This window comes from Brachyhypopomus gauderio, chromosome 7, assembly GCF_052324685.1.
Source record: "Brachyhypopomus gauderio isolate BG-103 chromosome 7, BGAUD_0.2, whole genome shotgun sequence".
NCBI lineage: Eukaryota > Metazoa > Chordata > Actinopteri > Gymnotiformes > Hypopomidae > Brachyhypopomus > Brachyhypopomus gauderio.
Window position 1 is genome coordinate 27,429,219 of NC_135217.1, and position 60,948 is coordinate 27,490,166.

The following is a 60,948-nucleotide window of genomic DNA, read 5'->3' on the forward strand; positions in this document are numbered from 1 at the left end:
TAATTTAGTTTAATTGTTGTTATTCATGCAGGAACACTAAAATACCTCATTACCACAGCAGCAGCACCCGAAGACCCTTTAGAAACCAGCAAGAAAACTTCAGAGTGCTCATAATCCAATAGAAAGCACAGCAGGTGAACCGATATGATACCTATGAATTAGTGGAATAGTGGCATGAAAGGACAACACAGAACACAAACAACACGCCTTATGGTGCACATTCATCACTATGGCAAAGGCTCTGTAGGTTACGTTAGTATGGGTTACACAGGATAACAAATAATGTCAATAAAAGACATTCTATTCTATTCTAATTTAAAAAGGTATCTATCTGGTTTGGGTAGCCAGAGACTCATTAATTAAAGCTGCCAACTTTATGATCCATAGCTGATGGCAATAAATAAAAAAAAAACATAACTGAATGGGGGTGAACTGTACATAACACAAATGCCAGAGGTTAATAACACAAATAAAGAACAAACAAAACCAGATTGTCTACACGGCCGCTTTTCCGGGCCCAAGGGCCCTTTTACCTGCATGGATTTCTCAGTATAGTTAGCTAACCATGATCAGGGGTGCGTTTCCCAAAATGTTTGTAATGTTAAGTACTTTGTACCCTAGTACTTAAGAAGTGTTTCCTGAACAGTGATGATAACTTGATAGAAGTGCATGAGATGATTTGATGATGTATGTTTAATTTAATAATTTCAGTTGAATAAAATGCCTTTTCTAATGTAGTAGTATTAAATTCGAATAAATAAATGAATTACAGTAGGGGTGTCATGAGATCTTGTGTCACAAAATTTCGCGAGATGTAACTCCGCGAGATTTCTCGTTGCGTTAAAAATCTGTCTCACGAGATTTGTGATCCAGCAAGCAGCCAGAATGACGTGCCCCCGCCACTTTCAAATCATTTGTTTGGCAGCATTTTGGGTATCCGGCGGAAATGATAAATGGCAAGAGTGACTGATAAGACGTGGACCATATGCAAACATTGTATGAAAATAATGCTGTACACCGCGACTAATACGAGCAGGATGCAGAGACATTTACAGCACCACCACAGCTCAGTACTCAAATCAACATATCTCACTTGAACAGAGGTAGCAGGGATAGAACGGCGCTTTGGCAAGTTGAAACAGCAAAGGATATCGGGAACAGTGTGAGGATGCTAATATTCTTAAAAATGAACATGGCAGTGTAGTTGCAGCAAATTCAGTGACATACTTGGTCAGGCTCTGTTTGCACTATTTGCACTCTGTATTGACAGAGAATAACTTTTTGTTTTGCACATAATGCAGTGAGTCCCCGCTTAACGGGTCTGGTTAATGACAGATCAGAGTTATGACCAACTTTTTATTTTATTTTGTGCGGTGCGCGGAGGAGCAGTGGCATCGCTGTGGAGTGTAGTGGAGTGTTGTGGAGTGTAGTGGAGTGTTGTGTACGATAAGCGCATCTCGGCACCAGATCGCTCTTTCTCACGCTGTACGCACGAGAACTTTGTTCGTTTTTTTCTATACTGTATTTATGATCAAAGCGTATCTAAATCTAGGGTCACGCTTAATGACGAAAACTGCTTTATGACGGACCTTTCAGTCTCCAGCACCGTCATTAAGCGAGGACTCACTGTAATATTGTTTGCGCTTGAAAAAAGGAGAAATATTTAATCTTATTTATTTTAATTTTAACTTTTATGAAAATTTTTTAAATTTCAATTTGTAGAGGAAGAAGTTTATTAAAAGTTCATGCCAACATAATGCATGTTAAGAGTTATAATAAAACATTTCAAAATGCATGTGTAACTCCGTTAAATAAGACTGTTGTCCAGTCATATAATTTGTAATTTTAGTGTTCTTAAAATCTCGTCTCGTCTCGTTCTCGTGAACCCAATATCGTGTCTCGTCTCGTGAGCTGAGTGTCTCATCACACCCCTACATTACAGTATCTGAAAAGAAATGACTACAGTTAGCCTAATAAGCTTGACATGACTTAACCGATCAAATTGACCGATTTAAACATTAACTTGTATAGGTAACATTCAGCAAGGCCAGACTAAATTGACACCAATGATGAATTTCTGCAGACTCCTGCGTTGCTCATGATCAAAGCAAAGTTGCTGATTCCCAGTGTGTGTATGTTGTCACTAAAGCAGTGATGTGCCATGCACCAATATATAGAACATTTCCAATACTACAGATTCTTGACATGAAATCAAAATAGGTTTTCATATAATTAGAAGCATTCCTGGAATTGTCAGTGCAGTGAATGGCACAATGATCGTCATACACACTCTCAGCTTCTTGAGCCCTGTTATAAAGGCATAAGAGTACATGTCCCCACCCAATAAGTCCTGCTCAAACTACAAAACTACATACTAGTACTCATACTCTTACTCTTAGTTTGGGTGATGTGGTGATATGAGCGGTGCCCCCCCCCCTCCCCAGTGAAACATTTTAAATGAAACGTACACCACTGCATAAAGGTGAATGTACATGTCTTATACAACCACCAAGTTATCTTTATGGACACTGTGACCTGACAGTACCCCTGACTCCTTAATCTGGAGCAGCTGGGATGGTGCATGTGCTGGTGGAGTATCTACGTGGAGTATCTATGTGGAGTATCTACGTGGAGTATCTACGTATCTACTCTTACTCTTACTCCTGCATTGAAGGACCAGGAGAGAATGACTTTACCAGGCTGCCACAAAACACAAAAGCAAATGAAAAAAGTTTTTTTGCCAAAAGCGTGTATTTTGTACATTTTGTGTGTATTTTGTGCGTTTGTTGTTTGTTATATAAACATAATCTAGACTTCCATGAACTTGCATTCATTGGTGTGAAATTTACATTTCACTCACCACTCGAAAAATAAATAAGGTGTGTGGTGCCGTTTAACTGATGTAACGTTAAACGTTATTTGTGTGTGCATTTATAGGCTTGATATGCGATACGAATACTAATTGAAGAGTGTAAGTGTAATTACTTATTAATTTATTTCTTAAATCGGTGATTCGGTTTTCGACAAGCAGAGCTTTTCCAGCGTAGATGCAGAGTCAACAAAGAACTACTTAAAACTTGTTCATAAATTTGGAGACTAAGAAGGCTTTTGGGAAACACTCGTAAAACTGGCGTTCTTAAAGTTGCATCGTTCTTAAAGTTGTTTGTAAATCTTTGAGATCGTGCATTATTGGGAAACACAACCCAGGTAGGATGGACTAAAGATATCGTTGGTTTGTGATTGTCTATCTAGCCAGAAACACACAGAGACTGGAGATGTTTAGCGACAACAACCATCTCATAATTATGATGAGAACCTGTTTCCACCACACATACTCCACGGCCCTTGTTTCCAGTGCAACGCTTGTGGAAAAAGAAAACATATGGAGAGGCTTGAAGCAGTCCTACATGGCCGTGTATTCACTGGACCCCACAGTAGTAAAGACACTTGTCAAGAGCTACTTCTTAGGACTCCTGTAGTATAAATCAACAACTCAAAAAACATCTTTGCATTCCCTTTTTTCCTGCTAAGAGTCAAAGTTCTCCACAGCTGAACACTATTTGAGAGGAATGAAACTGCCTCATAATGACTCATAAAAGAATCCCCACCAGCTCCCAAAGCACACACCACCCACTGTTAAAATCATCCCGCCCAATGCTGAAAAATCAGGAGAGTGTGTCGGAAGAGCGGATGGGAGAGACCACGCATGTGGGACTCTGCTCCGCTCTGGACGGACCAGAATCAGTTCTGCTGACTCATGGTGTTTCTTTCCAATGGCCCACATCAAACTGTTAACGCTGCCTCTGCTGTGTACAGTAGAACCAAACGGAGTTCTGCCCGGTCCGTTTGACCCTGCAGCAGAACAGTAGGAGGGAAGCACGTTTTCAGGAAAGCCCATCTCACGCAGATGTTTTATCAGAGAGGAAGGACACACAGATCCGCGCCATTACTCTTTATAACTACTGGCCAGCGTTTACACGGTCCATCTAGCTAGTACATTGTCATGGTGTGCTACCATGGGCAGGGTTGATAATCAGCTCACAGCCAGGATGGACAGGCTTTGAGCAGGGAGATGTTTTGTGTAATTGGATGCACTTTCCCCTTCTTCTTCTCTCCTAAAAACCATCTGTGTCCCCCATGCAGCTGTACCCGATTGCTCTATTGTTTCTCTCAGCGGGATAGTTTCAAAATCCTCGCGTACAATGCCAGGCACTCCATGGACACACTTTGTGGTTCAGCCCCCTGCCCCGGCTTCCTGGGGGTGTGTCCTCACGAAGGACCGCCCACTCTTCCCTTGGGAAGTCCCCCTGCCTTCAGTCTCTGATCTCGAAAGGTAGAGACTACATGCACATAGGAGCAGTTCCCAGAACCTGCACGCAAAACAGGAGGCTGGCACTGGTCCGAGGTGTTGGTATTAGGTCACAACGCATTGACATCATAAAATCAAGCAGTCACAGCCTTACAGGCTTCTTGGGTGAAGCCTCTGAAGATTTATAGGGCAAATTTGTCCTAAATGAACAGCTAATTGTGACGATTCATCCACTGGTGGCCATTATCTGGCAAAAAAAAACAACTAAATGGATAGGCAGATGGCCTTATAACCTTCATCAATACTACCAGTATGTCCACATGGTCATTGGCTGGACTGGAGACCAATCACAGAGGGGAACACAGAGAGGTGCGCTAGGCCATAAGTGAACAGGAGAACAGCAAAGATGGAGAGGAATGGAGAGGAAGTGGATGGAGAGGAAAGTCCACTTTCTACAGTGATTCGGGTAGCTGGAGTTCACCACAGCTGTAGCAGTAGTTGGAGGTGTGTGGCCTACACCATCAGAGCCCTCACCAAAGGAACTTATCAGAGTCCTCAAAGCCTGAGCACGATAATGACTCACTTCTAAGATGGAAAACTTTGAGTTTGAGTTTACCGCAAAAAATAAATAAATAAAAATAAAAGATGCTGGTAAAAGATGCTGCACCATAGTTAAAATGGTGGGTAATGATAATGGAGGAAACTGCCTCGTTTGGCCTCTCAGAAAACAAGCAAGGTTCAGTCTTTTAAAGTGACAAAAATACATGAATAAGGTGCCACTAGTATGAACGCAAATTTACATACAGTGGTCTAAAATTGTGCTATAGCCTAGTGTGTAAATGCACACAGGTCCCAGTCACTGTTGGTGTTTGGTAATGTTGCATTCACATACGGCTCTGGGCTAGAAGCTGTTCTTGGTCTGTAATCCAACTGACCTGAAGCATCTCCCAGGGGGTAGACCATCAAGTAGCAAAGGGCTTTCTGCACAAGGCTCTTAAGCCTGGACACTCCTCTGTGCAGCAGCGAGGGCCAGTGAGTCAGCTGACCACACTGCCTCTACAACCCACTGTGGTAGTGGTGGCTTCACACATCAGACCATCACAACATCTGCACGCAGGACCGGAAAGTGTTTTACCAAGACGCCTCTCACTCTGGTGGTTTATTCATTTTAAACCTTGGCTTGTATTTATTTGAGATTATTGAATTATTTAAGCGACCTGTACACATTTGATTATCGCATTTGACAAGTGTTGTACATAAAACAGTGAAGTATTCAGGTACTTGGGTAACGACTATCTGAACAAATAAGTCATCACAAGACTATGATCAAAAGCTTTCTTGATTTTTACATCATCAGACAAGCTGTTTGAGCTCATGCCTTCAGAGCCTCAGGTATTAGCCAGTTCGTCTTTAGCGTAGGATCAGGACTGCCAGGTGTTGCAACCTTTATTCTTATAGAAAACAAACAAACAAACAACAAAAAACAACACTCAGTCAGCAATCCTGAGTACTGAGTTCCTCCATGTATGTTCAAGTGTGTTAATAGACAGCAAAGTCTACCCTGCTGGCAAAACAAAGTGCAAATTCTGTGACCTGGTCCCTCCCACTGGCCCCTCCCATTAGCTCTCGTTTATTCCTTCAGCTCTGTTGACAGTATCGGACATTTTGGAAGCCATGTCACTGGTAGGTAAACAGATAGGTAAACATTACCTCAGGGGGTTTCTAGAAAAAAATAGAGAGGAGCTGTCACAGCTTGCAAACAAAAGCAAAACAGTGGCCCAACTTTTCTCACTGCTTAAGCCCTGATTAACAGGAAACAGAACCACCACTGTGTGCTCTAATGTGTTCAATACAGCTGTGTAGGAACTCTTCCAGGAAAAACTCTCCTTTAAAGACATATGCTTTCATAGCTAAATCTAGAAAAATAAAAATAACAAATCAATATCTCAACAGGTATAACTCAGTCATATTATGACACAGGGGAGTGGAAAGAGGAGGAAATATCCACCTGCACAACTCTTGTTAATGTTTTGCAGAGTGTTTGTTTAGGCTACATGGGGCGAGTGCTTTAGAGAGGAAGTATTGCAGGCTGTGTCTAGGGATGACAGAACCAGGAGCCACAGCGGGAGGCGGGGCACTGTCCGCTGGGAGCCAATCACAAGTCAGCAACACAAAGACGAGTTGGCTGGCGTAGCAGATATGAACACCTTATTCATCTCACTTTGAAGGGTCTCTGCATTGCATGGGTTTCCTGCTCTTGAACGCAGGGATCAGTCGTCAGCTGCCGAATCGTCAAAGCAACAGAAACCTTTGCAGTGTGCGTAGATGTAGCGCTCCATGACTTTTAGAGCAATCCAGAATGTGACACGGGGATCAAGAGGGCAGTTCCGTCAGACCTTGAGACGTGCCCACCATCGCTGCGAGAACAGGATCTCGTATCCAGTAGTGACCCAAGAAATCAATCTGTGCAATGAATGCATGCTGCCTCCTCAAAAAAAAAAAGTTATTGATCAGTGGAGGTACTCAAGGTTGTAGAAGGTTAAAATGTCTGTGTTTGTGTGTGTGTGTGTGTGTGTGTGTGAGAGAGAGAGAGAGAAAAGCATTTCCAGCACATCAGAAGTCACACGACCAGTTAATGTACAACTCCTCATTTTCAGGGTTTTTTGTGGTTTCTGCACCATAAGGGAGAGCAGATGCTGTATTCTTGTCTCTCACCTACCACTCTGGGAGCCATTTTACACCAATGTGGAACCGGTACCGTTTTGGTTCGTGACCCTAATTTGGAACCGTGTTTCCACCAAAATAAACAGCTTCTGAAACCCTAAAAGCTGATTCCCGGCTGGTACCAAGGTAGGTTCTTTAGTGTGAGGACATGCAGGGGTGGGTCCTGTTGCGGAGGAAGGAGGTATCATGCAGCGCAGCTGGACACAGTGATCTGCCAGTGCATTATGTTCTGCTCCATGACATGTTGGGTAGCTGACCTGCATCTCCATCCATATTGGCCATTCATGACGTTAGGCAAATTCTGTTAAAACTATTTGTTATATTAACATTGTTCATTATATTATTTTATTATCCGTTATTACTACTATTATTATTATCATCCATCTTCTTATCACCAATAACTGATCCATGCTTGCTTTTTGGATAAATACAAACATGTAGCCTAACACACACACACACACACACACACACACACACACACACCTAACCGAAGACCAAATTGAGCATTCGGTCGGGTTCTTACATGGACAGACAGACTAACCCTTTTTCATAATAACGATTCACAGAATAACGTTTGCAGTATGCCTGTGCCATAGCCCAGTAACACAGATCCAGAACCAGCAGCGTCCTCCAGGATCTGGGCTCTTGGGCTCCATGTTCTGTATCACATAAAACAATAAGGCCTGTGCAGCATTTGCCCTTCCTCTTCAGAAGAAAAACGACTTTTCCAGATGTGAGACCAACTGCCCAACTCTCTTCCAGACTATAAAGACAGAGTCTTAAGTGTTTTAAAGGAAACGAACCCTCATTTTCCATGAAGTCTCAGCTTCAAGTAAGTAAGCTTTGATTATGCAAACCCAACCATAGATATGTTACAGAAGCAGGAAAACACAGGAAGAACTGAATGACACAGGTGAAACCCTCCATCCTGGTCTGCACAATATATGCAACAGAAACCTCTAACAGACCATAACCGCTGAAGTCTTGTCTGCTTCTTACCATTTTGATCATTTGACAGACATTCTCAGACATCTCAGGCTGAAGTTCCATTTGTGTTTTGATTAATGACAGTATTAACAAAATCAAACAAATGAAAATTATTTAGTTTTAAAAAAATGCAAGTTAACACCATACCACACCCAGGGTCTCAAATATCTTTTTGTAGATCTAATTCAAAATTAATGTTTCAAATATATTGAAAGCCAAATCACAATCACAGTGTAACCTAGCAACGTATTTGTTGCAAATCCACATGTGGTATTTGTAGCACTATGTAATTCACTGTTGTGGCTGCAGTCTAAATTTTCATGATCAATAACCATATTTTAAGACATACCACCTATCACTGATTACAAACACGTGTATACAAACTTCAATCAAGAAGTTACATTAACTCAAAATATCACACTGTTTATGGCCGTTTAATCAAATTTGGCTCCACAAAAGATTAAATTATGCCAGAGTACCACTGAAACTTCAAAGAAATTCTGGTGGCAAATTCCCATGTTTCTGACTGGCCTGAAGAACCAATTATCGCATGGCCTTAAAATGTAGCCCATGATTTTGATAAGACGTTTAAGATATTAACAGTTTTCATACCAGCTGATAAATATGTTGAATCGTGTACAGTTCGTATCCCACCGCACCCCTGACCATCTGCCTCCATAATGAATTTACAGCCGTTTATTCTTTCCACAGCAGTAGCTAATTTCTTAACACTCATTGTTTGAAACACAGTTCCTGATGGCAGGAAACCTGCGGCCAGATACCATTAAAACGTCGTATCTGTGGGGGGGTAGCGAGACCTGACAATAAACGGGCACTGACCAACGGTCCGCCTCACACACAAGGACTGCCCTGTGCTTCAAAACTAAAGACACTGCACTTCGGGACGAGGCTCTGGGTGGCGAAGGCGCAGGAGAGTCCTGTGAGGCGGCGACGCCACGACAGGAGGGGTGGCCCACATCCAGCCATGCGCGCGCCCGCCCGCCCGCGCGCGCGCACCCACGTGCTCGGCAGCTCGAGCGCAGCTCCAAGACGGGGAGGGGGAGGGGTGAGGGGTGAGGGGGAGGGGCGACTTAACAAATAAAGCCAATGGTGTAGAAGAGAAAGATGAAAGCTGACGATTTGCAAAAGTATTTGCACTATTAAAAATGAATGCCCGCACATTTTGGGTCACTCGAGACAGGCAGTTGTACGTAGTCGGGGCGAATGTGTAACCAAAACGTTCAGCATCTCGCAAAATTAACACACTGGATAACTTCTCGTCCACTTATCCATCCTTTAATGAGTACTACAAATAATGGAGCTAACCATTTATTCCCAAACATTCACTCGTTGAAGCGCATTTTGCGTGTGCGCTAGCTATAACAGCTATCCAACTTAAGCGCATATATATATATATATATATATATATATATATATATATATATATATATATATATATATATATATATAAGAAATATCCATTTAGGTGATGACCAGGAGAGCGCCAGCATGAAGCCCGGAGCGGCCCAGCCTGCTGTGATGGGTGTTGCAAACACAATTATCCTGCACGCAGCTACACGGCTGCAAAATATACAAATATGGATACAGCTAATATTTAAGCGGGTTAAACTCTAAACACGCTTATTTCCTTCGGTGCTGGTTAATACTTTTCTCTGACAGCTAGCCAGTAAGCTAGCTCGGTGGCTACGGTAGTTTTTACGAGGCGCAGACCGAGCCCGCCGTCCTCGCCGGGCGAGCTTTGTTGTGGACAGAACCGAGCACGTTTCACTCCGGCACTTCAAATATCACGTCCGCACGTCGCAAAACCGCCTCGTGTCGCCCTCGTTGTTTATCAACATCTTCAGTGACATCGCAAAAAATCAAAAACTTTTCTGTGGTATTACCATTAGTGACCCCACTCACCTTTGGCGTGACTATCTTCTTGCAAAGCCTTAGTTAGAGCTTTCCAGATATTGCATCCTAAAAGACAGAGCACGATCACGACAGACCTGCTGATGTCCGTGCGACGCATTATTGTAACTAAAAGGAAATAAAGATGTCTCCTGCACAGATCGGAACGGCTATTGGACTAAATGGTTGCGTGCGATAATGCTCCTTTCCAACATTTTGGACGTTATCTACTCATATGGTGCAGGTCGTTACAGCCGATCCCCCCCCAAAATCCAGACAACATCCTCGGTACATCCTCGAGCGGTTGCTTTTTCCCCCTCTTTTCTTTTCTTTCTTTTTTACTGGGCTGGGAGAACTCGGGGAAAGATTCAAGGGAGAAAGAGCGCCACCAAATGTAACCCTTTCCCTGTCCACAGCCGAGGACGATAAGGATCATAATAAAGGCTGAACTTCTGAGAAAGAACACCGATTGTTGCTCACACAGCCAAAATCTGAGGGCAAAGACTGCCGCCTAGCGTCTGAAATGGACTAGTGCAAATAACCAAACAGACCTTACCAATGGCATTTTCTCTTTATTTTTAACCTCTATTTTTGTTTGACTTAATTGTTTTATTCATGTTTATTGGAAACATACTGCTCACCATACTAATAACCATACTAAAGATTTTAGCTAGTCTGATTCTAAACTGTTCAGTTCAGTATTAATGAATGCCGGTAATATCCTTAGCACCGAGTGTTTGCATGGACAGATGAAGAAAGGAAAGAGTTTCTCAGTAAGAGAATGGTTAAAAGTAAACAGCTGTGTGTTTGAAAGAGGATCGGAGAATGCCACCTCACCCCTCCTGCAATTGAGATACACTCTGACCCTCTGCACACCCTCCTTCAGCCGAAGCTTGACGGCTGTTGTTGACCAACATGCCTCGTGCTCACCGCGACGAAACCTGACACTCCAGGTGTCTCTGTCCAAGTGAGTTTTTCCTCCCCTTGGGACTCTGGCGGTGGTGACGCCTACCTCCCATTCCTCAGCATCTAAGACCTCAGTATCCCATGTGTGGGGGCCGAAGATGAAGCCCCTTGAGCCCAGGACACAGTAACGCTGATCAAACCTCTCTGCATTATTAGGGAGGTGACGTGTTGTGCAGGTGCGTTCCACACTGGTCAGATCGTCTGAAATGGTGAGGAGTGGGTGTGCAGTGTTTGGGTCCAGAGTCACAGGTGCTGATGAGAGAAAATGAGACAAAGGGGAGAAACTGTGAACCTTTGATGCGGATAACATCCAATCCACCAAGATACTTTTAGTATTTTAAATGGTATCTTTGGGGGGTGGAGAAGTGGTACCATTTCATATGTAGGCTTATGAAGAAGAACTTACTGCACTGAATAACCTCCTGCATCCTCTCCCAGGCTCTGAACTTCAGGTTGCCCACGTGCTTGGCCACGTCTATCAGCACACCTGGATCCATGTGAGGATCCTGAAGAGTGCACTGAGCTCTGCTACAACTGGAGCAAAGTGTGGCGGAATCAATTAAAAGTCAATCAATTCTAAAAGTCCAGTAAATGCTCATTTTACTGATGGGTAACAACATGTAAGGTGACCAATTGGAAAGCCGATGTGGCTTAGCCACATCCTCACAAATATAACAAAAAAGACTACTGACCTTTTAACTGTTTCTTTAAAGTTCTACAAAACAAAGAAACAAACAAAAATAAATTCAGTTCCATCTTTCAGAGTCACAGGAGTTTACAGGAGTGGAAATTACAGTATTTACAAACACTTGCTTCACAAATGATCATAATGGCTATGAATTTTTAAGAAGTAATTAAAAGTGCTGTCACCTCTTCTTTTTCATGGTGGGCCAGTGCAGATGTGCTCAGAGTGTAACACTGGCAACAAATATTTGTCAAACACAACCTCTGGTTTCCAGTTTTGGTGTCCTGCCCTGTGTGCGTGCAATTTTGATTTGGGAGAGAAGCCAAACCTGCATGAATGAGATGCTTTCGGCTTTGAACTCATCTCCTATGATGCTGATAACAGCTGCAAGAGATGCCATGTCTTTCTCCATCTCCTCCACCTTCTCCTTCACTCTCTGTCTCTTCTGCTCTGTCTCCTGCCTCAATGCTGCCATTCTGGCTGCCTCTTCATCTCGCAGGAACTGATGCAGCTCCTCAAACTCCGCCTTCAGCTGCCTCTCTGTGTTCTGGGCCTGATGCTGATGCCAGCAGAGAGCACCCATAAAGGAGAACAGCATGCTTTATACAGCTTTAGTTTATTATTATTATCAGTTCAAGACAACCAGCAGTGCTCACCTTAATGTGCATAACAGTTTGATCACAGTTTAATTTCAGTCCTTTGAAGACCTGAAGTTTGTTCTGTAAGGGTCTAAGTGTGGTTTGGAGTTTCTCCTGCAGAATAAATGAACAGGGGTTCCAGTGAGTGGCACTCCACGCACTGGGGGCTGGGTCTGTGTGTGTGTGTGTGTGTGTGTGTGTGTGTGTGTGTGTGTGTGTGTGAGTGTGCGTGAGAGAGAGAGAGAGAGCGTGAGAGAGAGTGGGGGGGGGGGGTTTAAATGTACAATGTAAAAATATTTAGAAAGTGTCTTCATTCTATTGATTCTCATGACTTTTCCACTATGCCACTGAATGTGAGTTTGATTATACATTCAAGTAATGTTCTCACATTTATCATTTTTATCCCTTTGACCTTTTAAAACACCTTTTAGTACCAATTAATAGGAATTAAAAGATAAATACGCATTTTCCTGTAGCTGTTTTTCAAACCAAATAAAAGTGAAGATTTTGACATATACTGAACAAACATAAATGTTTATAATGCCCACAAACCACAGACAGCCACAGACAGCTCTCACCTTAAGCTGACGTGCGGCTATATCAATATCGCACCATTCATGATTCTCATGCGCTTTCGTTTTACAACATGTTGTACACAGAAACCGTTGATCTTCCAGACAGAAAAACTGGATTTTGCCTGTGTGTAGAGCACAGAATGACGGGGAATGCGTCGGCGTTGGCTCGGTTCGTAGGACAAACTCGCGCCGCTTTCTGGGATCACCAACGAGTAACGAAATCTCGCCGGTCCGCTCTCTGCACACCGGACACTGCTGGGCTCCTCCGCCGTTGCAGAACTGATACGCGCAGACCTCGCAGACCTTGTGACCACAGGACAGGAGCACCAGACCCTGGAAGATGTTGTGGCAAACAAGGCAATAAGAAATCTCGACCGACAAAAGTTTGGATGCCATTTTCCTATTAGGCAGAATCTCCTGTGAAATTAAACATGTTGGTATAAGTCCACTGTGGAGTGGGAGAGAAATCCAGTTGAGACAAAATATTAAACTGTCATGTAGCTTATTTGCCAAGAGTCAAAATGACGCGAATCAGTGTTGGTATGGGTCAAGCAGTCCACGACTCATCTGCTTATGTGATCTACTAAGGTTTATTTTCAGGTCAGTAAGGGAGTGTCATATCATATGCAGAACTATATCATAAAGGCAGCTACGCCTGTCAGTCAGCGCTCTGCGTCAAGTCCATTTAAGTCCAACCTGAAAACGCCCCTGTTTTCTCGTGCCTTTGTCTAGCACTGCACACGGTGAGATTTGAGGTGACAGAGCACAATATACAATAGGCTTTATGATTGTATATGATTGTATTTTGGGTTACAATTGTACGGTGGCCCTGAAAGTTCATCGCGCTGCAAAGGAAAAACGCGCTGCAAATACGCAAATGTATCAAAATGACAACGTGTCATTTCAGAAACGCGCTGCAAATTCAGTCACAACACAACGGAAGTGTTTCTGGAGTAAAGGTTGTACATACAGTTGTGATTCAAGCGAGCTGGTTTCTAAGAAAACACCACTGCTAAATATTTTGGATTTGTTTCAAATAAAAAGGGAGTGTCAGCAAAGCTATATGAGTCAGTGTGTAAGATCTGCTTACAAAAATTCTCCGCCAAAGATGGAAACACATCAAACATGCATTCTCATATTTAAACGAAGCACCCTTCAATTACAATTCACCAGGTTCTAGAAAAGTACTCACTCAGTTATCACTTTACTTGGAGCTTTTGCCAAAATAAAAATAAAAATTGTGTTGTGTTATTATAATAATTATAAATTTGACTTATGAACAGTGTTGAGAATGTTACTTTAAAAAAGTTATTAGTTATAGTTACTCATTACTTGTTCAAAAAAGTAACTTGAGTTGGTAACTAATAACTAATTACTAATAAAAGTAACTCGTTACAAGGGAAAGTAACTATTTGCATTACAGTTTAAAAAAAGTTATATGCCAATGAATAAGGATTTTTTGAAAAAGCAGTTTTCACAGTCAGTTGAAATGAGTAGATCAGAAAGATGTTTAACTTTTGATATTTATTGCACATCATCAGACCAGTGCAGGATAAAATCCTTTAAAATCCCAAATCTTTGTTTAGAAAAAATATAAACAGCTACACTATATAAAGTGCATTTACATCTATCAAATTAATTTAAATTCTCTCAACCTGAGACAACTGGTTTGTTCACAACGAATTGAAGGAAACTTAACAATAAAACTTCTATTCTTAATTAAATAAATCAAATACCCAGTCTGGTAGACATTCAGGAACTTCAAGTATTTTCTTAAATAATGTTTATATCGCCACCTTGAAAATGCTAATTTTTCTTCGGTTTGCTCCACTCGCCATTTCTGCCTCTTCTCCATTTTTGTCGTGTCACTGGTGTGCTTCGGCGTGCGTGTAAAACACTGGCTCTGATTGGCTACCATAACGCTGCCTTAGCCAATCGCTTACTGACTTGTTAAGTTAATGGTGACGGTTCGCTACTGCCATATATATTTTCGAATATTGTACCCAGGGTGCGAATTATACAATGATAATTGGGGGGGTTAAGTTTTTTTCAGGGTGTAAATTTCACTGCATTTTTTTTGTAGTTTTTAACATTGTATGTGAGAAGTACATTTAAATGTTTTGACCCCCCCCCCCCCCCCCCCCCCCCCCAAATTATTGGTTTTGCCCCTTTAGGGGTGTTGATGCCTTAAACGGGGGGGTCTGACCCCCCCAATCCCCCCCGTAATTCGAACCCTGATTGTACCCAGTATTGTGCGTGAACGAGTTCAAAAGAACGCATTCATTGAACATGCTCATTTTTTTCGTGAACGTTGAACTGAACGCAACATATTTTAAAATAAAGAACTTGAACGTGAATTAGTTCACATTATGTGTCATGAACGGCAGACATCACTGTAAATGAACGTTGGAATTTGTTTTCCATTGAAAACTGAGTGACATGTTTTCTCTTTTGAAACGCAACGAGAGAAAGTTAATCCCTCCTGTATTCTCGCTGGTTCCTCTTAAATCATTTATCACCAGACATAAATGGTGTTGACATTGTGTGCGCTATGCATTGTGGGCAATGTAGTGTCCGGCTGAGAATAGTTAAACAGTAGGCACTACATTTCAATGCAGGACGTTGTGCTCAACCGTTAAAACAGTGCGTTCTTTCAGTAGGCGACTGGGCACTTTTCATAACCTCGGGCATACTACCTGTTATACTGCTTTGGCGTATTGAATATGAGGGAAGAACGCCATTTCGGACGGAATCTGAGTGTTGTGGGACAGGGCTCACGGAAGCTGAGGACCTCAGTCACCTCAGTCTCCAATAACACTAGAAAAAGTCGCTAGATTTGTCGCGAGTCGCTTTTCAAAATAAGCTCACTTGATGGGTCTGAAAAGTCGCCAAATAGTAAAAAAAAGTCGCTTAGTTGTAGTGATGGGACATCTGAAGCAAGGCTTCGAGGCGTGTACCGAGTAAAAAGGGGGCGTGTCCGATGAAGCCCCGCTTCGGAGCTTGTGTCGTATATACTGGATACTGCATACTGGTCCTCGTAGTAGTATGCAGTGCAGTTTCCAGTATGCGACAAAAGCAAAGCATACTACGGGGTCACGTGAACGTAGCGTTGCATGACGGGATGCAGTACACCACGAAGATAGCTCTGTTCGCGTACTGGAATATTTTGCGGAAGTAGTAGGTCATCCGGGTATGTTTCGCGTACTGGAAATTTTCATTTTGGTCACATACGGCATACGGCATACTGATTTGGGGCTCGGTCAGTACGCCAGTAGTATGTAGTAGGCTATTTCGAACACAGCCGAGGCCTCTGATTACATCGGCCACGTCATTGCTTCGTTTTGCGTGTCGTTTTTCAAAATAAAAGCGCTATGAACCCTGTTGCTTCGTAGGTTGTAGTAGGTGGTTACATTTAAATTTTAAATCTGGAACGTTCTAAATTCTTTTTGTTTGATCAGGATGCACATCAGATTCACACATCAAGAACAGACTTAAAACCATTGAAAGAGGCAAACCGTATTTGTAATGTTAAAAACCAGATCTAGAACCCCCAAGAAGCGATTATTTTAAACACATTTTGTTTTTAACTCAGTTTCTAACTCAAAATATTCAGTCTGCCTCAACAATCACTCAATTCCCAATATATTAAAGTACAACATATCTTCATTGTCAAATAAGTCCATGACATACAAGAAAACCCAACACAACCACTGATGGTTAAGGATTAGATTGGCTACAAATCATTTTAATAATTAAAACATGACAATTAAGTATGATTTAATTGATTCTCCTGTTACTATACATGAGTTTGATGGAAACTTTGTGACAATAATGCATTTACACATTTTTGAAAGTATGATCCAACTGAATGACGAGGCTGTTACAGTTTCACCAGCAGATGTCACTAGTGAGTGATGAATGAAGCTTCGAGTAATGAACCTTTTTGCAAAGCAAAGGGTTGGAAAGCTTCATTGCTTCATTTGCCCATCACTACTTAGTTGAAACACTGTCAGGAGACGAACAAGCGGCAACGCTGGATTACGCTCCAGCACGTAATGAGGCGTCTACGTATGTCTAAGCGGTGACCTATCACATCGCGGGACTTAAATACGCACCCAAGATGGCTGCCCCTAAGAGCGGCCATCTAATTAAAAGTCCCTACCCCACCCTTAACCCTGTAAAATGATGCCTTTGAGATTATGACATGTTCAGCACTTTTGCATGTAATGACCTAGGCGATGACCTAAAGACAAAATGTTTTGGAGGGTAAGTCAACAGACAATCCGTAGAACACATTTTGATAAACATAAGCAATTGATAATGCAAAAAACAACAGACAATTGTTCATAGCCATTTGCAAAATGTACAAAAGCATTTGAAAAATGTGAAACACAATGAGAAATGCAATTATGATGTACACGGAGATGTGGAGATTGAATTACCAGTTTTGAGAATTTCAATTCTGATCTGAGAAATGAATCAAATTGAATGAGAAGATTTGTAATAGGTCACTCCATCCTTATCTCCTTACTATTGGTAACCAAAGATACCCACATATTTTTGAGAAAAAGGAGGAGATGGATACCCTCACATAACATGTTTCATTCCATCTTTGAAAGAATATAACTAAGGGCCTTTTTCTATTCAGGTAAGATAAAGTTTATAGGTGACCAGACAATGTTATGAGAACTGAAATGTTCTTATCATGATGCCATCATAAGGACCTCCTCACCAGAAATATTTTCTTTAGATTACCACTTGCCATCACGACACTAAACTCACACATGATCTGACTTTCCCGCCTCCAAGCTTCATTAAACCTACCTACCATGAAGTATTATTGTCACTGTCACTATCTAATGCATGTATATATAGTCTCAACATTGTGCACCTTACTCATTTTAATCTTATACATTTTATGTCTTCATGTTTGCACTGAAAGGGAGATGCTTTCAGTCCCACTGTACCTGTGTATAGCAACAATAAAATGCATTCTGTTCTGTTCTATGTATATTCACACACATTATTGTGCAACCTCACATTGTTTTCTCTACTGGGTACATCCTCTGCTTTATAAGGTATGTTCTTGGTTTCTAGTATGCTCGTTTGTTAGTTTCAGCCTTTTCTATGTGTGAAATAATTGCTTGGACTGGGTGCGACTTTGTGTTAGCTTTAGGTGTGAATTGAAAATCCCACAATATCTCTCCACAGAAGCCATTCAGGTGCTTGTTCAGTCCCTTGTCACATTAAGAGTGGACTATTTAAACAGGAAGGGCTTCCTATCTGTACTCTCAGACCACCCTGCCAGTTGCAGCAAATGTAAGTTACATTGGGCCACAATACCTGTTTAGGAAGGGTAGCTCTTGAAAACTATAAAAAAAAAAAAGCGTCTTTTACTGAAGATGCACAGTAAATTTACTCAACATGTGAAGAGTTTTCTGTTAACATCATGAAGCCAGCGGTCATGTAATAGTCTTTATTTGTATAGCGCATTTCATACATACAACTCAGTGTTCAGACACTGAAACAAGAACATGTCTGTTACCTGCACTGCTTCTTTAGCAACTGGCCAGAGTACTTACATTTTTAATCCCAGGATGAATGAGCTCAGAATCCCCATGTTACTCCATCAGCCCTGGAGCAGCACCTGGAAGCCTCATCACAGCATTTTAACCACATGTTCTACCTGAGCGTTGTCTGAGGTGTTGGCTGTGCCCTTTGTCTCCATCATATTGTTGTAAACCTCGTCTCAAAAAAAGGTCTCTAGTTATGGTTGTTTTAAATTTCTATAGTAAAATGACCACTTAGATTCTGCATGGGACTATTTTGAATCACTATGTGTAAGGCAATTATGCGAGTTACAGTTTCTGTCAAATTGTTTGCTGTAATTTTATTTGGAGTAAACCTTGTTTTATCATCAGAATTTGAGTTATGTTCTTATCATGATGCCATCATAAGGACCTCCCCACCAGAAATATTTTCTTTAGATTACCACTTGCCATCACGACACTAAACTCACACATGATCTGACTTTCCCGCCTAAAACAGTATCTTCAATATGGTATAAAGAAAGAGACAGTAAAATATTTTTCAAACTCTATATTTATTTCCTCTGTAACAGTGTTATAGTATACTTTTCCTCACAAATTTTTAACCGTCAATTCTTAACACCAATATAACATCCAATATGGTAACATCTACAGCAATGTTTGAGGGGTGACAGACACAAATACTCAAAACCGCCTCCAAGAGGGACTTATTCATAAAGGAAAGACTAACACTCGCACACAGACTACTACAGAGACGCACAGGTCTCGTAGAGATTGAGGGGGAATGCTAGGCCACGTCACTATGGCTGCTATGATAAGTGCGTGTAAAATAAGGAATGGTAATCCCGTCTGGGTGTCCAAGTATCAGGAAACATGCACTTTTACTCCTTGGTGTGCATGTACAGTAAGAGGTCGGCGACACGGTGGCTGTAGCCACACTCGTTGTCATACCTATGAAAGAAAAGGAACAAAACCATTTTTTAAATCCTAAAAAGATTACTTCATACATGCAGTTTTGATGAGAGATAGCAAAAAAATCTGGAAAAAGCTTAAACTTGGAAGGGTAATCCAATGTCTACTAAATAATTTACCAGGAGATGAGCTTGACAAAGTTGTCGTTGAGGGAAATGCCAGCCCCAGCATCAAAGATAGAGGAGTGGGTGTCACCAATGAAGTCAGATGACACAACCTAAACCAACATTTTTCATGTATGTTATGGTATAGTTTCAAAATACATTACTGTAGTGATGTGGTAATGCAAACTATGATATGCTCCATCTAGTGGTAGACAGAGGAATCTCAGAAATATTAAAATAAAATAAAAAGGTGTTACATGAATAGCCAAACAAATATATATTTTCTGAGGTGGTTTGCAATGTAAAAAGTCTCAGACCCACTGCTGTTCTAGATTTCATAACATTCTATGTATTTGGCCCAAGGGAACATTTCATTTAGAAATTCTCAGTTCAGTGTCTGTTCATGGAATTCTCCTCTTTGCTATTTTTAACCTACCGAGTCCTCTGTGTATCCAAGGATTCCCTTCAGGGGTCCATGTGAAGCCTTCTTCACAGCCTCCTTGATTTCCGCATAGGTGGCTGATGATGACAGGCGGCAGGTGAGGTCCACCACGGACACGTCAGCCACGGGGACACGGAACGCCATGCCAGTCAGCTTCCTGTCACGCCGCAGGAACAAGAAAGTTCTAGCTCGTTTTTGTAATGACAGTAACCACGTTAGGTTGTGTGCATGTCTCGCACTGACCCGTTGAGCTCGGGAATCACTTTGCCCACGGCCTTGGCAGCCCCAGTGGACGCGGGGATGATGTTTTGGTGGGCACCACGGCCGTCACGCCAGGCCTTGGCTGACGGGCCATCCACAGTCTTCTGGGTGGCAGTGTAGGCATGGACTGTGGTCTGTGAGGAACGAAGGAAGAAAAATGTAAATGAAAAGAAATTAAAAGAAAAATATACATATAAAAATAATACCTGAACCAAATGAAATTAGTGTTTCTTGCAAATGGTCAAATCACACCAACCATCCACTTACCATGAGTGCCTCATCAATGCCAAAGTTATCATGGATGACCTTGGCCAAAGGAGCTAAGCAGTTAGTTGTGCAGGATGCATTACTGTGAGATACATGACAAAATATCCATGTTTTTGCTGTTAGTTGATTATGAATACAAATAATGAAAAATCATGCAAACATTCAGTATTTCTGTCAGTAATTATAAAACGTGCAAGGCAACCAAAATTCTGTTGAAGGTTGCACGGTCTGGTACTTGGGACAGACACTAAACTCACCTGACGATGGTCATGCTGGAGGGGTCATACTTGTCCTCATTGACACCCATGACGAACATGGGGGCGTCGGGGGAGGGGGCAGAAACAACCACGCGCTTGGCGCCGCCCTGCAGGTGAGACTTTAGAGAACAAAACACAGAGGTGACTTGAACAAGAAAAAATCCAGTCGGTTAGATGCAGGTACTGTTATGTCTCTGCGTAGTGTGTATGGGGGGACGAGATAACTTACAGAGGCCTTCTCAATGCTCAGGAAGACTCCAGTGGACTCGACAACATACAGAGCACCAGCATTGCCCCATGGGATCTCAGCAGGCTTCATACTAAAAGACGGCGGAAGCAAGAAAAACTTCAATGAGCACAAGCTGGCCTTAAAAGCACGGTGATAGCAGATAGCATGCTAGCTGGTGATCATTACCCTTGAGCAACCACTGGTCCCCTTTGATGCTATTGGTAAGCGCTAAACCTACACATAATATGCCGATGAAGATTATTTCAGGTGATGTCATTTGCACTATGCACACTGGCCAAGGTTTCATACAATGTTAGCATTGTTGGTAGAAGCACATTTTGAATGGAAAGTGGCCAATCACGTGGGCCGATGCTTCTCTTTCACTCTGCCTAACCTATTGTCTTTGGCTAGACTTTGCTCCTGCCTCATAGGCCTATGATAACAGATGGGCAATAGCAACCGTGAACCTCTGAGCCAGAGCTTTGTGCATGGAGCTGATGCCAGAGTAAAACTACTGTGCAGAGGCAATGAGCCACATCACTGCATCAGCTCCTCAGCCAATTACCAAGGCTGACTGTGCAAATGCTGAAGCGTTCTAGGACTGGACTCGAACAATGACTTGCCATGGACTCACATACCGAATTCACTCACTGGTTTGAGATCAACTTGGAATGGGCCAGAAAAACACAATGGCTAGCTGACGGGTCTTTACAACTCACCACTGGAAAACTGAGATGGCCTGTCCATCAACAATCAGCTTGCCATCCTCCTGTCGCACTTCTCCACGGTAACGGCCGTGGGTGGAGTCATACTTGAACATGTAGACCTATCAGATGAAGGAGCATATTTAAAATGTATCCTGTCAAAGCTTAGCACCAGACCAATAAACAGCAGTTACCCAGGGCTAATGCAAAACACCTCCCACATACTACAAAGTGCCGTCTAATTATTAAGACCTGACAAGGTTTAAAACGAGGAAAAGGTGAAAGTGCTTAGTATGTGGGCATCATCAGGACTGGAATTGAAGGCCACCAGCGAGACTGGGTCTCTAAGGGTACACCGGGCTGACTGTGGAAGGTTTGGGATCGAGCGGCCAGGACTCACCATGTACTTCAGATCGATGAAGGGGTCGTTGATGGCAGAGACCTTGATTCCCTTCTGCAGACAGGCCCTTAGGACCAGGCGACCAATGCGGCCAAAACTGAAGGGAAAGACAAAGAATGTTATGATGTGTGACAATCTGCCACAAATAAAACGTATTGTAATACATATTGTATTCATGTGCTTTAATAGAAGTTACTAATGGAGACAGTGATCTCACCCGTTGATTCCAACACAAAGGTCAGACATTTTTACAGTGAAGTGGATTGTGGTTTAGAACCTGAAAAAAAGAAAAAAGTAGTACATTAGTCAAATGAATTCAATCATTCCACACTCAAATAATGGGAGCAAACAATGCTAAAATGCATAAAATGAAACTGACAATTTAATCAGATTTAACACAAGATGGAAAAACATCTAGATATGTTAATGCTACTTCACATCCTCTTCTGATCATACTTAAATTTTTACTTGTACAGAATTCTTACAAACAAATCTTATTAAACCTACGCATGTTTGTGAGTATAGATACTTTTAGTTATGTAAAACCACCACTCTGCCCCTCCAGCTCTTTGTAAAGTGGGGTTGTTTTTTGTATCATGCTACAGGGCTGCAGACTATATTGTTCTTGGCCCCATTAGCATGCGTGTGCAGAGAGCTCTAAACTCTGGTGCTCAGGACCCACAGTTTTACGAGTTTGGCTCAGAGTCAGATTCATTGTGTTGGATCAGGAAAGGGCACGAACAGCGAAAGGGAGAGAGACACACATGCCTAGCTGTACACGCATTGATGTCTTTTTGTTAATGTTACAGCTCAGATCAGTAAATAATATCACAGTTGGTGACTCCATGTGAAGCTTGTTAAATCTAGTAATAAACTTAACACTTTCTTCACACTGGCTATTCTGTAAGATTTCTTCATGTTGTGTGCACAGCTAGGTACAGTTCAATGAGCTACAAAGTTAAAATGTGTGCTGGGGCAAGTGGCTACATGCAAGATATATTTGCAAAGAGGTGCAAGAACGCAGGAACAAGCCAAGAATGAACACACTGGTGGTTATGCAAGCAGAATCTACTGAATAAAAAAAAATTGGTGTTGAGAATCAATCCATCCTGTCCGTATGTAGTTAGCTCAGGTTGATGAAAGCAATAAGGCAGATAGAGGAAATAAGAGACGCTTCAGGAAACAGGTGACACTATGGTGTCACTGAATTACACAGTAAAAAGTGGCATAAAATATATTGTGCCTATGAAAATATTTACCCATTTTGACTGATTTTGGTGTAGTGAATTAATTTCAGTGTCTTGTGTTATGAAATACAGTCGAAGTTAGGCCTAATGTTCAATGATGCAATCTCCCCTAGCTCAGTTTCACAAGTTTTTACACAAGGGAGGTCATAATTCAGGATGTGTGTTCCATTATTAAAATTTACTGGAACTTTACACATATGGGCCAATACCATATTCTGATCAAGTGTGGGTATATATGTATCACTATATCTACCTCATACATTTTTAAAAGAAGAAAAACAGAACCAAGTCCAGACCTGACATAGGATTTCTACCTAGCAAGTAATGGTATGGTCTTTGCAGAAGGAACAGTTAACAGATGGAGATACGGTGTAATGCAAAAACCATGAAAAGGTCAAAACCAAGTAAATTAAAAAACCAAATAATTACTAAAATTAATTCACAGGTACTAGAATATCAGTTTATAGCTAAATGCGCTACATGTTACCAATTATTGAAGGCAATCATCTAAATTTCACAGTGGAAAACTGACATGGAAAATGCATGTCTGAATGCTTCAAAAAGCATAGGTAAACTCCATGAAAACTTAAATGTATTGGCGACATGCATTACAGACTAGTGGTTGATTGATTAATTGACCCCCCCAGCACAGGCTAGTTTTTTTATTTTTTTAAACAGTTAATCAGTTGTTCCAATTACCAACATTTAGCTGATGTATTTTTTAAATAAGTGCACTGCTGTCATGGTGCGCCAGGTACCCTGCCCAAGGGACACACCCACCATCACACCCACCCACATCACCTGCCCGGCTCCCCGTCATCTGACTACACACCTGTACCTCGTTCTGGACCCCTTCGTTTCTCCCTCTATTTAAGCCCAGTGTTGCGCATTGATCCATGATACTGCTTTCGAGACGACGCCCCACAGCTCTGATAGGATTGCTACTCTACTGTGTTGCAACACCTAAAAAAAGCTCCGTGACTTGCACTCTCCCCGTCATCACAACTGCAGATCTACTTGAGCAGAGACAATGTAGAGAACAGCAATGTTATATAATCGTTCATGTAGGTTGATCAAAAATTGCATCAACTGTTGTATTTTTACATCTTATAAAGTCCTATTAAAATAATATCAACATAATGGCATTCTATATTAGCCACTGGTGTGTGTCCTTGCTCCCCAAATATCACCAGTGGCAACTGACAAACCCATATATATTATTGACCTTAGAGACAGACAGGGGCAGTCTGTAGGAGAGATCTGTCCATTAGCTCTTAAAGCTCTTCCATTGGGATTCCCAACACAGCAATTAGCTACATCACTTTCAGTCTCTCCGTGTACTTGAAGAAAAAAAAAAAAAAAAACAAGCAACCAAAAGTTGCTTGATGAAAGGCAACCATGGTCTGCCTTTTACAGTCTAATTCAAGTGTGCCCTTGCACCTGGCTTGTGGTAACTAAACACGTTCAACTAATCCTCTAATCTGCACGCGTGTCTGTTGCACCCACCTAGATAATCCTAACCGCTCTAGTCCCCAGTGATATGCCGCTTCTACATAGCCCCAGAATAAACACTGAATAGATTGACTCAACAGACCTAGAAGAACCTGGCCAGAAGATTACATCTTACTAAGGGTTGTAAGATCCCTGCAGGACTGCATCTGTGTTTTTTATTCTTCAGCACTGACCATTTTTTTTTTATTAAGAAAAATGGAACAATGGAAATCTTGTATTCATTCACTGCTGCATGTTTTGCCCCTGCAGTGGAGGGTGGGGGCGGAGCGGTGGATCATGTGACACTAGCCAAGGTCAGTAGGAGGGGTGGGGCAAGAACTATTTCCATTGCTACATCTCCAGTTTCCCTTCCTTTGTTATAATCATGTGACATTCTTCCTCCTTTAAATCTCTTGCATTTTATTCACATCAATCCAGAAATACACGAGTACAGTCCAATTCTACTTGCACAATAAAACGATTCTATTGGAATTGGACTGCAGGAACATGTAATGTACATGAACAAAACAAGCCTCGGGTACCCGTAGGAGGAAAAAGTATATTCAGTAGCATGTAGGTACCAGTCAGAAAGGTCTTGTGGCTCCGAGACAAAAAAACCTCTACAGGCAAGTTGGGGGAGTGGCTCAAATAACAACCTGCTGGCAGTGGGACGGAGACTCCAAAATAGAGTGGAAGAATAATAAATGGCTGCTGTGTTTCACAGGTCCACCTCAGCCTCGGCACACATCCAGCCGCAGCATAGCTGTACATCACCACCACTCCAAGAGAGCAACAGTTCCACGGTGCAACACAGTACTAATATTTACTTGAATTAAAAGAAAAACACATAGAAACATTTATTATTGATTTTGGTTTAGGCTTTTCAGTTGAATGCATGGAACATGTCACGTGTGGATAGTTTGTAATGTGACCAATACAGAGACAATTTACACTGTCTGGGAGAGCCCATTCATGTTCGGGGAGGTGAATGGAAGCCATTTTAAGGAAGTGCCGTGTCATACTGTGGCCATTACAAGCTCAAGAGTGTGCGTGCAAGTGTGTGTACTCAGCTATGGTGGAAATTACACATTCCTTCACCAATGCACAACTCATATTTGCCTGCAGGCTCATGTTGACTCATTTCTGGAGACAGAATTGAGTCGTATCGCGCAGTTTAACACTGGCGCGCATGTACCACTGAATTACATGTGCAACAAGAGAAGAAAAATGTGTCATTTTATACCCACCCCCTTACTATCTTTTCCTCTCCCTAAACTTCCCTTTCTCTTAACTGCCTCCTCTGCCTCTCACTCTTTCCATTAGCCAGGTCAGAACATGAGGAGGTGAATAGAGGCAGAGCTGTACAACAGACCAAAGCTCCACACACCTTAGGAAAAAATAAAAATAAAAATTAGGCCTCTAAAAATTTCTGTACAGAGCTAACAGACAGCACATGGCCCATTTTCAGAAACATTTAATCGGGCCATGTGTGTAGCTGTAACAGCCATCAGGTTTGATTTGTCTCCTATACGGTCACGGGTAACAGTAAAATAATGGCCTGAAGGTCATCAAGTCGATTCACAAGATCATGAGAACATCCTGCAGATGTAGTCTGCAGTTAGGTCAGTGGACACGTGTGCTGTGTCATCATGCAGAGAACATCCTTGTCCTTGCACAAAATCCAGGCCATCTCATGCCTTCTGAAATGACTGCTGACCAGATTTTAGATCATATTACATCACATAATCTGCTGGTCCGATTTTTTACATCACATTATCTGTGTAACACTGATTCGTGATCATCAGAGCACAGGAGGAGCTATTCTCAGAAGCAAACGTCAGAGGCGATCGAAAATAACCTACTTTACATCCTGCTTTCAGCAGCAACGATCAAATCTAGAAACCAAAAAGAACAAGAATGGTAGCTGGAATAACCCCGCCTGTGAAGACCGTTCACGTCCCCCTTTAGACGGATCTGACTCCTACCGGTTCTAGTTGCAACCGCAGCGCGAACCATCACGATACTTGACGCTCCGCACGTAGACGCACAGAGCCATATTGGGACTACAGGCCCTTACGAGTCTAACAAACAAGACGAATAAATGTCCTTACGTACACGCAAGATTAAATCTGTCGCTCATAAATTCATAAATTCGCGTTATTTGTGTATAACTGCTGACGTATTCAGACTGGTAAAGGATAAAATACGCGTCGTCTGACCTTGAGTGCCACTACGACCTTCAGTGAGGGATGCTAGCGGCCTAGTGAGCACATCTCGACCTGTTGCGCTCTGGGGAGAGTAGCGGGTACCCCCCCGATCCGCAAATACCCCCCTTATCCCCAAACAACCCCCCTGATCCCCAAATACCCCGACATGTCGCGCTACTCCCCCACCAATACAGCGTCCCTGGGTGTTTTCTGAAAGGGCCGTAAGCTCACTGTGGAAGTACCACGGGCCTCCCCCGCTGCTGCGGCATCAACAGCGTTTGAACCAGAGACGCTCGTAGGTCGCTGCCGCGTTAGAAAACGAAGCGACGCCGAGTGTTAACCGTGCCCAGCCGGCCAGGTGAGCCAGGTTATCCAGGTGGAGGTGACCGGTTCATACCGCTCACTCTCACACACGGACGTGGCGACATTCGTGAACACGTCCCGACATTTCACCCGCACCACAGCTAGCCCGCTAACGCTAGCTCGCTTTAACTCGGTGTATTACCACAACTAGACACCAAGCATCCACCCGGTACCGGTCGTGTTTAAACCCAGTGGGTGTGTGCATCTAGTACACGTCCTAGTGAATGATTAACCACAGATAACCAGGCCGCTGCGCCAGCCACCGCGTCCTTGCGGCAGGGCGACAGCGATGCGGAAGGGCACGTCGCTTCCTCCGTCTCCCCCGGGTGGAGGAGGACTCATTATCCTCCAAAACTGCAAGATTTGTCAATCACACGCTATACAGACACGAAATATCTAAAGAATTTCTTTAAAAAAATAATGCAACACAGTGTAAAAACTGACCTGCGTGGAGAGGAGAAGTTGGACCGATCTCGTGGGAAGATGCTGCGCCCTCTGCACGGAACGAGCCGAGCGCGCCCCGCTTTATACCGGGCACGCGCACGGATCTCGTCTCCCTGGTAACGTGACGTGCCAGTGCGGGAGACGTCCGAGGTGGGACGTGTGGACGGGAGGACGGCTGCCATGGAAACATCAGGGAGACTGACCGGGTGCTTATCAAGGACAAGAAAAAATTACCAGGAGAACCATCGAGATGCAATGAAGACACGCTAATCGCCTCCTGTGTGTTTTAAAACACCACGCAAATAACGAAATACATTATAGGACGTGATTTATTCAACTTACAAATAGGATGCAGATATTATACGAGTTATATAATTGTCACATGATTGAATGAATCATCTCAAAAACGATTTGTAGGTTTTTGGTTTTCAAAGCATGTCTCGTCGTCAGACTTGGTCTTTCGGTTAGTTTATGTTTTATGTTACATTAAAGATGACCTGGTGACTTGAAGGATGCGTTGGTCGTTTAAAATAAGATCCTTCACGGCGCTGCTGCACGTGTCGACGCACGCGGATACAGTCAGCCCAGCTACGTGCCTTCCGTCACGTGCCAGCCAGATTCTGCTGCGATGACTCAACACATAATGTAACAGGAAAATGTGTTCATCTTGGTAAAAAAACCGATTCAGATTTTCTGTTATAAAGTGGATTACGATTGTTGTGTAATGGTGCCTCATAATTTAGCCAAAACTGGAGAGGGAACAGGAATATAGTGCCAGATCATTTTTATTATTTATAATATTTTAATGAAATTTGTGACATTTCATAGCGCATGTAATATAAAAACATCGTTTGCAGAAGTCTGATATAGTTTATTCACACAAAATTCTTATGTTGAACATTAAATGAGCACACTCCTCCTCAGTAATACAACTCCTGATCCCACCAGCCTGTTGAAAGATGCAGACAGGGCAAAAATCTGTGTTCGTCCAGATTTGATATGTAGATATTAGTTTGATGAGATTAAAAAGTTTTTAAAACACTTACTGCCTGGATGTCTTCTTACACCTAATTTCCTTATCTCATCATAGATGAAGATTAGAATACCAAATGGCACAGGCACAAACCACCACTGCACCCTTTAAAGACAGAACAGACCCAAACCAAGTCACAGTCTACTGAATTGGATACCTCCATTGTATATAGTTCATAAATACTCAGTTAAAGTTAATAAAAATGAGCATTAAATGTGCCTGTTTTTGTAATCTACTAAGCCTATAAGAGACAAAGGAAAACAAGTTATCAAAATCAGAAAGAACAGGAAGAAAACATGGAGTGCACACTTCCTTATGGACACATGGAGGTGTGGAGAGTGAGCTTCCTAATGGGCCCACGGAGAAGATACGGAGAGTGAGCTACCTAATGGGCATGAAGTTGAAGATGTTTGGCATCCCTGGGCAGTAGCATAGCAGATTGCCGAGACATAGCTGGAACACTATTGCAGCCACAAGCACCCGGTTTCTGCATGAACAAGAAAGGAGTCGTTGTCAAAATAGCTCAGTCAGCGGTAGTGGTGGAGTGCTGTCTAGACTTTCACTTACATACCTCCCTCATAAGCTTGTACATATATAAAGCCTTAGGGTTTTTAAGAACTCCTAAACAATTTTTGGTGGGTTGGTAGAGTTCTGTATGTAAATATGTACATATGTTACTACAGATAACCCTGTACAGACACAGATAACTACAGATAACCCTTCTTGCCTTCCGAGCAGTCTAAAGCACCATACTTTTCATTATTATAAAGTATTTTATATATTAATATTTTATTAGTATGATATATATGAAAATTTAAATGAATTATATGTTGCAGCATTTGTTACTTCCATTCAAATCCCTCCATGGTACAGCAACAGATATCTCATTAAAAATCAGCTGCCTGCCATTTGTAGCACTGCTAATATTCTCTGTATCAGTAGATACAGTAAAAATGCATTTTTGGTTATTTGTTTGATTATGCAGAATATGGGACAACCTGACCTGAAAAAGCCCTGCTGGAACACAGAGAGACGCCGGGTTTTCCTGATCAACACGTCAGCGATCTGGCAGATCTCAATACTGACGAAGAACACTGTATAGCAGGTGTACTCCTGATACAAACGCTGGCTGTACGTCTGTTAGAGAAAGGGGCATATTCTATATGTTCCCTTCGCACACAAGATAGTCTTTTTGTACTGTGAGTGAGCCATTTCTCAGTGTTACAGATATTATGAAAGCATCAATTTTCTTTGTATGTGGCGATTTGATGCTCATGCAAGTATTTTAACCCTTGAGTTTGGGCGGAGATTTCCTGTACCCATTCTTGTCCATAACTGTCCTGTAGGTCCTGGAGTCGCACATCTTCCCACTGAGAGCGAAGGCCCACACACATGAGTGGGAACCAGCCCTCCTGAGCCATCGCTGTGAAGTAATCTGTAAAGCCAGCAAAAGACTGGATTGCCCCTGGAGAAGGGGAAACAGAGGGAGAGATGGGGAGAGGAGAGAAGCAATATTTGGCAAAATACTTGGACACCAGAGAGAAAAGCAATAACACCAGGGGCTAAGGGAAAGGGATTGTTGCCTTAATATTGATAAATACTTATGAATGAAAATCACTACTAATTGTAGTAGTATAGTAGTAGCAACATGTCTTACCTATCTGAAAGTAAGAGTAAACAGCTAGTGCTTCATTCACTAGCCTATCTTTACGTGGGTTCCTGGGTTTTAGGTGCATGATGTCACTCTCTGCTTTTTCATAGGCCAGAGACACTGAGGGGAACTAAGACAAAATGGGTGAGTTTATATAGTATGGAATATAGTAGGTATTATGTTGAACTTCACATTTTTAAGGGCAGGAGAAAAGTGGCAGTGATACTGAGAATAATGTCAGTGAGCATATATAAGCTGATTGCCTTTTAGATTTCAACTCAGCATCTTAATTTCTTTATTAAACTATTTTTTTTGCAGTATGGAAAGACATTGAAACCTAGCTATGAAACAAAATGGAGCATCGGTAAGAAACAGCCAGTGGTGAAGGTCATTAAAGAAGGGTGCACTCACAATGTCAGTGGCAAGCTCAATGAAGAGAATAGTGATGCAGCCTAGTGGAAGGGGGACGCTGACTGTGATGTAGATGAGGTAGGGGGTTAGTTCTGGAATGTTCTTCGTCAGAGTGTAGGCTATGGACTTCTTTAAGTTATCAAAGATGAGACGACCTGCGGGTCACAATGTATGCAATATGAAGATAATTACTTCCAGTGCGGTAATACTTATTGTAACACAGACATCATATCTATGATATATTATTTATGAAGCACATCGATGTACACATTTATCACGAGTTTTCCCAGCTTTAGTATTATGAATTGACAGTCTGTGGAGCATGAGTGGTGTGCACCAACCCTGTTCTACTCCTGTTACAATAGAAGCAAAGTTATCATCCAGCAGGATCATGTCTGCGGCATTTTTGGCAGCGTCGGATCCAGCGATGCCCATGGCAATCCCGATGTCTGCTTTCTTCAGAGCTGGGGAGTCGTTCACCCCGTCCCCTGTTACAGCCACAATGGAGCCCTGCGGAGACAGTTGTGAACGTAATGGTCAGATCAATAGATCATAATTCGTATGTTTGTACAACTACCAACTCCCTAGGGTATTGAGAATAAAGTACATCAGTACAAGACTTTAACATTTTTGCTTGTGCATGACTCCACTATGTTGCCCAAGCATTTCCTTGTTCTGATAAGGTGCTTGCCATTAGTGCTGAACTCACCAGGCGCTGGCAGCTCTCCACAATGATGAGTTTCTGCTGGGGCGAGGTGCGGGCGAACACCATTTCCGGATGATTGCGCAAAGCTTCATCCAGTTCGTCACTGGTCATTTCTTTCAGCTGGCCTCCATTAATTACACATGCACGAGCCTCACTGTAGACCATAGAATCAGACCAACCGATATCCTCTGTACTGTCTAACTCTGTTATGCCATTGTACAACGTTTCACGTTTTAATGCGTCATGAAACCCAGTGGCTTGAAACTCTCTTTCATTTGTGTGCTGTAACTGTTCAGTGATTAGATAAAGACCAACAAGATGAGCTGTGCTTCACCTCTTTTTAACCTGCTCCACAGGGATTCTCAGCCTGGCAGCAATGTCTTCCACCGTCTCACTGCCCTCCGATATGATGCCTACGTTTGCAGCAATTGCTCTGGCTGTGATGGGGTGATCTCCGGTGACCATTACAACCTGCAAACCAATTTAAACAGTTCCAGAACACACAGAGTAAATACTGTTAATGTTTCTCCTGCTATAATACACATGAAGAGCTTGATAAATAGTTAAGCTGTATTTTTTTTTGCAGGATAACTACATAATTTAACAAAGTGCTGTAGATCCCAGCACTAGGAAACATATTCGTAAATTCAGATTTATAGCACGATGCCAACACTTACACGGATGCCTGCCGTGCGACATTTCAAGACAGCATCAGGCACTGTAGCACGAGGTGGGTCGATCATAGAAATGAGACCTGCAAAGCACAGGCCTGAAGTTGGGAAGTTCATGTCATCTGTGTCAAAGTTGTACCCACGGGCAAACTCCTTCTCATTCAGGTACAGGTGGCAGAAACCTAAGGAGAATTTGTTATTTTGTAATTTAAAATGTAATAAAACTAAATGAATTAAAATAATGCACAAATAATGTTCAATTACATACAGGAAATTAAAAAACATTCACTCTACAGAGATAGAATATTTCTTTTGTTAATGTTTTAATTTAACAGCATGGATTGACTGTTTTTTCCTGTTTACACAGATAGTGTTTTCATTTCTTTTAAATCCTGTATAGTAAAAATATCTTCTGCTGCCCTCTCACCAAGGACTCTCTCCCCAAGACCTCCCAGGTCCATATATGCAGTCTGGAATGCCTCCTTCCATTGCTCGTCTAATGGCAGCTCCTGGCCCTTTATCAGGATAGTTGAGCAGCGCTCCAAAATCCTCTCTGGCGCCCCCTTCATCACCAGTAAGTAGCGCAGGTCCAGTGGATCCTCCAGCTCATGTATTGACAGCTACTCACCACAAGAGGACGACAGAGAACCAGATAACAAATGGACAAAAGTTCGTGTACAATGAATCAGTGAAAAATGTACATGTGTGTTGCCCCAAGTATATCTTACCTGAAACTTATTGGTTGAGTTGAAAGGCACCTCACAGACCTTTTTAAATCGTGCCCTGTAATCTATGATGTTTCCAATGGTCAACTCTGTGAACTTCAGTATGGCTGTCTCAGAGGCATCGCCAACTACTACTCTCTGTGACAGGAATTGTTAGCAGTTAGGATTAGGTAAAAGAACTACAAAGCAAACACATTATTGTGACATGATTAACTTCTGCAAACTTCTAAAGAGAGCAAGAGAGAACACGGGAGAGAGAGAGAGAGAGAGAGAGAGAGAGAGAGAGGTAGTTAGGGCAGGAGAAAGAGTATTATCTGATCTGGCTGACGTTCACCTTGGGGACAGGTACAGTTTCCTGATTGGGTTTGAAAATTGCCCGATTGCATAGACTTGCAACTCGTGCCAGTGCGCGCCATGTTTCTGAGGACTGGTCAAAACTTTGACCTGCACAAAGACAAAGAGAAAGATTTATGACACGTACAGATGCACAGAAAATGTAAAAATCTTCTGGAGCATTTATGTTTCACCTGATTGGTCCTCTGTGGTATCTGCAGCATGGATCATGTTGTCGAACCACAAATGAGCCACAGTCATACGGTTCTGCGTCAAGGTGCCAGTCTTGTCTGAACAGATGACGGATGTAGAGCCCAGGGTCTCCACAGCCTCCAAGTTCTTCACCACACAGTTCTTCCTGGCCAGCCGTTTGGCTGTCAGAGAGAGACAAACCTGCCAGTGGTGGAATAAGCACCATTTATAACCATTCAGGGCTTGTTGACCCAGATACAAAAATATTAACAAAATGTCATCGGATTGATAGTTTAAGATGCAGAAATAAATAAAAAAAACCACTGTAATGTTTCTCTGTAATGTTTTATAGTGATGCTTTAAGGGTGTTTAATTTTTTATCTTGTTTTCTGTTTCAATATTCTGTGTACTCACAGTAACTGTAGCCAAAAGTCCCTCAGGTACGTAAGCCACAACAATGGCCATGAAGAAGATCATGGCTTCCAGGAAGGCATAGCCAATAAACATGGCTACCACAAAGAATGTAAAGCCAAAGAATATGGCCAAGCCAGCGATGATGTCGACGAAATGTTCAATCTCAATGGCGATGGGGGTCTTCTCATTGCCCACCCCAGAGGCGAGGCTGGCAATACGTCCAATGATCGTGCGGTCTCCGGTATTAATGATCATGCCCGTTGCAACACCTGTCCAGGTCAACAGGACAGAAGCAAAGGTGGTAACTATTGATCACTACTGACGATTATTAAATATGATTACTGTAACATTTTAACTGAGGAAGGGATGAGGAAGGGGCAGTCATGGCCTGGTGGTAGGGAACTTGTCTTGTGACCGGAGAGTCGTGGGTTCGATTCCCAGACCTGAGGCCATGACTGAGGTGCCCTTGAGCAAGGCACCTAACCCTAACTGCTCCCCGGGCGCCGGGCTAGGGCTGCCCACCGCTCTGGGCACATGTACACCACTGGTGTGTGTATGTGTGTGTGTTAACTGCACAGATGGGTTAAAAGCGGAGGACAAATTTCGATTGCAGTGTAAAAAATCACAATTGACAAAATATGGCACATTTACATTTTACATTTTCTGCCAGTGCAGAAAAGCAAGATTTATTTAAATAAAAAGAATGCCAGGCATAAGGACAATACGAAACACAGGGAAAATATAAAACAGACACAAGTAAGCAGAAAGGACAATACTAAACTAAACCAACAGGAACCAGGATCTACATGTAGAGAAATGGCGATAAGTGACAAACAGAATATTCATAAAACAACCACGGGTAGAATGACGAACTAAGTAATACAGACGACACCGAACACGAATGAACTAAACACAGCAAGAACAACGCGACTAAGGAACAACAGAACTAGGGCACGAACAAGCTACAAAGGAAGCACACACAGACAAGTAACAAGAGAAAGGGAAAAAGCTACGTGGAGAAATCCAAATATAACATGACAGAAACACGGAGACCAAATACACAGGTTACAGAAAGCAAACGGGACTATTGTAAAAGGAACAAGGGGCGAGAATTAAAGGGAAAACAAAAACACACAATAGTGAAATCACAGGAGAATATTATACGTGGAATCAGGAGACAGAGGAGGAAGAGAGCACTGATAACTGAAACATGGACGGGGACGAAGTGGGTGACAATATGGAGAACTGAAATGGGGACAGGGACCTGGAGCAATACACCAGACACAGAAACTGGAACAGGCACGTGGACAGGAACAGGTACACACACAGGGACTGGGACCAACAGAAAACCGGGGACGGAACATGGCAACAAAGGGAATACGGATAATGGCAAATAAGGATTGGCACGGGGACAATAAACAGGAGCAATGTTCGTCTCTGGCCCACAGGCGGGCAAAGCAGTCTCTATAGGATCTGGAGGGCCCGGCTGGTGGGCAGCAGGGACCGGCTGACGGGCCGCGGGGACGGGAGGAGCCGGTTGGCGGGCAGCGGGGGCCAGAACCGCGGCACAAGGGAGGAGGGCGAAGCTTGGCATGACAATTACTGAATAGTTCATTATGGTCTCATTGTCATGTTTGTGATTGTAGCATTTATGTGCTCAATTTATGCATGCTTCTTATTCACATTGGACATTACACTGTATATGCCCTGTCAGCATAATGAATATCATACATGTATGTATTTTGTACTAGGGCCGAAGAAAAGTTATTCTGTCTTACTGTGTATTGTTATATGGCACATTATTATATGGCTGTGCTGAATATAAGGATCTGGGGTGGGTTTCCCGAAACGTTCGTAGCGCTAAGTACTTTGTAACCTCGTATGAAATGTATGAGGTTAAGAAGTACTTAGCGCTAAGAACGTTTCGGGAAACTCACCCCTGAAGGATATTCTTGACTAATTGGTGGTGAGGCTTCATAATTTCCTGTAGTGTGTATGTGTGTGTGTGTGTGTGTGTGTTAGGGATAGGGCCTTACCCTCCAGGCAGGTGGTGGAGAAGAAGGCGATGTTGCGTGTCTCCAGTGGACTCTCGTGAGTGTACTCCGGGGTCCTTGTCTGAGGCTCTGACTCACCAGTTAGTGATGAATTATCCACCTGAGCACAATGATCAAGACCAATCAGGGGACTTTCAAGGGACCAACTTTGGGACTTTTATCCCAAACATGGGTGTCCATTAGCCCAGGACTTGGAAATTCACCATACCTTGCAGCCCTGTGAGGTGATAATCCGGATGTCTGCTGGAACACGGTCGCCTCCCTTGATCTCCACCAGATCTCCCACCACAAGTAAGTTGGCATTAATCTGGTTCTTCTGGCCATCCCTGATCACGATGGCTTGCTGAAGGTAAACGCAAGTTACCTAGAGCCTTGAATTAATGAATCTTTCAACTTATATAGCGCCTTTTCTAGATACCCAAGGTCGCTTTACAATTTTAGTACAGGTACAACTCTTACACAACCAATCACACACAGCGAGAAGTGGCAGCCAATCACACACAGCGTACTCTCTACCGGAATCCACAACCCCCTGGGGGACTGAATGGGGTGCAGGAAGGGGAGAGAGGACAGACCCTAGTGACAGAGCACCATCCACCACTGGGCATACAAGCACACACACATTCATGCACACTCAGACGACTGTTTTTTTTATTGGACATGAAGAGACATAGACACACACTCAGGGAGAATTTGTCAGGGAATCAGGGACTGCCAATTTACCTAACCTCCATGTCTTTGGACTGTGGGAGGAAACCGGAGATCCCGGAGGAACTCAGACACGGGGAGAACATGGAAACTCCACTCAGATAGGGACTTGAACCCAAGACCCCAGTGCTGAGAGGCAAACGTGCTAACGTGCTAATCACCAAGCCACCATGTTGCCCATGTCACACTGACATAAGATGATACAACATGGCAGGAAGTGTGCTAACATGAATAACCAATACCACTTTTCTACAATAGCAGTACAAAACCACTGTTATTCTGTGAACAGATGCAAAGCACTCTTTGGATAAGAGTGTCTTCTTAATGCCCTAAATGTAAATGTAAATTTAGCAAGTAGGCTAAATTTACGAGGTATAATGGCACAGGTAGAATTCTTTTGTTGTTTAGATTTTGTTATCAGTGCTACGTTTTATATTAAAAGGTTCACTCTCACAATATCTCACAATTTGCACAGAGCTGAGGTAGGTTAAACTTTTGTAGTGCTGTTGCCCTTGAGGATTAAATTCTTTCTGTTGCCCTTGAGGATAGCTTTGCCCATATTAGCATATTGTTATGAGATTTAATTGGTAATATATCATGTTTATATATCAAGTGTATATCATGTTTGTTACGGTGCTGATTTCATCTCATTAGCTCCCACCTGTGGTACAAGATTTTTGAAACTGGCAATGATGTTGGTGCTCTTGAATTCCTGGTAGTACCCAAAACAGCCAGTAACCACAACAACTGCGATGAGAGTAATGGCCAGATAGAGCTGCAGAGGGACACAGACAGAGCCCACTAAGAAATGTATGCTTTTGTATTAAGTAACAATGAAATAATGTTTCCCTCTCTATCAGAAAGCCATTCATGCCCACATCTACTCAGCTATATTGTATTTTCAAGTGACAACAATAATAGCTCATGTCATGATTAGAACATTCAAAAGCCATAAAAATGGAGATTTAAAAATGTTATGTCATGCCAGATTTTAAAGAGGTCAGGTTTGATCATCATGCTCACGTTGTCATAGCTGGCCAAATCTCCCTTCGCACACTCAATGCCGAATGCGATGAAGCAGATGACCGCTGCCACCCACATGAGACACTGCAGGCCTCCAGCCAGCTGCCGGGCAAACTTCACATACTCGGGTGTGCCCTTGGGCGGCTTGAGTTCATTGGGCCCGTCGCGCTCCAAGACTTGCTGGGCCATGACTGAGGTCAGACCCTGTAGGGTGAGAAAGGTCAAGGGAGGAGGTTAGATCACCTGGCACCTGGAACAATGAAACACATTGACATTTGGACTCTGTGATGGAAGCATCAGCACTCATTATGAGAGTTATGCTTGGTGGAATACTTTATAAAGAAAGGCAGAGACTTAAATAAACACGGGACATGAGAGGGGGCTTATTATTATTACACTACATGACAAGTGAAGATATCTATGTGAAGATATCTACAAATGGGCCGTTTTTAAAATGTGAGACAAAATGACCCCTAAGGGAACATCTGTCTTTGATGAGTTTTAGTGTTTTACTGATTGTGTCCAACATTTGGAAATTGAGAATTGAATCTTACTTTGGTAACACTGGTTGAGTATCTCATCTCTAATTCTTCAATTGTGATTTCATGATCATCCTGTATAAATGAACAAATAGACAGCAGTTGTAGGAAATACAGTACCAAAAGTATACTGTTTTCCCTTATAAGCATACCATATCTATAATGAAAATATAAATATAATATTTATCATCCTGTAGAAATGGAACAAATATACAGCAGTTGTAGGAAATACAGTTCCAAAAGTATATTGTTTTCCCTTATCAATCAATCAAATCAATCAAATTTTATTTATATAATGCTTTTTACAACAGTTGTTGTCACAAAGCAGCTTTACAAGTGTCCGAGTCCAAGCCCCCAGTGAGCAAGACAAGGGCGACCATGTCTATGACCATGTCTATAATTATTAACTGATAAACATGTGTAATGCGGCTTTTACAGAATTTCTGTTATCAAAGATTTTTGTACCACTCACAATGTCCATCTCTTTCTTCATGTGCTCCAGTTTTTCTTTTTTCTTGATCTTTTTCTTTTTATTGATCTTCACATCTATTTCACCATCTATGTTGTCCATCTCCACAAACATCTCGTAGGAGTCCTGTGAAGAAGAGGGAAGCAGACTCTTGAGACACCAAACACCTGTTGGTTTAAATTACGTTAGGTTAGGAGTCTTTATGGGCACCTTACCGATTTATTCATGATGCCACACGTAGACCCCGACTCCCTTAACTCGCTGCCCAAATCAATTGATGTCCAAACCCCAAAATTCTTTCCCCCGGAAATCTTGAAAATGTCTTGGTATCCTAAGAGACACCTAGTTTTCACACCACGGGTAACAGAAACTACAAAGAGTGGGTTTATCAGCTGAGTCAGGTTTATATACTACTGCCTTATGCCCTTCACTGCAGGACACATGCACATTGGAAACAACCTGCATTACCAATGTCACCTTCCAAACGTAAGTTTGTGTTGCTTGTCGCTGTTTTATCACCATTGGTGCTTTTGATAGAACAAGATTTCCCCCTTTGTTTGAGAACACTCTACCTGTTGAGTGAGCAAATTTTTTACTTTCAAGGGAAGGTCATTGAATATCTGTATCGCAGCTGAAGCATGTAGAAAGACCTACATCTTCATATAAAATTATCAGCCCTTATAGGTTCCTTTGGTGACCTGGTTTTGACCAAACATCATTTTCATGAGGAAACTGGATGTTGTAAATCTACAATTTTAAGTACTTTTCATACAAACATTTATGAATATAGCCAGCTAACTGGCTATGTTCTTTGTTTGCAAGATTTCTTTGCATCTACATGCTCTGGCCACTTTACTAGGCACAAGGGTTTTTTTTTTATAAAGTTACATTACACTGACCTTCAAAAATCCCTATAATGGAACCCTATGTAATTAACAGTTGAATTTAAGATCCTTTAATTGCTCTCTAAATGTGTCCATAGTTATGCCCCATCAACTTTGAGATAGGATTAACAGAAAGCCTAGAATGAGGAATCAGAATTTATTGATTCTCAGCAACCTTGCTGAGAAGGGAGGCCCGCCTTTGGGTATTATGACACTTATGACGAGTGTGGAGTCGAATGGCTTTATTACCTAAAACAAATAACAAAACAAGGGCTACAACATCAACAACAGCCAATCTAACATAACAGCTAACAGACAGGGAAACCATAGGGACAGTGGCCGTGGGAATCACAGCATATGGGAGAGGGGAAACTGTGACAGATTACTAACCATGGAACAGGAGCAAAATGGGTAAAAAATCTGGGGACAGGCATGGGGACTGGAACAACAACACCTGACACATACTTAGCCACTGGAGATCTTTGGACAGCCACAGGAACAGCCTCTGGCAGGCAGGCCAGACTGCCTCTGGAGACTCCTGGATATCTGCCAGGTCTAGAGGTGCTGCCGCCACTGAGACAGTCTCTGGAGCAAGCCAGATGGCCTTAGGAGGCACATAGATGCTGAGGTGATCTCCCCCTTACCTGTGCTATGCCTGTGTCTGGAAGCTGAGTGGCTGTAGAGAGACAATCTGAAAGAGGAACACCTGCATGGTCCCTCAGGCTCACAGCCCTTCCCACATGTTGAACTGCTGATGACAAATGTGCCCCCCCCCCAAAAAACATGTCTTGGGAGGCTTCCCACTAGTGTTCTGGAAACCAGAAAATATTGTTGGGAATCCATCAAGGTCATCCAACCTTGCAGCAGGCAACCTAGAAATCCTTGCCTGCATCAGGGTTAAGAACTCCTTCAATATCTATACCTTGCCTTACTACTGAGGATGTCAGGGTTGGCCCCAGGGTGGTTCTTCCTGCTGACACTGGGGTAAACTCGCGAGCCAGCTCTAGTTGAGGCTGCTGCAATCAGCAGTGACGATCTACAGCTGTCCTTCCCCTTACTTAAGGGGTATAGCTGTAGTATCTCACTGCTGAATTGTTTAGCCTTCATGCCGTGTGTTGGTCAGCCATTCTTGCAGTTGCAAGGGAGGTGTCTCCCTCGTTTCTCTCCCTCCTTCCCTGCTTATTCGAGTGCTTTTACTTCTGTGCTGCTCGCTGGCCTCCCTCAAGTTTTCCTTCACTGTTATTTCTCTGTCTAAATTGGTTTTCCTTTGGGAAAGGTTTTGAGTTTGTTGTGGTGTCTGCCTGCTGAAGGGAGGAGCCCGGTGCTGCACCATGACAATGTGGTGATGGCCAAGTCATAGGCTGCTTTGTGTGTAGGGACAGATTAATTGCTTATCTAATATTTTTATTAAAAGACACAAACTCGTTACATTGTTCAGTCAATATTCATTCAGGGGCCATTTGTAGGTGCAAATTTGTTAATTTGAACTGAGAACTTGCTATTGCTGATAATGTTGGAGGGAAAAAAGTTTGTCTTGCATTACATAAGATTATATTGTAAACATGTAGCATTTCTTTGCAAATTTCTTTGTGAATCTGATTTTTTTGTTTTTACACCACCTGTGTTCAGCCTTCCTGCATTCTCTCTTGAGTTTGAATGGCAGTATCATTTCTCCATGGTGCTCTCTGTTTGCCTAAAATACTTTTAGCTTTAAGTGGATTAATTTCACAACTCCTAAAACTAACAATTTTTTAGTTTAAATTGTTCAGCAAGTCATCAGTAGACCCATATGATTTGGTGTTTTGCTCATTTTGCTTGTGAAAAGTGTAGTCTCTGCAATTCTTAAAATTGCTATGCCAGGATTTCTGTTCTGTTGAGGCCTGTGTATCAAAGAACACACAGTACTGATCTGATGAAACTACATCCTTAACAGAGGCTGATAAGGTGAGATATGAAATAACCAAATCCAGAGTCTCCAAATCCACTAGTCAAAGTCAAAGTCTCAAATGAGCTATACCTAATGAGCAAGCCAAAGGTGACAGTGGCAAGGAAAAACTCCCTATGATAATGGAGATTAGGAATAAAACTTGGAAGGACCAAGACTCAAAAGGGAACCCATCCTCCATTGGGCGGCCCGTTAGCACAAGTCCGTATTTGTGGTCAAAAGGTGGTTCTATAGTTATGGTTCTAGATCCCCGGCCAAGTAGTTACAGTCCCTTCAGTGCAGATGGTGAGCCTCAGGTAGGAGCTAGCTTCTGCACGTCCTCTTGCGGCAATGGCACATCTAACCACAGCATCAGTATATCCACCGGCAAGCCAAACCATCTCCCAGGTGCTTGTAGGTACTTAAGATAAGATAACCTTTATTGATCCCACGAATGGGAAATTCAGTTTCCCCAGGACCCCGGTGTAAAGCACCGAGAACCTGGAGTGGCCACGCTTCGTGCGCCGCTGTACAGATTAGGGAGAAACATCGAGAGATAACATTGGGAGGAGACAAAAAATATGACCACAGATTATTCTCACGAACAGGACAACAGTCTGTGTGCATGCAAAAAATCCCCATAGCACATACAGCATTGGTAACACAGACAGTAAGCAGAGAGAGGCGTGATCCATTCAGAGAGGGAGGGGGAGCCAGAGGCCTGGCACACAGTTTTTGTGTCAAAGTTCGCGGTGGAAGGCGAAAGCCATCTCTGACAGTCTGTGTGGGGGTAGGAGCAGGTAACCAAGACGACGACCTTCTGGGAGAATTTGTTTGGGCACCAATGCAGATAATCATGAATGAAGAATTTAGCAGGGAGCTAGTCCTTGAGTGTTTGAGCACACAAACTCCCCTTAAGTCAGTGGTCTCCCAACTGATCCAACTTCATGCGTAGAGCATTGATTCCCTCCATGATCAATTCCAGCTTTTTAAAAGTCACAGTCTGTGTTTCAACAGTTCCAACAGTTCCAACAGCTCTACCCACCGCGTCAATCAAGTTGGGCAATTTTCGTGGGCGTTCGATAACTGACCCCACTCTTTTAATTTCCCGATACACCAGGGCAACGCCTAATCCAATCAGCAGAACCCCAGTGATCAAAGTTCCAAATAAGAGCACATCCTCAACATCTTCCAGGGAGAGAAGCGCAAGACACAAACTACGCCACGTCTCCCCTGAGCCAAACACATATCCAGATGAGGACGGTCCATCCAGACATGTGGGTTCTCCCACACCATGACTCCACATGGAAAAAATAATGCCAATTGCGTTGAGAGACCACTTGATCAAATCCATTTTCTTTGCTAAAGTTTGAAGAACCACGTCAGGAAACTAAGACGAGACAAAGAAGCTAAGCTAGCTGAAACGAGGGAGTGCAGGAGCAGAGATAAAGTGCGACTGCCTCTCATGAAAGCCGGAAGAGCATGCAATCGTCTTGGGTAGAAGCATCCAAAAAGATGGACAATACAGGTTGAGTGTATGGACGTCAATTTAAACAACCATTGACTTAAACATACATAGCTCACGTGCCAGTGATTAGCATGTGGCTCCGGCAGGCTAATCTATAGCAGCATAACTAAAGGGAGGGGTTCAGAGGTGACCACAGTCATGAGGGCTCACTGAGACATTGCTTTCCAGCCAAGTCATTGTCACAACTAGAGTGATGCCATGACACCACTGGATGACAGCACCAACATCTCAGATTACCAGAAGTCTCAACGTCTGGGGGCCCCCGAGCCCCACACCTTTACAAGGGGAATATTAACTGAAGGCTTGATTAAATAGGTGAGTCTTAAGTCTAGATTTAAAGATTGGAACTATGTCAGAATCTTGGATTGGAGCTGAAAGGCTATTCCATAATTGAGGGGCTTTAAAGGAGAAAGCTCTGCCTCCGGCTGTAGTCTTACAAATTTTTGGAGAAAAGGGAAATCCAGCATTTTGGGAGTGCAAAGGGCGAGATGGGTTTTAGTAAGCAATGAGTTCACTCAAATATAGTGGGGCAAGACCATTTAACCCCTTATAAGTCAACAACAGAATTTTAAATTCAATTCGATATTTAACTGGAAGCTAGTGTAATGCCATGAGAGTGGGACTAGTATGATCGAATTTTCTAGCCTTAGTTAGGACTCTAGCTGCAGCATGTTGTACAAGTTGTAGCTTCTTTATGGACTGTTTAGAACAGGTATCACCAAATGGCGGACCGCGGTCCGAATCCGGACCCGAACGCCGTCCTGTCCGGACCCAATCACATTCCTGATTAACTGGATACGGACCCAAATGCCAAAAAATTTTAACGGGAGACTATATTTTAAAATAAAAATTTTATTTTCAGACGAGTGTTACGTTCGCCCCCCCCGCTCCGCTCAACAACTTTCGTTCGCCACCGCGGACCCGGACCTAAGGTCTGAGCTATCTGCCAAAAATGGACCGCGGAAAGATTTAATTGATTACCCCTGGTTTAGAACATCAAATTAGAAGACCATTACAGTTGTCCAATCTTGATGTGACAAAAGCATGGACCAGTTTCTCTGCATCAGCTAACGAAAGCAAGTGTCTCACCTTGGCAATATTACGTAAATGGAAAAAGGCAGCTTTAGTGACATTGCATATATGTGTGTCAAATGAAAGATCCGAATAAATGGTGACACCTAAGCTTTTTGCAGTAGATTTAGGTGTTACTGAAAAACCATCTAGAGTAAGGTGAATATCAGCCTAATTGCTTCTAGCAGCTTTGGGCCCAAGAATCAGCACCTCAGTCTTATTGGAATTGCCTTTATTGTCATTATAATTTGCATTCATTGCATTACAATGCATCAAATTTCATTGTAATGCAAATTATAATGACAATAAAGGCGATTCTGTTTATCTGAATTTAGTTGAAGAACATTAGATGCCATCCAGTTTTTAATGTCCTGGACGCAGTTCTCAGTCTTGAGAGTAGTAGTGATATCATCTGGATTGTCATATATATACAACTGAGTATCATCTGCATAGCAATGGAAGCTAATAATACCATGCCTACGAATGATAGTGCCCAGTGGTAGCATATATAATGAGAATAATATGGTGCCCAGTACAGATCCTTGTGGGATGCCATATTTTACCTTAGTACGTTTTGAGCATTCGTTATTTACTAGTACAAATTGGTAACGATCTGTCAGGTAGGAATTTTACTAGTCTAGCACAGAGTTCCTTCCTAACTATCTTTTGAACTTCCAGTTTGTATGTTAAAATCCCCAGCAATTATAAAATGATCAAAATTAGTTGAAATTAGTAAAATCTGCATTGTACCTTTTTAAGGCCTATAGACTGTTACTGTTATATTTTGAGGATCCCAGAAAGAACTACACATAGATACTCAAAGGATGTAAAATAACCAAATTATTGTAAGGAACCTTTAAATAGAACAGCTATATCTCCATCTTTACTGCTGACTCGAGTGACATTTATGAAGACGTTTGGTAGTGCTGACTCAATACGGTTGTGGCAATAGGCCTACTTTAATTTAGCCATGTTTCAGTTAGAAACATATAATCAAGCCCATGGATTATAATAAAATCACAATATGCACAACACAAGTTAAAAAATGACCCGCATACTTTTCCAATATTATTTCATGCTGGCAGGGTCTTTTGAAATCTATTAATTTTATGAATTGTTACGGTACAGAGGCCAGCTGGCCCCGTCAGCATCGGAAGTAATCTACTGTATGTCGCCTTGTTCTTTGCGTTGTGTTCGTCCCTCAGGTAGGCGTGGCCCATTAGGGAGTTCACCACCTGAGGGTCGTTTGTCTGTCTATTTATGCCTTGTATTTGTACATGTTGACTGCTGGTTATTCTAGCCTTAATTTGGATTATGTCACGGGTTTTGCATATGTGCACATTAAATTATCCACTTTCTCTGAGACTGGTGTGATCAGTTCCTTATTTTTGCTTTTTCCCCACCCATCACATGAACATTCCAAGTAGTAATTAAATATCTTCTTTTTGATTACCATTGATCATTATTTTCATTTTTACTTCAATACTGTATGAACAAAAATAGTTTGTATATTACTACATTGAATTTATACACATGGGTCAAAAATTATCCATTCGGCACCATAGGCAGAATGAAGCATCTTTAGTATAACCAAAAAATCTTAAGATTATGATGACTACAAGACAAATATGACAAAGACAAGAACAGCAAGACTGGGAAAACTTTGGAAGACTAATGATGCAACAAAGACTGAACAGTCACGGGACAGCTCCGGACCCCTCCTTTTGGGCATGTGTTTATGTCGTCTGCGTCTGGTTATGTCCATGTTTGTAGTTCCGTGGGTGTGGGTCGTTTGTACACATGTTCATCAGTCTCACCTGTGCCTCGTCTCGTGATCACAGGGGATTGTGTAGTTCGTCTATTTAATGTGTGTTCGCGCAATGTCTCGTGCTCGTCTTTGTCTGAAGCTCGTGCTGTGTAAATGTTATATGTGCTGAGTCCTTGCACGATCCGCGCTGGACTTTATCGTTGTGTGTAAATAAATGTCGTTGTGAGAACGTTACATAGCTCGTCGTGTCTGCCTCCTCTCACCGTAACAACACAGACAAGGGAAAAAGGAACAGGTGAAAAGATGGAGTGGAAGCTCAGGTGAGGGGGGTGAACAGACTGTCCCCTCTTCTCTCAAAATAACTGCTGTCACACCTACACTCAAAAAACCTGGTCTAAAATTATCTTTGCTATCTAATTACAGACCCATCTCGAACCTCCCATTAATGGCTAAAATTATGGAAAAAATTGTTGCCATGCAACTGCATGACACTGTAGGAGCCTTTTCAGTCTGGTTTTCAGACTCTACACAGTTTTGAGTCTGCTCTCTTAAGAGTTGCAAACGATCTCCTGCTCGCAGCAGATTGCAGGCTATTCAGCATTCTGGTCCTCTTGGACCTCACTGCTGCTTTTAACATAAACATAACATTCTTCTTTCCAGATTACAGTATATCGATGTTACAGGATTGGCTCTTAGTTGGCTACAGTGTTATCTCACCAACAGGCAACAATTTATATCACTAGGCTCCTACAGATCTTCCACTACACCTGTCACTCAGGCGGTACCCCAGGGCTCTGTTCTTGGACCCCTTGTATTCATTCTCTACATTTCCCCCTTAAGCATGATCATCCTGAAACATGGACTTAATTTCCACTTCTATGCTGATGACATTAATTGTGCTTCTATTAAGCCTTCTCATACTATCAAGAACCTTGGTTGTCTATCTGACTCAACAGTTCATATAAGTTTTGTAACTAAGACAGCATTCCACCACCTGTGCAATATTGCCAAACGATGCCAAAATGCTTGTTCACACCTTCATTTTTTCATGTCTCGATTACTGCAATTCCCCCTTCGGTCTTCCAGCTAAACTTTTAAACCGCCTTCAGTACATCCAGAACTCTGCAGCACGAGTTCTCACATCTACTAAGCGCTCTGCGCACATCACACCCGTCCTTCAGCAGTTAAACTGGTTACCTGTCACTTGCAGAATCAACTACAAAATTCTGATTCTTTCATTCAAGGCTCTGTGATGCGGTCGGAAGATCCGACTCATCACCAACCGCAGGCTACCAACCCAGAGACAAGTAATGACAATCTTTTTATATATTATGGACTACAATTTGATATGCGTGTGTATTGAATGTATGATGACGGCCGTCGAATGTGTGGAGCGTATGTGTGATTGTTGTGTGAAGTTGCTTTGATTTTAGATTACCGGAGTTGGGAGAGAGGGGGTGTGACCCGCACCTGCTGGGGGAGGAGCCTATAATTTAAAAGGCGTGCAAGCGAACCAGCAGGGGAGGGGGGGGGGGGGGGGAGTGTGTCCTTGCTATTGCGTTGCGTCGGGCCTGACGCTGTTGACTTTGTAGTTGTTTGTAAGAGAAAATAAAGTGTGAGAAAAGGAAGAAACGGAATCCTGATCTCTCTGAAACTCTATTCCCGAGTGCCTCCATACCACTACTGGCTCACTCTACCACAGGCTCTTCATGGTCTTGCCCCTGCATATCTCATCAAGGTTTATCATCCCTCTCGCACCCTTAGATCCTCTTACCTAAACTCTGGAACACTCTGCCTCAATCTCTTCATAACTGTTCTACTCTGTCTTCTTTCAAAAACCAACTTCAAACTTTTCTCTTTACCTCTCATTATTCTTCCTACGTGTGTGTCCCCTCATATATGTGATGTTAAGCATCCTTAGGTTTGTGAAAGGTGCTATATAAATGTATACAAATGTAACCTTATTATTCTGGATTGGTGGGGAAAACAGAGGCAGGGATGAACAAATGATACAAGACAGGTGTGGCACAAAACAGGTGTGAGCAATCAAAAACAAGCACAAAAAAGTCAGGAAGTAAATATGAAACACAGCACAAGTGGACAACTACTACAAAATAAAACAGGAACTAAATAACAGAACCAGGACATGTAACGTTTTAACAGGAGAGGAGTGACATAAACGCAAGTTTTTAAGCTTTAAGCCCCCCCCCCCCCCCCTCCCCCGGCTTACGTCATTTGAATTTCCTCTGTAGCAGACAATCCTTGAGTTAGGTCATATAGTATATAATATAGCCACACATCAAAGCTGTTTCTGACAGCTGACTGGTTTATACTTGACGCGTCTCGAGCGGCGTGAGGGTCCGTATGGCGAAAATGATGTAATCTCAGTGGCTCCACCCGTGCGCGAGGGCCTCACGCGCTGTCGATTCGCAAGGTTGTGCACCTCTCAACTTTTGTAACTTTGCGCGCACCGCGCCTCAGCGCAATGAACAAAGTCATGTTTGCGGAGTTCATACACATTTACAAGGTGGAATTCAAGCACTTGTACGTCACTTTAAAGGTCCAGTTCAATATTTCCCAGCACGTTAAACTTAATTAAGTTAAATATTTATACATATGCTCAAAATGATTTGTAATAATTAGCTTTTTATCACATTATTTAATGGTTATTAATTTTCAAAATTTCCAATCTTAACGTCTTCACGTTCTCTCATGTTCCGTCCTGGAATTACAAGAGGCTCGTATTTGTTAACGTAATACAAGAGAACTGTTCAGTCAGACAGCTATTTGTTGTGAAACGAAGTAGTTACAATTTCAAGCATTTTCAAGTACTTTAGCCTCAATTCTTTCAAACCTGGAACCAGTTACTGTATATATAATGGACGGTACGTCGCCGTTGACTCCCATTGTGAACTTTTGAAGCCACCAAGATGGCCACACGGACACCGCCATCTTGGATGCGCTTGCGCAGTAGATGAAAATTGGAGCCAGAGCATGCGCATTAGAACCGGTAGGCAGGACAATATCTCCGCCAGAGACCGTATCTCCGCCCAACATTCGTTAGGATACGCCCACCAGTATAGAAACTTTTGACGTTTTACAAAATAAACAAAGGTAAAAGGTTTTAATACTGCTGTCGAGAGTTTTGCTGTCGAGAGTTTTGATGTTGAGCGCGTTCACGTTTGAGCGTCTGGTATTAGATGTCAACCAACACAGCTATTAACTGTCAATCACCTTATCGCCACACCCCTTTAAATAACACTTAATAACTTCTATAAAATCTGTTTATCATAGAGAAAAACACTGGGAGAGATACTAACGCAGTGGGGTGTTATAGAATTGACAAAATATAATTGCTCAAAAAACTTATTTTATGTGTAATAAAAATTCAAAGTTTCTCGTCCGGCCCATTCGCTTACATGGGAATGGGCGGGGTTAAAAGTTGTACTGCAGCCAGCCACTAGAGGGCAGCTGACTCACGGAGGCTTCACTTTTCACTCGTGTCGTCCAGTCCACTTATATATACGGTCTCTGCCTGGAACACAATACAACATTACAATTCGTCAGGTAAATGTTTTTCCTTTCTTTTCTGTGCTCCAGATTTCTGTTTTCTTTAACTATCCACCACTGTATTTCCCGCTGTTGGGCGGGTACCAGCCGGCTACAGTCGGTGCTGGATCAAACCATTTTCAGTGGGAGGCGGGGGTGTATGCACTTAATGGAAAATATGCAAAAAAAAACATATTTTTTAGCCATTGAGTTTATTTTGAGTACAGAATTTTATATTAATGATTTCAAGATTATATTTAAAATTATAGACTTTAAATAAAAAAAAATAATTGTTGGGCTCTTTGATGGGCCCCCCTGGCCCTGGACAACAGACCTGGGTGTCCCACCCCTGTCGACGGGGCTGCCTACAGGAATAAGATACCGAAATAAAACTCTGAACCGGGAAGGCAAGACAACTAGGGAAAACACATACACAATGCACTAAAAAAACGTAAGGGAGTAACAGAGAGGGAAACAGCGACTAACGGCGGGAGAGAGAGATAAGTAACAGAGCACAGCTACAGACAGATAAACCAGACTACAGAAACATAACTAGGGATATGCGTAGAGGAAGGGAAACCGACAAACAATACAACTTTAAACTGGGACAGATTACGCTGAGCGGGGATGCAGGGCAACGAGAAAACATATCTATATAAAAATCTGTGGAGATAAGGCAGAGAACATGAGCAGGAAACGAATAGCAGAGAAAAGGAGCGAGCAGGAAAACCACGGAGGGACTCACGTACAAACAATGACCGACACAGGAGTGAAACACCACAGGGATGAAAACACTGAAACACGGGAGTGTAATGAGACTCAGGTGTGGGCACTAAAGACAGGGGCGTGACAGACAGAGGGAGAAACCATGGGAACGGGGAAACTGGGCAGGACCAGGGAGGAGGGAGGGGCTGGATGTGACAGGACAAGAAATAACAGAACAATGATAACAGTAATGTCTAAAGTAATGTTAGAACACATGAAAAAAATAATTTTGGGAGCTATGTTGAGCCGTGAAATGATAAATGCATGTAGGTCGTGTCTAACAAATGTGTGTAAACTTCATGTAGCGTAGACTGAAGACTCACCTGTTTGTTGAGTTCTTACCAGAGCACTAACTCGGCTGATACCACTTGCCATGGTTCTTAAATTGTATGTCTGTCTATGGTTATTTGTGCTTCTTGGCAAATGTCTAACTTGCAAAACCCTAGGTAATGACATTGACACCTGTAGATTAGTAGTAGTCTGACTCAATGGTGTCTTGAATTCTGGCCTATCCGTACTACTATGTAGGATGTATTCTGTGATCAGAAGCAAAGCACTTTGTAAGTCGCTCTGGATAAGAGCGTCTGCTAAATGCCGTAAATGTAAATGGAAAATGTAGAAATACAAAATCACCTTATTGTTTACCCTTCCTGTTACAGTGTCATATGGATGTCAGTCTTTCCTTGTGTCTGCGATGTGGACTCGGGCACTGCCAGCAACCTGATGAGCCAGAGCATTGCTGACTATCTGGGGATGTGGCTGGTCCCTCTCTCATCATCCAGACACGTCATAGCACTGGATATCGGACCTGTTGGCAGCGGCTTCATAACTCATCACACCACGCTGCAGGGCTTATCCACTGTCCCAAGAGGAGGAGCAAGCCGTGGAGCAGTACATCAGGGAGGCTTTAGCTCAAGGCTACATCCACCCCTCCACCTCGCCCGCCTCAGCCAGCGTTTTCTTTGTAAAGAGAAAGACAGGGGGGCTGAGGCCATGCTTAGATTATTGAGGGCTCAAAGCCCTGTTGGGTAAATAATGTTGGTGCCAGCAGCCCTGGAGCAAGGTATTTTTCCAAATTAGATCTACACAGTGCCTACAATCTCATCCGCATAGGCGAGAAGGATGAGTGGAAGATGGCATTTAGTACCGCCACTGGTCACTATGAGTACCAAGTACTGCCGTATGTCCTCGCCACAGTGCCGTCCATCTTCCAGGCGTTCATTAATGAGGTGTTAAGGGAATATTTGAAATCAGTCATCACCTATATCGATAACATTTTGATTTATTCCTCTTCCTTAGACCAACACGTGCATGACGTATGTGCAGTTCTGAACACTCGCTTGCACATTCAGCTGTATTGAAAGCATAAGAAGTGCAAGAGGTAAATGTCCTGGGTTACGTCATCAGGCAGGGCTCCATGTGCATGCAGCCATGCAAGGTGGAGGCAGTGATCAGATAGCAAAGACTCCAGACGCGACTTGAGCTCCAACAATTCCCGGCAAACTTTTATCGGCGGATTATCTGATCACTAACCACCCCAGCTAAGACTCTCACTGACCTGCCCCGGGGGTCGAGCGATGTGGCTTAAGTGGGGAGAGGAAGCTGAGCAGGTTCAAGGCTCTTAAGTCCACATTTGCCTTTGCCCCATTACTGCAACTGCCAGACCCCAAACATCCCTTTTTCGTCGAGGTAGACGCCTCCGACGTTGGAGTAGGAGCAGTGCTTTCACAAAATACCAGGAAGAGAGGCAGGCTTCAGACAGTAGCGCACTTTTCAAAGAAGCTGACTCCATTGGAGTGTAACTGTGGTGTTGGAGATAGAGCTGCTGGCAATGAAGCTTGCCTTTTGAGGAGTGGAGGCACTGGCTTGCTGGCTTGATGATCACCGATCACAAAACCTTTAGTACCTCAATACCACCAATAGGTTTAAGATCGGTGGTAGGATCGGTGGCCACTCATCTTCTCCTGGTTTGTGTTCACTGTAACGTGTCAGCCAGGAGAGAAGAACGTGAGGGCAGACATGCTCTCTCGGTAACACGACCACCTCGCCATTTCTACCTGCGAAGAGCCAGCCCTACCTCTCTTACTTAGCCTGGACCCTGGATCCATGAGGAATACCTTGAATGCTGAATGATTAAATTGATTTATTGCAAAGATATATAATATGTTGTGCATCAAAGGCATAATTGAGATACAGTTACTTATGAATATTACCCACAGTAATATATGAGCAAAGGTAATTTACATAAGACATTCCTTTTTTCTGCAGTTCATGAAATTAGTCAATCCATGAATGGCAGAGAACGAGATAGAGAGAGTGGCATGTAGGCTGAAGCCAAAGGTTGGCATCTGCTAGCTGCCAGAAGGAGGCATCAGTGTATTTTCCTTCGTTTCCTACAATCTTTCCCATCTTGATTATTATTGGCTAGCTTTGGACAAACAGGTGCGGATATTCCAGGAAATAACGAACTAGGTATACAGTAGAACCCTGGAAGTCGACCGTGTTGTAAATGTTTTTCCTCACCAGATATTTAGGGAAAACTTATATAAAGTCACTTTATGACTAGGGCTGTCTTTTCATATGTTTGCTTATTTAAATGTTATGTTTATTATTATGTTTTTTTTTATTACACCAATTACAAATGCACACACACACACACACATAGTAAAGTAAACACACAGTAAATGCACAGTAAACATACACACCCTAGCTCATATACAGCTGCTTAACAACAGGTCCAGCAGGACATGTCATGCTTTTACTAATAAAGTACGATATTCCTTTTACCTGCCAGTACACAGATGACTATTTAAAAACATTGAGGACAATGGACAGAAGTGAAGCACTTCCATGTCATTACCAGTAAGAATTACATCCTGGTAAATGATTATCAGACACGTCACATTATTACATCAAGTTTAACTTGAACTACCTGTTTCAGATACCTGTCTCAGCATTTACCTCACTGGGTTTATTAATGAAGCCATGAAGACAAAGCTGCCCACCTGTCCACCTGTCCACCTGACTCACGCTCCACACCCAGGACGAAGGTTTTGATGTTTAGTGGTCTGCAGAATTTATGATGTGTAAATATATGGAGACATAAAGTATAAATATACAGACAAATGTTTAATATGCTGTGAACATTTTCAGTTTTATGATATCACAGATTATGTGGTTTATCTTCCGACACTCTTTAGAATATCCTATACTCTAAACCCTAGCTTTTTGTGAAGTATCGCCACTGTATTTTCCAGTACCTACTGAAAAGTTTACTAAGATGTTTATTGTATTCTTTTGGTCACAAATGCAATTTCTGGTTTTCGGAATCTTTCTTTTTGCCCTTGGTTTAATGGGTTTTCCTTGTTATCTATTAACTAGATAAACACATCTAGATTAACTATATCTATTGACTACAGCTTGTAATGTGAGTGGCACAGTAGGGGTCAAAGAGCAACAGTTTACTAAAGGCACAAGGCTGTAAGTAATAACTCAGATGTAGGAGACAGCAGCGTGACGTAGATAAGGCTTAGGAACACGCAGTGAAGAAGTGAAGGACCTGTGGGCTTAAATCTGGGTTTTCCTAGGAACTCCTGCCATACCCCTGTAAATGTAAATTGGACACCCTGGTTGTACAGTGTCTTCGGGTAGCCCAAACTCAGTAGCGAACCGTGACCATTAAACCTGGGCCTGCCCACTAAGAGGGAATATATGATTGGTCAATTTTACTGTCATTTGAAACTGGTATTGCGCTGAATAATAATTGCCTGGCTCTCTGTAAACGAACAGCGGGACCAGCAATCACCAACATTCTGCGGAGGCATTACAGTCCTGATAAAGGGAGACAGGCTCACAGTGGAGGTCTGCGCGGGACTGCTTTTTAAATCCCGCTCCCGCCCCCCCTGCCCGCTCCCGCCTGTTTTAATCCCGCACCCACCCGCCACATACACATTTCTGTCGCCCCCGCCTGCAATCCTAATATGAATTTAATTAATTAAATTTAGAAATTTTCTTATGTATTTATTAAAACGGCAATATAGCGATGAATCGCGCTGTCCCATTTCTTACCACAGTCCAAACACGTGCCATCAGGTGACGTACACCAACACTTTCTGACATCTATCACAACAAGCAAATGGTAGACGATTTCCATCTCCATTAATTACAATGGAATATGACTTCCATATTGCAGACCTATAGCTCACAGGCTTCCACTTAACCCCTCACATTCAAACACAGATTGAATAGACACGGTTGAATAGACACGGTTGAATTTATTTGCTTATATTTGTGTAATTGTTTAGATGTTGATTGTCAAACTGTAAGTAGATAAAATAAAAATTGGATAAATTATATATATTTATGTTTTAAGAATATTTAAGGCCCTTAGAGAGGGCACAGAGGGCCCTGACGGTTCCCCACTGCCCCAAATTCCTAAAAACATCCCAGAAGAGCAGGCCAGCTGTTTATAGTGCAGTGGGTCTTAAACCTTTATACTATCTACTACTGATTACATAATTGCTTGGACGACAGCCCTCATCTATGTCTGGTGCTGTTAGTACTACTTCTCCGTGGATGCGAGGCACCCGGTCAAGGATACCCTGCCTCTCCACACCATGCAGGGGGTTTGTATTACTTAGATACATAGGGAGTACAGAACATTCTGTGTCCATTTATGTACTTCCTGTGTGTGGGTGTGTATGTGTTCTCCCGCTTCATCAACCTAATGTGTTACACGAGGGGGTGGGGGGCTTGTTTTGTGTTTAGTAGGGCTGGTCCTACTCGCTTCAGATGAGTATCCGTTACGGATAAAGCATTTTTGACAAGTACGAGCATGAACCGAGTAAAACTCCGTGCCAGTGTTGAAGAAAAATGCACATTGGGTAAGCGACTGTCTTCACGATCTGTGATTGGCCACACAGAGCACCCGCCCCTCCCTACAGACAGGTCTCTGCAGGCTGAGCTGTGCCTCCCACGAACACACACAGACAGTCAGTGACTTATCTCTCTGTGCATGGCTTGACTCGAGCTCATATTGCTTGTGCATTCAATAACTGTGCATTCACGCCGAAAGCGATAAAATTGCTCTCCGTCGCCGAGTCGCCAGCATCGCGTCGCGTGGGGTCCAACATCATGCCGGCATGCAGCACGTGACAGATGCAAATCATGATTTTAAAGCAGGACGCAGTATTTATTTATTTTAATCTATTGATGACAGGACACACGATTATAAAGGAGTGCGTGTATAAAACATATATAGTATATAAACCTAAACTGTTTATGTAATTTTTTTACTTTTTACCCCAGACCCGAAGATCAAACAGGAATAAAAAAATCATAACCAATAATAGGGTATATGCTAATTTATTGCAGATGTTTTTTAACAAATGAACAGTATTCCCTGCAAAAATAAACATTTTTGGGGGGGAAACTGTCCTGTATAAATTCTTAACACCCCTGAGATGTGTACCTGGTACGCCGACCATTACTGACAGCTTTTGCAATGCTTCATTTTTTTTACGAGGTCCCTGTAAATAAACAGGAACACATCGTAAAGTGCAGGACATCCAGAGACCAGTGTTGTATAAAGTATTAGAGACCCATACTTGAGTAAAAGTACAAGTACTCTATCAAAAATTTTACTTGAGTAGAAGTTGAAGTGTTCTTTAAAAACTTTACTTAAGTAGAAGTACAGAAGTATTCAGCATTTTTTGTACTTAAGTATTGCAAGTAGTTTATTCTGAAATTTATTACTCAAGTACTGAAAGTAAAAAGTACAAGTACTGTGTTTTTAATTAATTAAAGAAAGCCATCAAAGTTTGATTATCATAAATTTTTATATATCACTTACAAATCAAAGATGTCAAAGACAAATACAAGTTGTCTGTATGTATAAACAAGTAGCAACTTAAAAAAACTGGGCTTAACACTTTGTACACAAAAAACAGATAACCTATGTCCCGCTACGTCGTAGGTTTGATGCAGAAGTACAAGTTTGCCTTAATTTAGCTGAGAAAACGAGGTGTATTTTGGACGTAAAATCCATCCGTCAGGTTCTAAGGGTGAGCCTACTGTCCTGCGTTTACCCCTAACAAATGCCCTTACACTATAAAAACACTACACTATAAAAATGGGCACATAATTAGTCAGCATGAAGAGACACTGCTTACTGTTGCTAAAAACACAACTCAGCGTGACATCGCCTTTATGATTGCCAGCTAATGTTAAGTGAATACTGCAGCACGTCATGAACATAATTAGGTTAGTTAGCTAAGATATCTAACCTAACTGTGTCTTCTGTGCGTTATATGTATAACTTACATTGATGTGGGGTGGTCTCCTTCCTCACCGCCACGATCACTCGATGTTAAAGGTGTGGAAAGTGTCAGAGTTCGACCCAGGCACGTGCCTCCTGCTGCCACTAGACGGAGCCCGCGAACTGGAACCAGGGGCAATCAAGCCCGATAGGTTGCACCTGTTCAGCAGCCTATTTAAGACAAGCGACTTCAGCAACTCATTGCTGAAGTTGTTTGTTGTTCCGTACACACACAGCCCAAGCCAGTTTTATCTCATCTCTGGACTTCTCCTCGTTTCTCTAGTTCTCCTGTTTCTACCCTGAGCTTTCTCAGGTTGTTTTTTGTTTCCTTCCGTCTTTTCCCTCTTTTGTTCTTAGTTGGTTTGTTCTCCAGTGTTTTGGTTAACAGACTGACAGGTAACCAGGTAGAAGCTATAGGTCGTTACCATAGCTTCCTCTTTTGTTTCTTATTTTTTCCCTTCCCCTCTGACACGTCGAGTTTGTCTCCGTGTACTTTTCGTTTTTTCCCATTTTTCTTTTGTGGACGCGTTGTATTTCTTTCCGCGTGTTTTTTGTTTGTTTTACTTACCTGGTCTTTACACACGTCGAGCTTCTCCGTGTTGTCTTTCTGTTGTTTCCCTCTGGGGTTTTTGTTTTCATTTTTTCCCGCATTCGCGGAGGTTTCATTTGGCTGTTTTTTGCCGTTTGTTTTATCGGGTCGCGTTTGAGTCCTCACCACGTTTAAACCAACGCGTCACCGCCGAGATCGGCGGCGAGGCATAACAGAACAACTTCAGCCTGTTATGGACCCGTCAGCCGACGGGGTGCGGAATGCCCTCGCTATGCAAGGGCAGGCTATCGGCAGGCACGAGCAATCACTTCGGGAAATACTCACCCAGCTCCAGGCTGTCTCTCTCGCGGTTCAAAAGCCAGATCCGCCCGTGACAGCTGCCAGCCCTCCGGTTTTCTCCGGAGCTGTGGGGTTGCCTGCCGATTCCCGTACGGAACCCGCATTGCCAGCTCCGGCACGTTATAGTGGTGATCCCAACGAGTGTAGGGGGTTTTTATTACAGTGCTCTCTGATTTTCGAGCAGCAGCCATCCCGTTTTCCCACCGAGCGTGCTAAAGTGGCTTATGTGATGGCGTTGCTTTCAGGGAAAGCACTGCGGTGGGCTACACCCGTCTGGGAGAATCAACCAGAACTCTGTTCCTCTTTCGAACGGTTTTCTAGGGCTATGCGGCAGACGTTTTTCCACCCGGCTTCTGGAGGTATTGTCACGTCTAAACTGTTATGTTTGCGACAGGGCAGATCGACTGTGGCAGAATACTCATTAGAGTTCCGCACTCTGGCGGCAGAGAGCGACTAGGGTTCAGAAGCACTAGGGGCTATATACATAGAAGGTCTAAGTGAAGAGATAAAGGACGAACTGTCCCTCAGAGAGCCACCCAGTGGGTTAGACAACGCCATAGAACTCACAGTTAGGTTGGATAATTGGCTACGGGATCGTAAACACCGCCGTTTGTTCGCACCGTCCAGTGTTAAACCGGTTTCTCCCGTACACAAGACTACCCAAGGGGACAGCGAAGCGTCAGAACAGCCCATGCAGTTAGGGCACACTCGCCTCTCTCCTCAGGAAAGACAAACCCGCTTACGGGAGGGCAAGTGTCTCTATTGCGGTCGGGCTGGCCATAGAATCGCCGAGTGCCCCGAACTACAGGGAAAAGGGGCAAACCCTCATGGCGCTTACGTCCCCAACTGCGGTCTGATGCCCCACGTAGTAGTCTCATGGAGAGGTTCAGATGAACACCGGGTTGTGGCTCTCGTAGACTCGGGGGCCACTGGTAATTTCATCGACTCCGACCTCGTAGCTTCCCTCTCTGTACCTCTGGTTCCCTTAGAGAAACCTCTCTCAGTGTCCGCCGTTGACGGCAAGATGCTCACTTCAGGTGATATAACCCACAAGACTGTTCCTCTAACGGTTACTATAGGGAACCATCACGAAACACTCACCCCTTATGTCATCGCTGCTCCTAAACTGCAGCTGATTTTGGGGTTTCCCTGGCTTCAACGCCACAATCCTGATATTGACTGGCTCAACCTTTCTATCAACCGGTGGAGTAAAGTATGCGAACAGTCGTGCTTGGTGCCACGCTGCAGTAAATCCGGGGAGAAGCCAGAGGAAATAGCAGGTTTAGAAAAAGTCCCTGCTGTTTACCACGACTTAAAAGAAGTGTTTAGCAAGCGCAAGGCGGGTTCCCTACCCCCGCATAGGGCCTGCGACATAGCCATCAATCTCTTACCTGGCACTACTCCCCCTAGGGGGCGTTTGTTTTCTTTGGCACTACCTGAACGCAAGGCTATGGAAACCTACATTCAGGAAGCGCTCGCTGCTGGTACCATCCGTCCCTCTACCTCTCCCGCTGGTGCTGGTTTCTTCTTTGTAGGAAAAAAGGATGGGGGTCTCCGCCCTTGTATAGACTACAGGGGACTTAACAAGATCACCATCAAAGACCGTCACCCTTTGCCTCTTATGTCTTCCGCCTTCGAGTCCCTTCAACGGGCAACGGTTTTTACTAAGTTAGATCTCAGGAGCGCGTATAATCTGTTGCGAGTCAGAGAAGGCGACGAGTGGAAAACCGCCTTCAATACACCCTCTGGTCATTACGAATATTTAGTCATGCCGTTTGGACTCATGAACGCACCCGCGGCTTTTCAGAGGTTCGTTAATGATGTTCTTAGGGAGGCTCTGGATGAGTATGCCTATGTTTATCTCGACGACATTTTGATATATAGCTGTACCATCCCAGAGCATCAGCAACATGTTCGCCGCGTTCTCCAGTTGTTACTAGAGAATCACCTCTACGTTAAACTGGAGAAATCCTTGTTCCACGTCTCCGAGGTGGCCTTCTTGGGGTTCATAGTCGCTAAGGGTCACCTGGCTATGGACCCCGCCAAAATCAAAGCCGTTACTCAGTGGCCCGTGCCCACGTCCGTTCGTTTGGTTCAACGCTTTCTGGGTTTTGCCAACTTCTATAGACGGTTTATCAGAAATTTTGGTTCCCTTGCTGCTCCGCTCTCTGCCCTTACTAGTAAGAAGTTGGGGAAATTCACGTGGACCCCTGAAGCCCAGAAGGCGTTCGAGACGCTTAAGGGTCTTTTTACCAGTGCTCCGGTGTTGCGGGTTCCGGACCCTGAACTCCCCTTCATTGTTGAAACTGATGCCTCTGATTTGGGCGTTGGGGCGGTTCTCTCTCAGAGAGTCGGGGAACCGCCTAAGCTGTACCCCTGCGCCCACTTTTCGCACCGGTTCACCCCCACGGAAAGGCGGTATGACGTAGGGGACAAAGAACTCCTGGCCGTTAAAATGGCCTTAGAGGAGTGGCGGCACTGGCTGGAGGGAGCTTGTCACCCTTTCCTGGTCTGGTCTGACCATAAAAACCTGACGTACCTCCAGCAGGCCAAGCGTCTCAACGCTAGACAGGCCAGGTGGGCCCTGTTTTTTAGCCGTTTCGATTTCACTTTGTCATATCGTCCGGGTTCTAAAAACACTAAGCCCGACACTTTGTCTCGTCAGTGGGAACCTCCTCATGTTGACAGTCCCCCGGAAACCGTGCTTCCCCCGGGGGTTGTAGTGGCACCCATCAGGTGGGGTATCGAAAAAACCGTGCAGGACGAACTCGCCAATGAACCCGGGCCTAGTAGTGTTCCTCCTGGCTGTCTTTACGTCCCCTCGACCGTCCGGCGTAAGGTCCTCTTGTGGGGACATACTGAGCGTTACGCAGCACACCCTGGTGCTAGCCAGACCGCCGAGCTCATAAGAAGGAGGTTTTGGTGGCCAGCTATGGATCAGGAGATCCGCGACTTTGTGGCCTCCTGCGAGGTGTGTAACCGAAGTAAGGCGCCACGCAACAAGCCTAGGGGGTTGTTGCACCCGTTACCCACACCCTCCAGACCGTGGTCTCATATCTCCCTTGATTTCGTCACCGGGCTTCCGTCCTCTAAAGGACTTACCACTATTCTCGTGGTTGTGGACAGGTTTTCCAAGTTTAGTAAGTTTATCGGCCTGCCCAAACTGCCCTCCGCCCGGGAGACTGCATCTCTCTTACTCATCCATGTTGTCCGCAATTATGGGTTCCCTCAGGACGTGGTGTCCGATAGAGGGCCCCAGTTCGCCAGCAGCTTTTGGAAGGCATTCCTGTCCCTTCTCTGCGCCTCCGCTAGCCTGTCTTCGGGTTTCCATCCCCAGTCCAATGGCCAGACCGAGCGTGTAAACCAGGACCTGGAGCAGACCCTCAGGTGCCTGGCTTCCACTAACCCTGCGTCCTGGGCTGACCACTTGTTGTGGGCCGAGTACACCCACAACACGCTGTGGCATTCGGCCCTGGGCATGTCACCCTTCGAGTGCTTGTTCGGATATGCCCCTCCGCTGTTTGCAGCCCACGAACAAGCCGTGGCTGTGCCTTCCGCTGTGGCTCAGTTTCGGCGCTGCCGCAAGGCATGGT

At 43.2% G+C, this 60,948-nt stretch overlaps 4 protein-coding genes across 5 annotated transcripts in view; all 4 read right to left on the bottom strand.

The window, feature by feature from the left end:
* fam171a1 (family with sequence similarity 171 member A1) overlaps nt 1–10,363 on the bottom strand; it is a 26,413-nt gene extending 16,050 nt beyond the window's left edge. Inside the window, exon 1 of the mRNA XM_077012929.1 lies at nt 9,944–10,363. Within this exon, the coding sequence (XP_076869044.1) occupies nt 9,944–10,052 (109 nt within the window). The 5' untranslated portion in view covers nt 10,053–10,363. The remainder of the gene's footprint in view (nt 1–9,943) is intronic.
* Nucleotides 10,364–10,530: 167 nt separating this feature from the next.
* LOC143518274 (E3 ubiquitin-protein ligase TRIM35-like) lies at nt 10,531–13,361 on the bottom strand. Its single transcript, XM_077010728.1, has 6 exons — nt 12,799–13,361; nt 12,239–12,334; nt 11,911–12,141; nt 11,590–11,612; nt 11,304–11,431; nt 10,531–11,149 (listed from the first exon to the last, which is right to left on the bottom strand). The coding sequence occupies exons 1-6, from the start codon at nt 13,189–13,191 to the stop codon at nt 10,602–10,604; spliced, it is 1,419 nt and encodes a 472-aa protein (XP_076866843.1). The 5' UTR covers nt 13,192–13,361; the 3' UTR covers nt 10,531–10,601.
* A 5,518-nt stretch (nt 13,362–18,879) lies between these two features.
* gapdhs (glyceraldehyde-3-phosphate dehydrogenase, spermatogenic) lies at nt 18,880–27,852 on the bottom strand. Its single transcript, XM_077012933.1, has 11 exons — nt 27,733–27,852; nt 22,198–22,257; nt 21,981–22,077; nt 21,596–21,702; nt 20,877–20,967; nt 20,648–20,766; nt 20,391–20,472; nt 20,106–20,257; nt 19,857–20,019; nt 19,436–19,533; nt 18,880–19,295 (listed from the first exon to the last, which is right to left on the bottom strand). The coding sequence occupies exons 2-11, from the start codon at nt 22,224–22,226 to the stop codon at nt 19,226–19,228; spliced, it is 1,008 nt and encodes a 335-aa protein (XP_076869048.1). The 5' UTR covers nt 22,227–22,257; nt 27,733–27,852; the 3' UTR covers nt 18,880–19,225.
* A 629-nt stretch (nt 27,853–28,481) lies between these two features.
* LOC143519472 (potassium-transporting ATPase alpha chain 1) lies at nt 28,482–56,570 on the bottom strand. 2 transcript variants are annotated; one of them, XM_077012932.1, is made up of 23 exons: nt 56,472–56,570; nt 38,665–38,787; nt 38,208–38,267; nt 37,654–37,857; nt 37,292–37,405; nt 36,131–36,265; nt 35,905–36,022; nt 33,869–34,137; nt 33,457–33,655; nt 33,264–33,373; nt 32,933–33,067; nt 32,632–32,824; nt 32,211–32,386; nt 31,868–32,004; nt 31,537–31,687; nt 31,169–31,337; nt 30,828–30,982; nt 30,423–30,546; nt 30,085–30,230; nt 29,769–29,902; nt 29,151–29,252; nt 28,779–28,870; nt 28,482–28,681 (listed from the first exon to the last, which is right to left on the bottom strand). In XM_077012932.1, exons 2-23 carry the CDS (start codon nt 38,773–38,775, stop codon nt 28,653–28,655), a joined length of 3,063 nt encoding a protein of 1,020 aa, XP_076869047.1. In that variant the 5' UTR covers nt 38,776–38,787; nt 56,472–56,570; the 3' UTR covers nt 28,482–28,652. The 2 variants fall into 2 exon arrangements, with proteins under 2 accessions (XP_076869047.1, XP_076869046.1); XM_077012931.1 differs by lacking the exon at nt 56,472–56,570 and adding an exon at nt 40,190–40,838.
* Nucleotides 56,571–60,948: the final 4,378 nt, after the last annotated feature.

Coding starts and splice junctions, on each gene's coding strand:
- gapdhs (XM_077012933.1), bottom strand. CDS start 22,226: ATGTCTGACCTTTGTGTTGGAATCAACGG. Junction 21,703..21,980: donor TCATCGATCTGAAGTACATG/GTGAGTCCTGGC, acceptor TTCATCTGATAG/GTCTACATGTTCAAGTATGA. Junction 20,968..21,595: donor GCCATCTCAGTTTTCCAGTG/GTGAGTTGTAAA, acceptor GCCGTCTTTTAG/TATGAAGCCTGCTGAGATCC.
- LOC143518274 (XM_077010728.1), bottom strand. CDS start 13,191: ATGGCATCCAAACTTTTGTCGGTCGAGATTTCTTATTGCCTTGTTTGC. Junction 12,142..12,238: donor AAACTGTTATGCACATTAAG/GTGAGCACTGCT, acceptor TGCTGGCATCAG/CATCAGGCCCAGAACACAGA. Junction 11,150..11,303: donor GCAGGAGGTTATTCAGTGCA/GTAAGTTCTTCT, acceptor TTCTCTCATCAG/CACCTGTGACTCTGGACCCA.
- LOC143519472 (XM_077012931.1), bottom strand. CDS start 40,330: ATGTTTTTTGGGGGGGGGGCACATTTGTCATCAGCAGTTCAACATGTG. Junction 36,023..36,130: donor TCACCTCACAGGGCTGCAAG/GTATGGTGAATT, acceptor CATTGTGCTCAG/GTGGATAATTCATCACTAAC. Junction 29,903..30,084: donor ACAGTTATGGACAAGAATGG/GTACAGGAAATC, acceptor TTTCTCTAACAG/ACGTACAGCCAGCGTTTGTA.